The 72,089-nt window shown below is 40.6% G+C and overlaps 1 protein-coding gene across 1 annotated transcript; it reads left to right on the plus strand.

Moving 5' to 3' along the window:
- The first annotated feature begins 11,587 nt into the window (after positions 1-11,587).
- On the plus strand, positions 11,588-27,248 carry LOC139355988 (uncharacterized). Its single transcript, XM_071068713.1, has 3 exons — positions 11,588-11,636; positions 12,270-23,934; positions 24,864-27,248. Exons 1-2 carry the CDS (start codon positions 11,588-11,590, stop codon positions 12,926-12,928), a joined length of 708 nt encoding a protein of 235 aa, XP_070924814.1. The 3' UTR covers positions 12,929-23,934; positions 24,864-27,248.
- Positions 27,249-72,089: the final 44,841 nt, after the last annotated feature.

A 72,089-nucleotide genomic window follows, 5' to 3' on the forward strand; every position in this document is an offset into this window, starting at 1 on the left:
ATTCAACATCCATTTAAGCATTTTCGAGCTTGTGTGAGCTTTAGAATTGAAGAGGAATCCCTGAGGATGCTTATGCAAGAGCCTAGTAAACATTTTTTTCTTGACACATAAACAAACATTTTTTTCTAGCTATTCGTTTCCAGGCACTGTGCTAGGAGCTTTAGGCTTAAACATAAGTAAACAGGAGCCAAAGTTTTATGGAAAATTTTTATTCAAATATTTCAAATTTTGTAAGTGCTGCAATCAGTAAATATTCTAATTGTCATGGTTCCACTGAAGCCTTGTCTGCGTGATGCTGTGATCAGGAGAGAGGCTCCAGGTTGTGGTGGCTCAGCTGCTGCTTCAAAGGAGTATGGGAGTTGTGGGTGGAGAAGAGAGTGGTGAGCTTTGCAGGCAGTGGAGACAGGGTGTTCTGGTACAGGGCTCTTTAAATGTCATGACTTCTTGATTTTCTGGGGTATCTTAAAAGAGACGTTGGCTCAAAGATCTGGGAAATTTTATTAAACATGTGACATCTACCAGAACAAGAAGTTAGACATAGCTGCTAAACCTAACTTTCACAAATATTCCCCAAACCCCCATATGATTATTTTCTCAATCCAGCCTCCTCCCATCACTATCATAACTCTCCTAATGAAAGGAGCAGGAGGAGAAGTTTCTGACATTTCCTTCTCCAGAGGCCTTGTCTTCTTTGCTGGTTTATGATTTATAATTGTTCATCAAAGTGCTCTGAATATCCCAAGTTACCTAAAATTAACATATCAGTTAATTGGATTTGATACTATTAGAGAGATGGGGAAATATTCTCAAGCAATTGGTTGAAATCAAGGACATAAAAAGAGAGACATTATGCAAATATTTGGTTATTAAGATTTTCTGCCTAGAGGGGATAAAATCACATAATGGGAAATAAATGAGAATCAAAACTTTCCTCTATGTTTTAATATTAACTTTCTTTAAGAGTAATATTTGGCCTCTTTAGCATCGTATCTTTATCAAGACAAAGGAACAGAAGCATAAGAAAGTACTGAGTGCTTTGGGGTGATATGTGGATATGGAGTATTGGGAGTGGACATGAGGTAGGGGTGGGAGGGTGGAATGGAAGAGTGAGGCCAATGAAGTAGACGAGTTTGACTATGGAGCACTGTGCTTATCACATGGGGCTTTTCTATTATGAGTAATAATCTGTTCCCAAACATCTAATGAAGGTAGTAACTTTTTAAATATATCTTTCATGTTACAAGACAGTTTCCCATTCATTATCACAGCAATTTGGAGGTGGACTGGTGCTTGCCGCAGGTCACACAACAGACACTGAGATGCGTCTTTTTGGAGGCATTTTCTGCCATTTACTTGATGAGAACAATTGGGATGAGAGACCACGAATAAGTTGTTATCTTTGGACACTGAGATTATAATGGATAATCTGGTTGGTAATCAGATTTTTTTTTAACTTGATGAAACTTAACTCTGGGGTCACTGCATCTGACTTGAAGAATTTCGGCCACTGACTTCAGAGGGACTATGTTTCTGCTTGATTGGGGCTTGGATGGCTTATTGCCTGGGCATTGCGGTTTCTGGGCATCTCAGATATTAATTGAGGGAGAACCCAATGACTCTGGCTCTACAGGAAGTTTTTAAAAAGTTTTTATTATTTATTTATGTGTTTATTTTGGAGACAGAGTCTTGCTCTGTCACACAGGCTGGAGTGCAGTGGCACAATCTCGGTTGACTGTAACCTCTGCCCCTGGGTTCCAGCAATTCTCTTGCCTCAGCCTCCCGAGTGGCTGCAATTACAGGCACCTGCCATCACACCCGACTAATTTTTGTATTTTTAGTAGAGACGGGGTTTCACCATGTTAAGACAGGCTGGTCTCAAACTCCTGACCTCAGGCAATCTGCCTGCTGCGGCCTCCCAAAGTGCTGGGATTATAGGTGTGAGCCACCGCATCTGGCCTGGCTCTACAGGACTTTTTAAAGAACCTCTATCACCAAGCCAAATATGACTGGTCAGTCCGGGGGAATTCCATGGACTTCAATTATTCTTTACTAAATCCTCCCCGGGGGAGGCCTATTCATTTTTCCCTTAGTCCTTTTCTTTGTGGTTTTATAAATTTCCAGTCTATGACCTTTAAGTTGGAGAACTGAGCTGGAAAAGAATGCTTAGATCTGATTCTCATTTTTTAGCACTACAATAAACTATTTGTTCTAAAATAGCTTTATTTTCTAAGTCTCATTCTTCCAACAGGATTGTAAGTTACTGGAGGGCAAGGGCCTTTCTTCTAGATCATTTGTTTTTCACATATTACTTTTCACCCTTCTAGCCTTTATATCCTGATTTTAGAAAGGCTCAAATAAAACCTTGCATCATGTGGAAACGGCAGAATCGGGTAGTTACGAGCCTGGCTCTGGAGGAAGATGGCCTGGCTTTTAAAATTACAACTTCATCACTTACTAGCAGCATCATCGTAGGGAAATTACATAACTCTTTGAATTATATATAGATATAGATATAGTTGTGGGATTAAATTAGATATTGCACTTGGCACAGTGCTTGACAGGTAATGATCAGGAAATGTTGGTGGATCATCGTAAACAATCATTGTCTTTGTTTTGTGCCTCTACCACAGAACACCACAGACTGGGAAATTTATAAAGAATATCAGTTTATTTTCTCACAGTTCTGGAGACTGGGAATCCAAGCTCAAGGTGTTGCAGGACTGCCTCCTTAGTTCAGCTAAAAATGGGGTCCCTGTCATACGACTCTGAAAAATTAGGCTCGCAGACACTTTGAAGGGTGAGAAGGGCAGGGTTTATTGGGTGAAAAGGAAAAAAAGGGAAGCAGGGACTGTCCACAAAGCCAGAGTCCTGCTAGGTGCCCTTCCCACCTCGCAGATTAAATTCCACCAGGAAGAGGAGGGGCGCGAACTTCCCAAGACTCCACCCCAGTGTGCACTCCTCCCAGTGCACAGGCCAGTTGGAGTTTCTCTGGGCACCTCTTATCACCTGGCTGTCTTGAAGGTATTGGCATCTGGGATCTGGTGAGTGCCTTCTGGCTGCATTCTTAATGGCAAAAGTTGGAAGGGCAAGAGAGAGTTAATGCACTCCCGTAAGCTCTTGTTATATGAACACCAGCCCATTTAAGGGGGTGGAGACCTCAAGACCTAAACACCTTCCAAAAAGGTCCCACCTCCAAACATCATGGCATTGGGATTAAGTTTCCAACACATGAATTTTGAGGGACACATTTAGACCATAGTGATCATCATCTTTTTATAATCTTCATCATTCTTATCTCTGGGGATGGTTGATGATAATGCAGTTGGGTACCTCTATAACTTCTTAATTAATTTTGATTATTTTCAGCCTGGAAAGAAGTTCTCGGTAATGTGTCACAGGGCTCCAATGGCTTTATACAGTTTAGATAAATTTAGAAGGCATCATTAGCCAGTTAAGGATGACCACACATGTAGGAAGATCAGAAAATATACAGCAGATAGAATTAAAGTTTGAAATGATGAGCTAAAACGGCAAGGCTACATTTACAGAGACAAGTATGTAGAACTGTATTCAAATTAAAGGTCAAACATACAAAAATAAAATGGAATATATACAGCACTGGAGAGACCTGGCTGAATAGAAGTTAGTGAGAAAAGATCTTGAGAATTTTGTTGATCAGAAGCTGAGCCTGAACTGCTGGTGTGGGGCTTTTACTTAGAGAACAATACCAACTTAGACTACATTCATGAGAGTGCAGTGTTCAGGTCAAGGGAGGTAACTGTCCTGTGGTCTATCGTGCCAGTATGAGCACACCTTGAAATATTATGTTTGGGTTCACGTGCTTTTGCAATCATCTTTTTGCCATTTTTATTAAAGGTTTGAGCTTTTTAAAATTAGCTCTGAATAAAAGTAATCAGAAGGGGGGCAGATTTGTTAAATCAGCCAACACCACTCATCATTTTGTAGTTGAGGACTCTGGTGATAAATTATAATTTAGAGAGAACTTTTTTTATGCCTTTCTCAAGAGAGAGTCTTACTTTAGGTTTGACCTGAAAAGCCAGTTATGTCACTTTATTTTCTGCTTAAGCATTAGGCCAAGTTTCCTTTTGACCTTTTCATTCTCATTGTGTATTACCTCTCCTTTATTTTTCTCTCGCCTCCTCTGCCACTCAGTACTGCATCTCTCTCCTGTGCTTCCTTTCATTATGTGTTCTCACTGTGCCTGCTACTTGAGCTCTTAATTTGATGCCTTTTTATGATCCCCATCCTCTCTACTCTCTATTTAGGGGTTCCCTTTTCACTGCAGCTGGTTAGATAATTTTACCTAGGATTTTCATAGCTTAATGATGACTCATATAATTGTATACTTTTCAGATTGTACATTAAAAAAATACAGTGACAGTCAGGGATCTAGCCAAAAGGAAACTAATGGCAAAAACTTTGGAATTTAGAGCAGGCTGGTGCAGGGAGGATGTCTTTTATTAGGGCCCCAGCATCAGGGACAGTGCCTGGTGATTGTGGCAGATGAAATAGAGTGGCATTTCAGTACCCACAAAGTTCCTTTTTGGGTAGGGCAGAGAGCTTGACAAGGGGTATTAGAAGTTCATTGAGCAATGAGGGGCCAGGATAGAAAATTGGGGTTGTTAAGGTTGTTTGTCTCTGCTTTTATTCTTAGACCAGAAAGTTCTGTTGACATCTGGACTTGATGTCATTTAGCTGGGGGGTGGGAAGGGAGGGTTCTTCTGGAAGCAATGACTAGACCTCATTTCCCAGTTCACTGATGGTGACTATTTCAGGCCATGCCAGAGAGAAAGAGGAAGAATATTGGGCAAGTGGAACTTTTAGAGACAATTAAGTCAGACAGTTTAAGCTGCAACTTAAATGAGTTGGAGAGTACTTATTATTCCGTGCATGTTCACGCCTTAACTGATGCGTGGCCATCTCACTTCACAGCTATATGAGTCTCATTCTCTTCTCTAGTGAGGGAAACTGGGATACTCATTTTGCTTTTTTTTTTTTTTTCCTGCAGAGCTTATACATTTCTCTTGGATATCGTCCATGACTTTTGTTTTGTTTTTGGCCAGAAATTATGTCAGTTATATTACGGGGGGTGATTTATGTAAAATATGTTAGTGACTTAAATGGAAGAAATTTTGATAGTGATACTAACCCAGTTGTAATTACTTTAGTTATTGCAAAGCAAAATGTAGAATGACAATGACTTGAAGTATTAACCAGTGCATTTTCACAGTTGCATGTCTTTCTTACACTTTAGGGAAGGGAGGCCACGGAAAGAATGACTATAAGAAAAAGAATGACTATAAGCAAGTCTTTTCTTGCTCTTGAGTTTCAAAATATAATTTTGGAACCCAAGGCAGAGATAATAGTGAGAGAAAGGCATGAGAGAACAGTCAAATATTCGCCCTGACCTGGAGAGGGGCCTAGGAGAGCTGAGGGAAAGTCAGGGGACCCTGGGAGTCCTCAAGGCTGGGAGAAGGGAAGGAAGACTGAAATTTGGTATGAGCAGTATGGCCAGGGACCAGGCGGGGAACACAGATGTCAGCCTCAGTGGAGGCACAGTAGAAGGATAACGACATCCTGGGACTCAGCTGATGAGTTACAGCTCAGGGATGGCAGTGTGGATGGATGACACTCAAAGCCCAGACACCTCAAACGTCCTGACACTGTGTAATCTCCTCTGTCCCCAGCCCGCACCAGATGCAACTCCTACAGAAGAGGGGAGTCCTGAACTGACTGAGCAAACTCTCAGAACTGATCATGATTCACATTTTTACCCTTGACGGAAAAAGGATTCAAGGAACACACTGCATTTCTGTTTTAGAAAAATAAAGTTGTATTTTTGCATACTTGAATTTGTTCTTCTGACTGTAAATGCTTTAGGAAAAGGCACTGGAGGTGAGTTGTTGACTGAATGGGCTGTTTCCAGGTTGGAAAAAGCACTGAAATGCAAGTCAGGAAATTTAGAATTTAGTGTTGGCTTTGCTACTGCTTGACCTTGGGCACAAATTTTTCTCCTTTGGGCTTCTCTGTCTCCATTTATGTGGCTGGCCTGGACTGGGGCTTCCTAACCTAGCGGCAAAAGTCTCTTGGAGGACCTGAGGAGTTTTTCTAAGGCATCTGAATCTACGTATGAACCAGTCATTGCTGTAGATGAAATAAGTAATATGCCTTTGTCCACAAGTACCACAAATTTAAAAAATGTTTGTAGATCTATTGTGGTCAATAAATGTGATTAATTCATTTAAAAGCACCACTGGCTGGTTGCAGTGGCTCACGCCTGTAATCCCAGCACTTTGGGAGGCTGAGGCAGGCGGATCACAAGGTCAGGAGTTTGAGACCAGCCTGTCTTAACATGGTGAAACCCCGTCTCTACTACAAATACAAAAGTTAGCCGGGCATGGTGGCACGTGCCTGTAATCCCAGCTACTCGGGAAGCTGAGGCAGGAGAATTGCTTGAACCTGGGGAGGCGGAGATTGCAGTGAGCCGAGATTGTGCCACTGCACTCCAGCCTCGATGACAGAGCAGAACTCTGTCTCAGAAAAAAAAAAAAAAAAAAAAAAAAAACAAAAAACACCACTACATTTTGATTCTATTTTTATAATTAACTCTTCTCAATTGAGCAAAACAAAAATTGTAACTGCTATTTAGACATTGTAGAGGAATACTTCTAGTCCAAATTTTAGTGTAAAATGTGGTTTCTGTGGGACTACAGGATTCCTAAAGAACCATTCCAAGCCTCACTGGCCACAATCCTAAAATAGAATTTATGTTAATTAGGGATCAATAAGTACTGATCTATAATTATGCTAGAAATGGTTGATTCTCACACTGTGTCTGACAGTGGTACTAAGTGATTTATCTCAGAAATATAAAGAATCAGTAATAAAGGAGATGTTTTAATCACTGCATCCAAATAATCTCTTCTCTGATACTAAAAGTCACCCTCTATTTATCTCTAGAAGGGTATAATGGTAAAAACTTAGGTTCAAGTGTTGCTTCTTCTGCCTATTTGCTGTGTGTCCTAGATGACTTAACTAACCTTTCTGAGCTGGATTACTACTATTCCTTAAAATGAAGATAAAAGTACTCATTACACAGGGATGTTGTGAAGATAAAATGAGATAAACTGTGAGCCCATCATGTGGTCTGGCATAAAGAAAATGGTCAAAAATATTTGTTCCCCTTAAAGCCTTTTGGAAAGCTTATTTAATGTAAAGGTATAAAAAGGCAAAATAAATTAACACTGGCCTAAATATAAAAACGTGTAATTTAAACATTGAATAAGCAGTAATTAAAGCACATGTTCACTTGCCACTTTGTCCAGAGCTGGTTTGGAATCATCCCATTCTCTCCACGTAATGAGCAATGCAGCTTGACCGCCTGGAAAGCAATTCGGCACTGGGTCCTGTCTCTCTAAATCTCGGAAGAGCTTTCACCTGTTTTCATCCCAAGCCTTGTCTTTCTTTCTGAGCAAATACTGAGAGTGTATTGTTCAGCCGCCCCCATTCAAGTGCTGCCAGGAATGAGATCGTGGAGGTGCCCTCTGTTGTGAGGTCTTGAAGTAGAACTTGAATGGAGAGAATGTGCTTTCAAAATAATTTAGTTTGAATGCATTTTCACTTTGGTGGGGAGAGGAGGCACAGATGGCTGAATCAGGACATGTGCCAGTTCTTTCCTCACACCAGGCATCCAGTGAATGCAGGCTGTGGGAAAATGAGCTTTAGGGGAAGGACGAAGGCTAAAAGAACCCAGAAAGAGCTTGCATGATGTGTTCCCTGGTCCACCATTAAAAACAGCTGTTTAGGGGAGTGAAGGGGCTTTGCTAAGAGATTAGGCTGGCTTCGGAAATATTTGCTGCATTGCAGACCCTGAATAATAGAGATAATTGATCGCTATTAGTGCCTTCAGGAACTGTTCTATTGGAGAGAGTGGCTTGGATAGGAACAACAAGTGGCTGGGACACCAGATCCCTTCCCCCAGCAGGAAGCTTGCCAGGATGTAGGTTTCCCAGGCTCACCTGCTATCCTCCTCCAGCTCTGCCAAGCCGTTTCTGGCTGGATGCCACTCCCTGAAGCTGTCAGGAAAGTTGTTTCACATTTCCTGATCCTCTGATTTGCGGGTCCCAAAGCAGCAGCTTCTTTGCTTCCAACTGCTTCATTTACTCATTCCCCAACACTGCTGCACTCCAATTGACTTACTGAAGTTCTTTCAGGTTCCAGGGAGCAGACAGGCTCGGGTTGTCTAAGGTTATGGGAGTTATTGTGGGGATACATGAGCGGGAGAGAAGACAGAAAGCCTTTCAGTAGCCAAATAGTCAGCCTCAAGGAACAGAGCAGATGTTTCTCACTCAACAGTAGCGCTCCGTGCCTGGGTTATTTTGCTAGGGCTGTTTTAACCATGTATCATAAACTGGGGAAGTAACAGACATTTATCGTCTCTCAGTTCTGCAGGCTAGAAGTCTGAGATCAAAGTGTCAATGGGGTTGTTTCCTTCTGAGGATTGTGAAAGAGAGAATTTGCTCTGTGGTCCTCCACAACTTCTGGTAGTTTGCTGGCAATTTGGAGGCTTCCTTGGCTTATAGGTGCATCACCCCAATCTTTTGCCTTTATCTTAATGGGCCGTTCTTCCTGTGAGCGCCCTGTCTCCAAATTTCCCCCTTCGATAAGGATGCCAGTCACAATGACTGTTGGACACTGTTATGGGTTGAATTTTGCCACCTAAAAATCCTATGTTGAAGTCCTAAACCCCACTACTTTGCAGTGTGGCCTTATTTGACTGTAGGATCTTCACAAGGGCAACCAAATTTAAATCCACTTTTATTCCTGTCTTCAAGACTCAGTCGTAGCCCTGAATAAGCGTATCCTTCCTCAGTCTCTCTAGGGATTGTGGCTTTCCTGCTACTGAGTGTCTTCTGTTTCCACTCTTCTCTGTGACTTGTGGTTTCTGCTGTTTTATGACCTCCTTATGTTGAGTTTTCTCTCTGTGACTTTGGCTTCCATATCATTCTCTTGATTTCTGACTCTTGGAAGTATTGAAGCTCCTTGAGAATGTCATTGGTTTAGTCACTTCCTGTCCAGCACAGAGCCTCCCGCCCGTCAAGGCTGTCCTGTCAGGCTACTCCCGAGGCCTGCTGGTTTTTGGCAGGTGGCTTGGCTCAGGCACCAACCTCTTGACCAATCAGCCTTGGCCGTGATAGTGGGTCTCACAGAATACAGCATGATGACCTTGGCAGAAATCATTTCCCATGGCTGCTTTTCTCAGAAGGAGGCTACAGACATGTGGACGTGCTCAGCCTTCAAAGTGGCTGTGTGACTGGCACTGTGCAAAGCCCTGGAGTTCAGTGGAAAAGCTGTGGTTCCTTCCGTGTACATTTTGCTTAGGTGTGTTCGATGCTTGGCCCATGTAATGAGATCTGGCCTGGGCAGATCTCATTTCATGATTCTCCTCACTTTGAGAAACTCCTCACAGAGCCATCACGATTTTTTGAGTCTAATGGTGTATTTAAAAATTTTAAAATGACTAAGGCGGCTTACAGTTATGGCAATATAAACGTTTACATATAATTGCTTTTAACTCCTTTGGTTATTCATAAGAGAATTAGAGTATTTATAAAACTATTACTCATATGCACTTCAGTAAGGGTTGTAGGATGACTGTCTTTACTCTGTCTGCTAGAGTATATTGTGGCCATATGTGTATAAGTTTACTTGGCGATACCATCAAATGGCTTAAGTTCAGGATCTTTGTGCATGTGACTCCAAACCAAATGGTACTCCTATCTACTCCAGATTTGCTCCCCTTTCATTCCTTGAAAGGATTTGAGGCTGGAGGTACAGGCTCTTCAAGGATTTCATTAAACTTATGTGATTCTGTATAGGTTCCCATTTCAAAACCCAGTTAAATTACATAAGTTAGGTATGTTCCTTTAAAAATTCCCTTTGACTTGGTATGGATGATTAAGCAAATTCCGTGCCTAACACTGTGCTAGGGCTCCCCAGAGAACATGAAACTAATCAAGGTGTAGGCCGTTGCTTCTACCAAGTTCCCAGTTGGTACAACTCATTGGTCATAATCACCTTGTGTTGTATGAGCTTTTTTTTTTTTCTTCAGCCGTGGGTTGTAGGCATTTGAGTGGTACTGCCCACAGCCCTGCACCTTGTTGGCCCTCCTCCATGTGTACTGATTCTAGAATTCCTCCTCTACTTGCGGCTTTTATGGTTTCCATGTGCCTTTCAATAATGCCGGCTGTTTCCCCTCCTGCTGCTCTGCTGGCGTTGCCTAAGGTGCATGTGGCCTCCACTAAGCGTGAAGGCTTTTAAAGAAACTTTTACTTCCATAATGTACTTTTTAGCGTTTTCAATTTCACAGCCCCATTGCTGTTTGGGAAGCAAATGATTTATGAGGAGTTTCCAGAGAATTGATTTCTTGAGATCTGGGTGATCCTTGGCAATGGGATAGGGTTTTTCTGCCTAGTTACTACAGGGTAAAAACAGAAGAAAACAAACTGAAAGTCCTGACTTGAGAGAAGTTTTATTTATCTGGCTTTGACTGATCAAATAAAATCAGTGAAATTTAGTTATTTTATTTTTGGAAACTTGGAATTCACGCAGATACTCCTGATTGAAGAACAGGATGTTTTTTGTTTGTTTTTGGAATTGTCACTTTTATATATCAGAGAAAATTGGAAGCTGAAAAGCTTTACCTTTCCTTTGTCATCTTTGTGTTATTTAAAGGATTGGGTTTTTTTCGTATTTTTTAAAAAATGAGTTATTTCTGCAAATTCTAGAAACTTAAGATGGGCAATTTATTTTTTTAAAGTTTATAATTGACATAACTGTACACATTTATGGGGTACAGCATGATGTTTCAATAGATGTATATACTGTGAACTGATTAAATCAGAGTAATTAGCATATCCATCACCTCAAACATTATGTCTTGGAGATGAGAACACTCATAAATCCCTCTTCTAGCTTTTTTTTTTTTTTTTTTTTTTTTTTTTTTTTTGAGACAAAGTCTCACTCTGTCGCCCAGGCTGGAGTGCAGTGGGGCAATCTTGGCTCACTGCAACCTCCACCTTCAGGGTTCAAGAGATTCTCATGCCTCAGCCTCCTGAGTAGCTAGGATTACAGGTGCCTGCCACCATGCTGGACTAATTTTTGTATTTTTAGTATAGACGGGGTTTCACCATGTTGGCCAGGCTGGTCTCGAACTCCTAACCTCAGGTGATCTACCTGCCTTGGCCTCCCAAAGTGGGATTATAGCTTCTAGCTATTTTAAAATATACAATATGCCATTGTTTAGTCATCCTGCTTTGCAATAGACCACCAGAACGCATTCCTCCTATCTCACTACAGTCTCTCATCTCCTCACGCACCACTCCCCATCCTTTGGTAACCACTATTCTACTCTCTACTTCTATGAGAACAATGTTTTAGATTCCACATATGAGTGAGATCATGAGATATTTGTCTTTCTGTGGCTAGTTATTTCACTTAACGTAATGTCTCCCAGGTTCATCCATGTTGCCACAAATGACAGGATTTTATTCTTTTTTATGGCTGAATGGCATTTCATTGTGTATATACACGCTATATTTTCTTTATCAATTCAGGTATTGATAGATATTTAAGTTGATTCCATATTTTGGCTATTGTGAATAGTGCTGCAATGAACATGGGAGTGCACCTATCTCTTCTACATACTGATTTCATTTCCTTTGGATATATACCCAGCAGTGGGATTGCTGGATCATATGGTAGTTCTATTTTTAATTTTGAGGAACCACCATACTGGTTTCTGTAATGGCTGTGCGAATTTGCATTTTCACTAGGAGTGTGTAAGAGTTCCCGTTTCTCCACATCTTTGTCAACACTTATCTTTTGATTTTTTGACAGTAGCCACTCTGACTGGAGTGAGGTGATATCTCACTGCAGTTTTGATTTGCATTTCCCTGATGAGTGATGTTGGGCACCTGTTCATATAGCACCTGGTGCCTTATTCTGTCCGTTTGATGAGGTTGTGGTTCCCTGAATGTTATTATTGACGCTTGTGGGCATGTGATAAGTCTGTGTATCGAAAGACTAGGTATTCATTTCCAGTCTGCAAAAACCGAGTTTGTCCCCACCCTTCCAGAACCTCTAAACCTTCTGTTACCGTCTCCGAGCCTTGAAGAGGCGCTGAACCTTCCAGAGCCTCTAAGCCTTTTGTTACCGTCTCTGAGCCTCTGTCACTGCCGCTGTTTCAGCACTAGATGGCACCATAAGCCCAAGTTTGCCACAAGTCCCTGGTTTGTGTGTTGCCACATTTTCAGCACTAGAGGGCGCTCTGAGCCCAGGTGTTCCTGTGACCCTGTTTCTGAGGGACCTAAAAAGCTTCGGGGAGTTTCCGCCGTGGGCTGGGGCGGGTCGAGATGCTCCATTCCGGCGCTGGAGGGTTCTGCCTAGCTCTGGGCCTCACTGTGGTGGGCCCAGCACTGTGATCCAAGGTAACTTCTTGAGTCTACTTCTCTCTCCTTTCCCCAAGCAGACGCTGCCTCTCTTTGTGCCCGGCGGCCTGGGGTTGGGGAAGGGATGGGACGGCAGCGCCGCGGCCACCATGGCTGACCGATGCTGGGTCACACCCGGAGTCCGCAGCCTCCGAGGCCAGCCCAGCACAGGGCTACTCCTGAGGCCCACGCGGCTGTGGCCTGCCTGCCACCGAGGCAGCTGGCGCCGAGGCGGCCCAGAGCACGAGGCCGCCACATCGGGCGCGGGTCCCCCGAGTGACTCAGTCCACAGGCTCTGGCCTGGCCTGGGGTTATCTGGTTCTGCCACACAGCCAATGTCGGGTTTCACGGTGGCTCGTGGGGGCCAGTGCTCTAAGAGTTCTAAGACGAAGTCCCTAATTTCAAGCCTGGAGTTCTAAGACGAAGTCCTGCCCTGAGCGCTTTCCCCTTCAGCGGACGGGGTCGCTGTTTGCACTGTGCTGCCCAGGTTTGGGGGCGGGATGGTGGACGCAGCACCGTGGCCACCAAGGCTGACGTTAAGCTGGGTCGCACCCACAGTGCTTGGCTTGGACTGGCACATCCCCGGCCTGCCTGCCTCTGGTTCCCTTGTGGCCGAAGCCCCTGGAGACGCCCTCAGTGGTGCAGGCCGACCATGAGCCCATCCCACCAGGACCAAGGCCTGGCACCCGGGAGGGTCCAGACGCTCCATCTGCGGGCCCTGGCCTGGGATGGGGCCTGGGATTCTGCCCGGTACCGTGCTCCACGTCAAACTCCTGCACTCACTCCACTCTCCCTCCTTGAAGCAAGCAATGCCTCTCTCCAAGCTTCCAGGCTTGAAATTAGGGAAGGGTGAAGCAGGCAGTGAGACTCTGTCCTTCCTATCCTCTTCAATGTGTCTTTTCTTATTACTGTGCTAAAACCAGGCACTGAGATCTCTGACCTGGTTTCCTTAGCTCTTGTGAAGGTACCTTCCGGCATGGGTACGTGTTCAAAAGAATGTTTCTGTGGGGAATGATCACTGGAGTATTCTTTTTGGCCATCTTGCTCCACCCCCAATTGTTCAAGACTCCTGGACTATTACAGTCAAAAAGGAGCTTCAAAACCACTTTCTTTGGTTTCTAGCTGTTTCCTTATGAGAGATACCCGTTGCTATCCAGAACTCTCTGATTGGAAAGCTTTAAATCTATCAAAAAATCATTGGACGAATTAACCAAATGCATGCAGAGTTGCTGATCTAACTTGTTACCAAAAAGAATAGCTTAACACAAAGAAACTTTTTCTAGTGGGCTTGTAAGGGTTAATAACAAATAAAAGTTTTAAATTATTAAATTATTTAATGAATTACTTTCAAAATGCAGAAAATATCAACGACCCCTATACCTCCAGCATCCCTAGTTTTATGAACCACTGATCGAGTTTGTTCAACCATTATAGGGGATAAAAATTGAGGTCTCAGAAATACTAAATAATGTTAGCAAATGTCACATAGCGATTTTCTTTTCAAAATCAATTGGAGTGATGTCATTAATATGCAGTAATTATAGCTCTTGTAGCCTTTCAGTTGGGGTGTAGCCCAGAGTTTGCATGATTTATATTGAACTGTCAAAAAAAGTAAGCTAAGCCTGAGTCTTTCAGTCTCTCTCTCTCCCCCACCACACCCTCCCACCCTTTTGCTCACCTCTTATCTCTTATATTCTATCATTTTAGTGCCATTATATGTATTTATAATTTAAGTTCATATTGACATCCTCCCAGTGACAGGAGTACAGGAAATGATGTAGGTGCAAGGTGCTTACAGTCTGGAGGAAAGGGTGTGAAGCAAGAATGAGAAAGCCTGAAGGAACCATGCAGACATCCTGTGAGTCTTTCTTTGGGGCTGTGTGGCCTAATGTCTCTGCGTTTCTTGGGCTTCTGCTTCATCCCTTTCTTCCTGCAGACTCTCTCCCCTTGCTCTCAGTGCAGTGAAAAAGGTGGCTGTCCTTCAGGTCAGGTGCCCTACACAGAATGATCAGAGCTTTGGTATCAACTCCTTTTTCATAAGAGAGAAAATCTGATTTGCCTTCCTGGGACAGGTGGCTGGGGGTGTTCCTGGGAAAATCTCAGGGGAGGGGAATTGTGGATGCTTCTCTCCCTTCCAAGGCATCTGTGTCATGGGTTTAGTGCTCTACAGTTCACAGAGTGCTTTCCTAAACATCAATTACTCTCGTTTTCACTATAAACTTGAGAGTGGATGTTACTAGTGCATTCCTTGTACATAGGAGGAAACTGACGGTTACAGGGATTAGAGAGTGTACTAGTTTTTTAGGCTGCAGTAACAAAGTGTCATAAACAGAGTGGCTTAAAACAAAAGAAATTCATTGTCTGTCAGTTCCAGAAGTCCTAAATCAAATTATCAATAGAGTAGGTTCCTTTTAATGTCTCTGAGGGCAAATCTGTTCCAGGCCCCTCTCCTGGCTTCTGGTAGTGGCTGGTCATCCTTGGCATTCCCTGGCTTGTAGCTGCGTCACCCCAATCTTGCCTGTGTCTTTATGTGTTGTTCTTCCTTCCTGTGTCTCTGTCCAGATTTCCCTCATCTCATAAGGCTACTACTCATATTGTATTAAGGGCCCACCCTAGCCTAGTAAGACTTCATAACTTACCTAACTACATCTACAAAGATCCCATTTCCAAATAATGTTTTCACATTGTGAGGAACTATGAGTGAGGACTTTAACCTGTCTTTCTGGGGGAACACAATTCAATACATAATAGATAGTTTGCTCAAACTTTGGACTCAAACTCAGAACTCTTGAGTTTTCAATGGGAATCATTCTTTCCCTGGTTGATTGGGCAATATTAAAGCAGAAAACGACCATGGCTAATTAGCTGTCTTCTCTTTGTCATCGAATCAAGCAGTTATTCAAAATAAACAAAGCCACTGGCTACTTTATCACTTACATACTTAATCTTATAAGATGTGAGGGTAGGAGTTTGGAAAGAAAAAATTTTTGGTCAAACAGATAGTTGTTCTATCTTTCATGAAGGAAAATAAAATGATAAAAGAGTAAAAGTAAATCTTTACATGAGGATTGATACAATAAATATATTGGATGTTGTTGCTGAATGGTTTCTATAAAGTGCGTTGATAATTTACTTTGAGTTTATTACAGTTTTCCTTGGCCCACCCATAGGCTTACTGGATGCTTAAAAAGAAAACAAATCCAGATTCATTTTATGAGGCCAGAAAACAAATCCTTTAACTATTAGCACAGGTCAAAAGGAAAAAATGGAAGTGACACTAGTTGCCGAGTTCTCTCTTCTCCTGCAGTTGGTCCTAGAATAGAGATTATTATTTTTCTACGATGGGCCAGGGCTAGAGTGACCATATAATTTATCATCCAAACTGGGAGGCTTTAGAAAATGAAAGAGATGATAAAAATCATTTAAAATTATATTCTCCAAAAATATTTGCTGACTATTGGATTGTTTTATTTTGTTGGTGAATTTATACAACCGATCCATTCAAAAGCTATTTAAAAGATCTATTAAAAAATATGTCACATAATTGTGAATTGTAAAGCAAAATAAAAAACTTAATATTCAAAGATCTGAATATTTAAAAACAATACAAGCAGTATAATTCTTCCTGGTATATATTTGTATATGTTCATCAGTTTCTTAGCTGTTTTTCTCTAGTACTGTGTCACTGGAATTTTTCTGAAGAATTTTTTTTAATATAGTCTTATTTTTAAGATTATTTCAAACAAATTGCCTTTCATCTTCTTTAAAGTTGTGTCTTATGGTAATAAGTTGGCAATTGTTGCTTTTTTCAATTGATCTTCTTGGTAGAGTATAATATTTTCCATCAATAAAATAAAATAATTTCTCTATAGATGCTAAGGTATTTGGTAAAACAATAGCAAATTCAACTAAATGGTGCACACTTTCACTGATTTTTTGGTATTTAAATGTGTAGAAAGTTTAACCTAAGTATTTTTAACTTTACAGATACTTTTGCTAGTATTTTGATGAGAATTTTTACATCTATGTTCATCAGTGATATTGGCCTGTGGTTTTCTTTTTTGTTATGTCTGTCTGGTTTTACTATTAGGTTAGTACTGGCCTCATAAAATGAATCTAGAAGTATTCCTTACTCTTCAATTTTTTTTGCATAGTTCGAATAGAATTGGTATTAGTTCTCCTTTAATGTTTCTTAGAATTAAATAGTGAAACCATCAGGTCCTGAACCTTTCTTTGTTGGGAGATGTTTTATTATGGCTTGGTTCCATTAGTTGTTTTTGGTTTGTTGAGATTTTCTATTTCTTCCTGGTTTGATCTTGGTAGGTTGTTGTGTCCAGGAATTTATCCATTTCTTCTAGTAGGGAATACTTCCAGATTCATTTTATGAGGCCATTACTAACCTAATAGTGAAACCAGACAAAGACATAACAAAAAAGAAAACCCCAGGCCAATATCGTTGATGAACATAGATGTAAAAATTCTCAGCAGAATACTAGCAAACCAAATTCAACAGCATATTAAGAAGACCATTCACCATGATCAAATGGGTTTCACCCCAGAGATGCAAGAATGGTTCAATGTACGCAACTCTATAAACATGATAAATCACATTAACAGAATCAAGAACATAAACTGCATTCAATAAAATTCAACATCCTTTATGATAAAACCCTTATTAAAATGGATATAGAAGGAAATACCTCAAAATAATAAAGTATATGTGACAAACCTATAGCTAACATTGTACTGTACAGAAAAAAATTGAAGGACTTTTCTCTAAGGACTGAAACAAGACAAAGATGCCCATGTTCACAACTGTTATTTAACATAATACTGGAAGTTCTGACCAGAGCAATTAATCAAGAGAAAGAAATAAAGAGCATCCGAGTTGGAAATGAAAAAATCAAATTAGCCTTGTTTACAGAAAACATGATCTTATATTTGGAAAAACCTAAAGACTCATCAAAAAGCTATTAGAACTGATAAATTTAGTAAACTTACAGAATACAAAATCAACACACAAAAATTAGTAGCATTTATATATGCCAATAACAAATAATCTGAAAAAAATAGAGAAAGCAATCCCATTTACAATAGCTGCAAAGAATATGAAACACTTGGAAATCCATATAACTAAATAAGTGAAAGATCTATACAAGGAAATCTACAAAACTCTAACAAAAGGAATTAAAGCAGTTGAAGAGGACACAAAAACTAGAAAGATATTCAATGTTCAGGGATTGGAAGAATTAATAGCGTTAAAAGGCCAAAATCACCCAAGGCAATTTAAAGATTCGGTGCAATCCCTATCAAAATACCAGTGACATTCTTCACACAAATAGAAAAAAATCGTAAAATTTATATGAAACCACAAAAGATCCCAAATAGTTAAAGCAATCCTGAGCAAAAAGAACAAATCTGAAAGCATCACAGTACCTGACTTTAAAATTTATTACAAAGCTGTAATAAGCAAAATAACATGACACTGGTATGAAAACAGATGCATATTCCAGTGGAACATGATAGAGAACCCAGAAATAAATCCATGCATTTGTAGCCAATTTATCCTCAACAGTGGTGCCAAGAACATACAATGGGGAAAGGACAGTCATTTCAGTAAATGGGAAAACTGGATAACTATATGCAGAGGAATGAAACTAGACCTTATCTCTCACAACACTCAATTCAAAATGAATTAAAGACTTAAATCTAAGACCTGAATATATGAAACTAGTAGAAGGAAACATTGGGAAGCACTTTAGGACACTAGTGTAGGCAAAGACTTTTATGTTCTGTAAGACAGAACTCAAAGGCACAGGCAACCAAAGCAAAAATAGACAAATGGGGTTATAACAAGCTAAAAAGCTTCTGCACAGCAAAGGAAACAATCAATAAACTGAAGACACAACCTACAGAATGAGAGAAAATATGTGCGAACTGTCCATCTGACAAGGAATTAGTAACCAGAATATACAGCGAACTCAAACGACTTAGTGGCAAAAACAAACAATCTGATTAAAAAATGGGCAAAAGATCTGAACAAACACTTTTCAAAGGAAGCCATACAAATGGCCAACAGGTTAACAACAACAACAAAATACTCAATATAACTACTCATCAGAGAAATGCAAATCAATGCCATGATGAGATATTATCTCACCCCAGTTAAGATGGCCTGTATCAAAAAGTCAGAGAATAACAGATGCTGGTGAGGATGTGCAGAAAGGGGACACTCATATACTGTTGGTGGGAATGTAAATTAGTACAGCCACTATGGAGAACAGCATGGAGATTCCTTAAAAAACTGAAAATAGAGCTACTATATGACCCAGTAATCTCACTACTAGGTATACACTAAAAGACGGAAAATAAATATATCAAAGAGACATCTGCACTCCCATGTTCATTTTGGTACTATTCATAATATCCATAATATGGAATCAACCTAAGCGCCCAACAATGAAGGAATGGATAAAGAAAATGTGGTGTATACACACAACAGAATGTTATTGAGTCATGAAAAGAGTGAAATCCTGTCATTTGCAGCAACATGCATGAAACTGGAAGCCATTAATATTAAGTGCAATAAACCAAGCACAGAAAAACAAATATCACATGATTTCATATACGGAAGGTAAAAAAGTGAGTATCATGAAGATAGAGAGTAGAATGGTAGTTATCAGAGGCTGGGAAAGATAGTGGGGAGAGGAAGAGGAAAGGAAAAGAAAAGAAAAGAATGTAAATTTAAAAATAAATAAATAATTTCAAAAAAGAAAGAAAAACCCATCCCATTTACAGTAGCATAAAAATTACTTAGGAATAAGTTTAATGAAGGAGGTAAAAGATCAACACACTGAGAACTGTAAAACATTGATGAAAGAAATTGAAGACACAAAAATAAAAAGGTATTCTATGTTCATGAATTAAAAGAATTAATGTTGTTCAACTGGCCATATTACTCAAAGTGATCTACAGATTCAGTGAAATTCCTATTAAAATTTCAATGGCATTTTTTACAGAAATAGAAATAAAATTCCTAAAATTTGTATGGAACTATAAAAGAACCCAAATAGCCAAAGCAATCTTGAGCAAAAAGAACAAAGCTAGAGGCATCAACTACCTGATGTCAAAATATACCACAAAGCTAGAGTAAGCAAAACAGCATGGCACTGGCATAAAAAAAGACAAATAGAAAAATGGAGATGGACAGGGAACGCAGAAATAAATCCATGTGTTTACAGCCAATTGATCTTCAATAAAGTTGCTCTGAACACACAATTGGGAAAGGACAATCTTTAAATAAATGGTGCTGTGACAACTGAATATCCACATATGCAAGAATGAAATTGGACCCTTATCTCACAACATATACAAAAATTAGCTCAACATCAATTAAAGACTTAAATTTAAGGCCTGAAACTCTAAAACTGCTATAAGAAAACATAGGATAAAAGCTCCATGATTTTGGTCTGGGCAATAAGTTTTTGGATGTGACCCCAAATGCACAGACAACAAAAGTGAAAATAGACAAATTGGAATATGTCAAACTAAAAAGCTTCTGCATAGTAAAGGAAACAATAAAGAGAGTGAAGAGACAAACTTCAAACTGGGAGGAAATATTTGCAAATCATATTTCTTATAAGGGATTAACAGCAAAAATATATAAGGAACTCAAACAACTCGATAGCAAGAAAACAAATAACCTAATTTTAAAAATGGGCAAAGGATCTGAAGAGACATTGCTCAAAAGAAGACATACAGATGGCCAATAGGTGTATGAAAAAGTGTTCAACCTCACTAATTATCAGGGAAATGCAAGTTAAAACCACAATGAGATATCACCTCATATGAGTTAGAATGACTATTATCAAAAAGACAAAAGATAACAAATGTTGGTGAGGATTTGGAGAAAAAGAAATCCTATGCACTGTTGGTGAGAATTTAAATTAGTATGGCAATTATAGAAAACAGTATGGAGGTTCCTCAAAATTTAAAAATAGAACTACCATATAGTCTAGCAGTTTTACTACTGGGTGTATATCTTCTACAACAGGACAGCTTAGTCTCAATTTTTATGTGTATTTTTTTTATATATCTAAGCTATAATTTCTCACATTTGCCATTGAGCCCTCCATCTCCACACCTCGCACCTTTGTGTAGCTTGCAGATTTTAGCACAAGTCATGGGACTTGTCCACCCACTGGCCAGCAGTAGCATTAGATGCTTCTCCCCCTACACCTGTGGCTGCAACAAGGTACTAGTCTCTGGGTGCTAGTGGCAGAGCACACTTTGTGTTATCAGTAGGCACTCTGCCTGTGTTCCGCAAAGGGACTGTCTGCAAAGGGTCAGAAAATGAAATGAGTTATCACTGTCATCTTTCAGATCTAACCAAGTATTAAAGTGACTATGAGTTTTAAAAATCTATGTCTTAAATAATTATTGAGATTTCCTCATGCATTAGAGTGAGCATTCTGCTCTACTGCACATGTGTCTCACACAGTATAGCAGAATATGGCAGAAGCTGGAAGTAAAAAGTGGAAATCTATCACATGTCTTTCACCTTTTCCAAAACATACAACTGTTAAGAATGATACTTTTATTATTACAAAATGAAAACTGGTACAAATGACAAACCAGACAGGAAATAGACATAAACTGGAAAATGTCTCAGGGAAATGGGCATATGGTCTGTATTAGTCCATTCTCATGCAGCTATGAGGAAATACCCGAGATTGGGTAATTTATAAAAGAAGGAGGTTTAATTGATTCACAGTTCCTCAGGACAAGGGAGGCCTCAGGAAACTTATAATCATGGTGGAAGGGGAAGCAAACACATCCTTCTTTACATGGTGACAGCAAGGAGAAGTGCTGAGTGAAGGTGAGGAAAAGCACTTTATAAAACCATCAGATCTCTTGAGAACTCACTCATATAATGAGAATAGCATGGAGGTAACCACCCCCATGATTCCATTACCTCCCATCAGGTCCCACCCATGACATGTGGGGATTATAAGAACTACAAGTTAAGAAGGAGCTGAAATCTAGGCAGAGGTTCCCGAATCTCAATTCTTGTCTTCTGTGCATCCACAGGACCAACACCACATGGAAGCTGCTGAGGCTTGGGGCTTGCACCCTCTGAAGCAATGGCCTTGCCCCCTTTTAGCCACGGCTGGAGCTGAAGCAGCTGGGACACAGGGCTTTGTATCCCAAGGCTGCACAGAGCAGGGGACCCTGGGCCTGATCCATGAAAGCATTTTTCCTTTTGAGGCCTCCAGGCCTGTGATGAGAGGGACTGCCGTGAAGGTCTCTGACATGGCCTGGAGACATTTTTTCCATCATCTTGGTGATTAACATTCAGCCCCTTATTACTTATGCAAATTTCTGCAGTGGGCTTGAATTTCTCCCCAGAAAATGGTTTTTATTTTCTGTTGCATTGTGAGGCTGCAAATTTTCCAAAGTTTTATGCTCTGCCTCCTCTTGAACACTTTGTCACCGGATGATTTCTTCCACCAGATACCCTAAATCATCTCTCTCGAGGTCAAAGTTTCACAGATCTGTAGGGCAGGGGCAAAATGTTGCAAGAGTGACATTTACTCCAGTTTCCAACAAGTTCCTTATCTCCATCTGAGACCACCTCAGCCTGGACTTCATTGTCCATATCGCTATCAGCATTTTGGTCAAAACCATTCAACAAGTCTCTAGGAAGTTCCAAACTTTCCCACATCGTCCTGTCTTCTGATCCCTCCAAGTCTCTATGAAGTTCCAAATGTGCCCACATTTTCCTATCTTCTTCTGAACCCTCCCAACTGTTCCAACCTCTGCCTGTTACCCAGTTCCAAAGTTGTTTCCACATCTTTGGGTATCTTTATAGTAGCACCCCACTCTCTTGGGTACCAATTTACCATCACATGGTCACACTAGATATAGCAGACATGATGTTAATGGCTCCTAATATGGCTGTGCAAACTCCTTTCTTAATTTGGACCTGGATCTTGGTAGTAGAGTTGTACTCAGGTCACCACCACCCTGATAGGATAAATGAAAACCCTACACAGAAGCCCCATTCTGTGACTTGACATGAGATTATTTATAGTCACTCCCAATCAGTAGTGTGCTGGTAAATGTTTACCAGCTGACTTGGGTGGTGGTGGTGGTGATGCATGGGACAAGGGTGAAGAAGGGCAGCACTGTGTAGTGTTTGCTGATTTCTGTGGGGTGAATACTCCTGCTATAATTGATATCAAGCACCCAACTTGACAGTCATCAAACTTGGAGTTGGGAAGAGATGTGCACAATTGGCTAGAGCACCGCTGCCAAGCCTCTCCCCAAATATCTGTCTAATGAAGCTGAATATGCTTCCCGCTAGCCAATCTCTCTCCCCCAAAACAGTTAACACCAGAAGTAAGAATTTTTTCTCACCGTGATTTGCTTCCTCTAAGACTCAGTCAGTCATGGTGCAGTGTGGGTTTAGTTGTCTTTAGCTCAACTACTGTATCTTAGGAAGAAATTAAATAAAGTATTCTCTTCTACTTTTTGACCATTACACACCATTTATGTTCACAATATATACAGAAGCAAAATATACCACCTAAAGCATAACTCTAGTGTGTGTGATCTTATGCCCAAGATCAACACCAGGGGAGAAAAAACCACCTGCAGATGAAGACTCCTTTAGCATCTCCTTTTTTACATCCAGTCTTCCAAAATTATATGACAAAAAACTTTATGGAATATTCTATACAAGGTTAAAGACAAAGTATTTAAACCAGAGAACACTTAATTGTTATGTTCTAGATACCACAGGGAAAATTTTATTGACTTGAATCTCAAGTAATAAACCCTTGATATATGTGGGTTTGCTTTTTCATGTGAAAATAGAAAACTTATATTTTATGCATCAGTTATAGATATTGTTCTGCAACATTTCCTCTTAAAACAGGATGTGCCTTATGCTAATTTGCCATGAATATTTCAATATCATTTGGCAAAAGGAGCAGAGATATGACCCATGTCAGAAATACACCTCAACTTTGGGGTTGCCACATTCATCAGTGGTTTCTTTAATTACAGATTTATGAAGTGAGACCATTCTTAGCAGAACAGAAATTGAATACACCAATCAGAAAGGAGATGCTCATAGCAACCATGGAACACTGAAAATAAATAAATAGATAAAGAGCTACCATCACCAAAACAAAAAAGTCTTCATAGTTTTATCCTATGGAGCTGTGACAAGTTGCTATTCTATCTGAAAAACTGATGGAAACTGAAATCAGCAAAAGTGAGCTGGTTATAAAACCAGCAGACATTTATTGATGGGTGTTACTGGGACACACTCAGTCTTGAAGAGAATAGAAATGCATCAAAGTCCTACTCCAGGAATTTTTCCTGACCTTTGCTATTTAGGAATTGCCCAACCTCTGTTGTAGGTGTTCATTTATCTTTCCCATTCTCGAGTTAGTTTTATAGCACTCCTTTTTTGAGTATATAATGTAGTACCCTTTATGTGTATAAGGGAGACTTCTGACAGCTTCATATATACCAGAGATCCTTCCATGGGGAAATGATTTATTGTAATGGTCTTTATGTTGTTAGAGCTAGAATTGAGACTATGCTTTTGATCTACTTTGTAGCTCCATTCTGTGAAGAGAATTCTTTCTTCAAATGTCAGAAATCTTTGCTGTCAGCAAGACCTGCCCCTCCCCAGATTTATTTTTGCTTCAGTGTATTCTATGAGAAGGAGAGAAATAGGCTCATTTTTAATGTCCCTTCCACCCCCCCCCCCATTGAATAGTTGTCATTTTTCACTCTGGGATGGTCAGGAAGGGGTCAAGTCTTTGTAATTCCTCTTTCCTGGGAGTATAACCACGTTCAGGGGGACAGTAGTGATTTTAATGGGGTAGGGGAGTGCATCTTCTCTTAATCTATACAGCCTCATGGCCATTTTAGAGGCAATGTAACAGGTGATTACTAACTCAGAGGTACTATTTTCCTGTACCTGGAAGGTCACTTTTGCAATACAACAGCATCAAAATGCTTAAAGGGAAGTTAAGGGAAGTGTTGAATATGTAACAGATGGGATTCAGAAACTTAAGTGAGCTTCATCTGAAGTACAAAGATTTATAAACTCTGTTTAGTTTTCCGACTCTTCCAGATGATATTGCAGAGGAACAGAGTGGGGGCTACAGTGAGAGAGGGACCAAGATTTCAGGGAATATATGTAGAAGTAGAGCCTGATTTCTGAATGTATTTAGTTTCTTGCAGCTGGTTTTGCTAAATCAGCTTCCTTAAGTTGACTGATAAAGCTCATTGCACGAAGTTTCAAAGATGTCTTTTTTTTTTTTTTTTCTGCAGCAGAATGTCCTAAAGGAAGTTCAACTCAATTGCCTTCCTTTGAAAAGACACTGAACCAAATGATTGTTCGATGGTTCTGGAAAGAAATATTTTTTTTCATTTGAAGTTTCCACTTTAGCCTTAAAACCTAGGTTGACAGTATAAGGAATTGCCTACCCTCCTTACTTTCTCCCTGGCTGAGTTATACGGAGTCATTAGGTGCTCATTAGACTAACACAAAGGTAGATAGCACCGGCTATGGAATCCATGACTCATTTAAAAATTTCATCAGTTCTCCTTAGCTTTCTGCCTAAGTTGCAGTCTTTTCTTGTGGCAGGTGGCCTGAAACTCTAAAATATTAGGCATTAAAACTCAGGACTTAAAAAAATTAAAGCTTTTTTTTTTTTATTTTATAAAACCAGATATTCTCTGATGTGAGCAGGTAACCAACTTCTCATCTTTGGCATTTGCCATCACCCTCCTTAGGATATGACTGATACCAGTGATTTTACTGAGACTTTTGAACCATATTGCCAAGTAGGTATTACTCTCTTCTTGAAAGTGAGGAAGCTGAGGCTTGGAGAGTCTGTAAGCAATGGAGCCTATACTTGACACCAGACTACCTCCCAGTGATGAACATGAGAAGTTAAAGCTATGGACCCTGTGAATGTGAGAAGAGGACAGGATTGCTGGCCCATGTGCCCACAGGGGAACCTGGTCAGAGGATTCCACGTCTAGTGGAGGAATAAAATGGCCATTTATTTCCACCTTGGCTATTTAACTTACTCTGCAGTTCTGGGGCCACAACTATCCCTAGGGGCAGGTAAGAACTAATAAAATGTGAGCTTGCAACTGTACCCCATATACTTTTGTCCTAAAGGTCACTTTTCTCTTATGCTATTGTATGTGGATTCTACATCTCTTCCTCCCAAAGCTATGGTAACAGGAAGATCTCTGTGGTTGCATGTACTCTCTTCAGAAAAGAGCATATACCTCAATTCATAAATCCTGGATGTTATTTTATGATTTCTAATTTAAGCAAATATCTTTTACTGGAAAATACTATTGGAAGTAAGAAAAATAAAAACCTTCTAAGAAAAATTTCAAATAATTTAGGACAAAATTGAAAACAAAGGAAATAAGATATTCAATATGTTAAAAATAAAGACCTTTGGTTATGTCATGTGATGAAAACTTTAATTGACTTGCCTTGGGGGTTAGGGGCCTATTTCCCACCTCATTCCACCACTTAAAGGGTACAGAATAGTCTAGACTTTTTCCGCCATAAACTCCTTTTAATCCACCCTTTAATCCCTTTTGGTTTTTCTGATTTGGGGATTTACAGCTAATGAATATCAATTGCCATTTGTAGATGTGGCAGATGTGATTATAATGTACTCCGTGAATTAGTTCCTTTTGTTTTGCTTAAAAAGCCAATTATGATTCTGGAAACTGATTGGAGAGGAGAAAAGTAAAAGATTCACAATAAATTGTGGCATACCCCCATTTGGGAAAAGGTGTCTGGTGGTAAGCCACAGGGGAGAGGTTTAGTTAACATTTTCAATTTTCAATAATAATCAGGAAGAAGTAGTAAACAGCACGTAAATAAAGCAGGCAGATGCATCCAAGTGGGCTGGTGCTAGTGAAAGAGGAAGCAATGGAAATGGACGTTATGCAGCTTTTACATTAAGGCAGATAGGAAGCATGTGGGAATATGCTGACTCTTCTTGATATAGTATTTGATTGGTGCCAATTTTTCCTTTTTTTTTTTGAGACAGAGTCTGACTCCGTCACCCAAGCTGGAGTGCAGTGGCGCAATCTTGGCTCAGTGCAATCTCCGCCTCCAAGGTTCAAGTTATTCTCTTGCTTCAGCCTCCCGAGTAGCTGGGATTGTAGGCATACACCACCATGCCCAGTTAATTTTTTTGTATTTTTAGTAGAGGCGGGGTTTTGCCACGTTGGCCAGGCTGGTTTCAAACTCCTGACCTCAGGTGATCCGCCCTCCACGGCTTCCCAAAATGCTGGGATTACAGGTATGAGCCACCATGCCCGGCTGATTGGTGCAAAATTAATTGCAGTTTTGCCATTACTTTAAATGCCATTAAAAGTACTAACCTAACCTAATACTAATTTTTTCTTTCCCAGAACAACTATCTAATGTTATCACTTACATCACCATTTCCTCAGTCACCCAGCTCAAATCCTGGAAGTTATCTTTAATTATTTTCCTTTATCTATATTCTAAAACTAACTAACACTTATTTCACATTTACTATATGAAAGACACTATGCTAAACAGTTTACATGTACTATCTCATTTAATCCTCAGAAAAATTCTTTAATGTAAGTATTGGTTATTTACATTTTGCAGATGAGAAAACAAGACGTTTTGAGGGATTTAATAACTTGGCCAAGACCTGATAGTTAATATCAACTAGTTCTCTGTATACTTAGTGTGCTGTCACCATGTGTAGCAGATTCTTCCTTGGTGTGACCTCTTTCAATCTTTTATTATTCTCCATTGGCTCATCACCTGCTGCAGTCATTTCATAACTTCTATTCCTATCATGAGTCTATCTCGGCAGTGTGCATTGGCCATATGGCAAAAACTACTTCAACTGTGTAAGTCCTGTAACTCCCATGATCAAAAAGATTTACTTACTCCCCAGTGTTTACATACCACAACTAATTATAGTCCCATAACTTTTAAATAGTGTTTCCCTATTTATTATTGACTTGTTCTAGAAAAGATTAGTCTTTTTAACATAAATAATAAGTCAAGATAAAACTAAGTACAAAATACATAAATGAAAAAATGAACACAGAAGAAACTGATCATATGAAAAAAAACCCCATAAAGGCAGAAATGAATTTAGGGTACAAAAATTTATAAGACCCTGAATGTTTACCACCAAATTTAGAGTGGCCCTGATACATTTGTGTGAAGAATTGACACGCAGTTTGTAGCATCATTCTTTTTTTTTTTTAGGTTTTAACTTTTTTTTTTTTTAAATACTTTAAGTTCTAGGGTACATACACACAACGTGCATGTACATATGTATACATGTGCCATGTTGGTGTGCTGCACCCATTAACTCATCATTTACATTAGGTATATCTCCTAATGCTCTCCCTCCCCCCTACCCCCTCCCCACAATAGGACCCAGTGTGTGATGCTCTGCTTCCTGTGTCCAAGTGATCTCATTGTTCAATTCCCACCTATGAGTGAGAACATGCCGTATTTGGTTTTCTGTTCTTGCGATAGTTTGCTGAGAATGATGTTTCCAGCTGCATCCACGTCCCTAGAAAGGACAAGAACTCATCCTTTTTTATGGCTGCATAGTATTCCATGGTGTATATGTGCCACATTTTCTTAATCCAGGCTGTCATTGATGGACATTTGGGTTAATTCCAAGTCTTTGGTATTGTGAATAGTGCCACAATAAACATACGTGTGCATGTGTCTTTATAGCAGCATGACTTATAATCCTTTGGGTATATCCCCACTAATGGGATGGCTGGGTCAAATGGTATTTCTAGTTCTAGATTCTTGAGGAATTGCCACACTGTTTTCCACAACGGTTGAACTAGTTTACAGTCCCACCAACAGTGTAAAAGTGTTCCTATTTCTCCACATCCTCTCCAGCACCTGTTGTTTCCTGATTTTTTAATGATTGCCATTCTAACTGGTGTGAGATGGTATCTCATTTTGGTTTTGATTTGCATTTCTCTGATGGTGAGTGATGATGAGCATTTTTTCATGTGTCTGTTGGCTGCATGAATGTCTTCTTTTGAGAAGTGTCTGTTCATATCCTTTGCCCACTTTTTGATGGGGTTGTTTTTTTCTTGTAAATTTGATTGAGTTCTTTACAGGTTCTGGATATTAGCCCTTTGTTAGATGAGTGAATTACAAAAATTTTCTCCCATTCTGTAGGTTGCCTGTTCACTCTGATGGTAGTTTCTTTTTCTGTGCAGAAGCTCTTTAGTTTAATGAGATCCCATTAGTCAATTTTGGCTTTTGTTGCCGTTGCTTTTGGTGTTTTAGACATGAAGTCCTTGCCCATGCCTATGTCCTGGATGATATTACCTAGGTTTTCTTCTAGGGTTTTTATGGTTTTAAGTCTAACATTTAAGTCTCTAATCCACCTTGAATTAATTTTTGTAGAAGGAGTAAGGAAAGGATCCAGTTTCAGCTTTCTACTTAGCCAATTTTTCCAGCACCATTTATGAAATAGGGAATCCTTTCCCCATTTCTTGTTTTTGTCAGGTTTGTCAAAGATCAGATGGCTGTAGATGTGTGTTATTATTTCTGAGGGCTCTGTTCTGTTCCATTGGTCTCTATCTCTGTTTTGGTACCAGTACCATGCTGTTTTGGTTACTGTAGCCTTGTAGTATAGTTTGAATTCAGGTAGCATGATGACTGCAGCTTTGTTCTTTTGGCTTAGGATTGTATTGGCAATGCGGGGTCTTTTTTGGTTGCATATGAACTTTAAAGCAGTTTTTTCCAATTCTGTGAGGAAAGTCATTGGTAGCTTAATGGGGATGGCATTGAATCTATAAATTACCTTGGGCAGTATTTTCACGATATTGATTCTTCCTATCCATGAGCATGGAATGTTCTTCCATTTGTTTGTGTCCTCTTTTATTTCGTTGAGCAGTGGTTTGTAGCTCTCCTTGAAGAGGTCCTTCATATCCCTTGTAAGTTGGATTCCTAGGTATTTTATTCTCTTTGAAGCAATTGTGAATGGGAGTTCCCTCATGATTTGGCTCTCTGTCTGTTATTGGAATATAAGAATGCTTGTGATTTTTGCACATTGATTTTGTATCCTGAGACTTTGCTGAAGTTGCTTATCAGCTTAAGGAGATTTTGGGCTGAGACAATGGGGTTTTCTAAATATACAATCATGTCATCTGCAAACAGGGACAATTTGACTTCTTCTTTTCCTAACTGAATACCCTTGATTTCTTTGTCTTGCCTGATTGCCCTAGCCAGAACTTCCAACACTATGTTGAATAGGAGTGGTGAGAGAGGGCATCCCTGTCTTGTGCCAGTTTTCAAAGGGAATGCTTCCAGTTTTGCCCATTCAGTATGATATTGGCTGTGGGTTTGTCATAAATAGCTCTTATTATTTTGAGGTACGTTCCATCAATACCGAATTTATGGGGAGTTTTTAGCATGAAGGGCTGTTGAATTTTGTCAAAGGCTTTTTCTGCATCTATTGAGATAATCATGTGGTTCTTGTCTTTGGTTCTGTTTATATGCTGGATTACGTTTATTGATTTGTGTATGTTGAACCAGCCTTGCATCCCAGGGATGAAGCCCACTTGATCATGGTGGGTAAACTTTTTGATGTGCTGCTGGATTCGGTTTGTCAGTACTTTATTGAGGATTTTTGCATTGATGTTCATCAGGGATATTGATCTAAAATTCTCTTTCTTTGTTGTGTCTCTGTCAGGCTTTGGTATCAGGTTGATGTTGGCCTCGTAAAATGAATTAGGGAGGATTCCCTCTTTTTCTGTTGATTGGAGTAGTTTCAGAAGGAATGGTACCAGCTCCTCCTTGTACCTCTGGTAGAATTCAGCTGTGAATCCATCTGGTCCTGAACTTTTTTTGGTTGGTATGCTATTAATTATTGCCTCAATTTCAGAGCCTGCTATTGGTCTGTTCAGGGATTCAACTTCTTCCTGGTTTAGTCTTGGAAGAGTGTAAGTGTCCAGGAAATTATCCATTTCTTCTAGGTTTTCTAGAGGTGTTTATAGTATTTTTTGATGGTAGTTTGTATTTCTGTGGGGTTGGTGGTGATATCCCCTTTATCATTTTTTATTGCGTCTATTTGATTCTTCTCTCTTTTCTTCTTCATTAGTCTTGCTAGTAGTCTATCAATTTTGTTGATCTTTTCAAAAAACCAGCTCCTGGATTCATTGGTTTTTTGGTGGGATTTTTGTGTCTCTATCTCCTTCAGTTCTGCTCTGATCTTACTTATTTCTTGCCTTCTGCTGGCTTTTGAATATGTTTGCTCTTGCTTCTCTAGTTCTTTTAATTGTGATGTTAGGGTGTCCATTTTAGATCTTTCCAGCTTTCTCTTGTGGGCATTTAGTGCTATAAATTTCCCTCTACACACTGCTTTAAATGTGTCCCAGAGATTCTGGTATGTTATTTCTTTGTTCTCATTGGTTTCAAAGAACATCTTTATTTCTGCCTTCATTTCGTTATGTACCCAGTAGTCATTCAGGAGCAGGTTGTTCAGTTTCCATGTAGTTGAGCGGTTTTGATTGAATTTCTTAGTCCTGAGTACTAGTTTCATTGCACTGTGGTCTGAGAGACAGTTTGTTATAATTTCTGTTCTTGTACATTTGCTGAGGAGTGCTTTACTTCCAACTATGTGGTCAATTTTGGAATAAGTGCGATGTGGTGCTGAGTCAAATGTATATTCTGTTGATTTGGGGTGGAGAGTTCTGTACACGACGATTAGGTCCGCTTGGTGCAGAGTTGAGTTCAATTCCTGGATATCCTTGTTAACTTTCTGTCTCGTTGATCTGTCTAATGTTGACAGTGGGGTGTTAAATTCTCCCATTATTATTGTATGGGAGTCTAAGTCTCTTTGTAAGTCTCTAAGGACTTGCTTTATGAATCTGGGTGCTCCTGTATTGGGTGCATATATATTTAGGATAGGTAGGTTTCTTGATGAATTGATCCCTTTACCATTATGTAATGGCCTTCTTTGTCTCTTTTGATCTTTGATGGTTTAAAGTCTATTTTATCAGAGACTAGGATTGCAACCCCTGCTTTTTTTTTTGTTTTCCATTTGCTGGGTAGATCTTCCTCCATCCCTTTATTTTGAGCCTGTGTGTGTCTCTGCATGTGAGATGGGTCTCCTGAATACAGCAAACTGATGGGTCTTGACTCTTTTATCCAATTTGCCAGTCTGTGTCTTTTAATGGGACCATTTAGTCCATTTACATTTAAGGTTAATATTGTTATGTGTGAACTTGATCCTGTCATTATGATATTAGCTGGTTATTTTGCTCGCTAGTTGATGCAGTTTCTTCCTAGCATTGATGGACTTTACATTTTGACATGTTTTTGCAATGGCTGGTGCCTGTTGTTCCTTTCCATGTTTAGTGCTTCCTTTAGGATCTCTTGTAGGACAGACCTGGTGGTGACAAAATCTCTAAACATTTGCTTGTCTGTAAAGGATTTTATTTCTCCTTCACTTATGAAACTTAGTTTGGCTGGATATGAAATTCTGGGTTGAAAATTCTTTTCTTTAAGAATGTTGAATATTGGCCCCCACTTTCTTCTGGCTTGGAGAGTTTCTGCTGAGAGATCTGCTGTTAGTCTGATGGGCTTCCCTTTGTGTATAACCCGACCTTTCTCTCTGGCTGCCCTTAAGATTTTTTCCTTCATTTCAACTCTGGTGAATCTGACAATTATGTGTCTTGGAGTTGCTCTTCTCGAGGAGTATCTGTGTGGTGTCCTCTGTATTTCCTGAATTGGATGTTGGCCTGCCTTACTAGGTTGGGGCAGTTCTCCTGGATGATATCCTGAAGAGTGTTTTCCAACTTGGTTCCATTTTCCCCGTCACTTTCAGGCATACTAATCAGACGTAGATTTGGTCTTTTCACATAATCCCGTACTTCTTGGAGGCTTTGTTCATTTCTTTTTACTCTTTTTTCTCTACACTTCTCTTCTCTTCTCACTTTATTTCATTCATTTGATCTTCAATCACTGATACTCTTTCTTCTGGTTGATCGAGTTGGTTACTGAAGCTTGTGCATTTGTCACATATTTCTTGTGTTATGATTTTCATCTCTATCAGTTCTTTTAAGGTCTTCTCTGCATTGATTAGACAAGTTATCCATTCATCAATTCTTTTTTCAAGGTTTTTAGTTTCTTTGCACTGGTTACATAGTTCCTCTTTTAGCTCTGAGAAATTTGATCAACTGAAGCCTTCTTCTCTCAACTCGTCAAAGTCATTCTCCGTCCAGCTTTGTTCTGTTGCTGGCGATGAGCTGCGCTCTGATTTTTTGAATTTCCAGCTTTTCTGCACTGCTTTTTCCCCATCTTTGTGGTTTTATCTTCCTTTGGTCTTTGATGATGGTGACGTACTGATGGGGTTTTGGTGTGGGTGTCCTTTCTGTTTGTTAGTTTTCCTTCTAACAGTCAGGACCCTCAGCTGTAGGTCTGTTGGAGTTTGCTTGAGGTCCACTCCAGACCCTGTTTGCCTGGGTATCAGCAGCGGAGGCTGCAGAAGATAGAATATTGCTGCACAGCAAGTGTTGCTGTCTGATTCTTGCTCTGGAAGCTTCGTCTCAGGGGTGTACCCTGCCGTGTGAGGTGTGAGGTATCAGTCTGCACCTGGTAGGGGATGTCTCCCAATTAGGCTACTCAGGGGTCAGGGACCCACTTGAGCAGGCAGTCTGTCCGTTCTCAGATCTCAACCTCTGTGCCGGAAGATCCACTGCTCTCTTCAAAGCTATCAGACAGGGGCATTTACCTCTGTTGAGGTTTCTGCTGCTTTTTGTTTAGCTATGCCCTGTCCCCAGAGGAGGAGTCTACAGAGGCAGGCCGCCCTTGTTGAGCTATGGTGGGCTCCACTCAATTCGAGCTTCCCAGTGACTTTGTTTACCAACTTAAGCCTCAGCAATGGCGGGTATCTCTCCCCCAGCCTTGCTGCTGCCTTGCAGTTAGATCTCAGACTGCTGTGCTAGCAATGAGGGAGGCTCCATGGGTGTGGGAGCCTCTGGGCCAGGTGTGGGATATAATCTCCTGGTGTGCCATTTGCTAAGAAAGACCCTTGGTAAAGTGCAGTATTGGGGTGGGAGTTACTCGATTTTCCAGGTGTTGCATGTCTCAGTTTCCCTTGGCTATGAAAAGTGATTCCCTTCCCCCTTGCGCTTCCCAGGTGAGGCGATGCCTCGCTCTCCTTCAGCTCTCACTGGTCGGGCTGCACCAGCTGACCAGCACCGATTGTCTGGCACTCCCCAGTGAGTTGAACCTGGTACCTCAGTTGAAAATGCAGAAATCACCCGTCTTCTGTGTCTCTCACGCTGGGAGCTGGAGGCTGGAGCTGTCCTATTTGGCCATCTTGGGTGCGCTCCCTGTAGCATCATTCTTAAGGATGATAATGGAAAGAGAGAGCTGACTCTGATACAATCTGTGATGCTTTCTTCTACAGTAGAGAAGCCGCATTCAGCACCACAAGGTTCTCATTATAAATTCATTTGCTGAAAAATTTTGCATGTAGGTTAACATACCTATTTTCAAAATAAAATCTAGAGGAAATCTATTTGTCTGTTTTTGGATGCCTATGGTAGGGTTCCATTGGATGTACTAAAAGTATTGGAATTCCTTATCCTCCATAATGGGTCAAGTAAATATCTGATAATTAATCAAAGATACAGCACATCTGACAGTAAGCCTTAATGTGGGAAAGCAAATCTAGATTGAAGGGAAGAATTCAAAGCCCACTTTGAATTAGTGGGTTCAACAAGTCACACTAAATGTAATACTTTGTCAAATATTTCCCACAGGATTTGGGAGTTCTTTCTAGGGAGGTGCTTCCCTGTCATTACCTACATGCTTGTGGAATATTTTTGACATGTTTTTCCCTAAATTCAGGTATGTTTTGCCCTTTTCTCTCCCATTTCTGGTCCCATTCTTTCTTTCTGCCTATCATCTTTGCTATATATTCCTATTTTTTAGCTTGCTCACATCTCCATGAATTTTTTTTTTAAAGTCCCCTTCTCTCATGACAACACAACAATAATTGCAGAGCCTCATGTATAACCCAGATAGATCAAGGTAACAGGAATCTGTGGATTCGGGAGAGTTAAGTGAGCCTACTATGTGGAAAACTAGAGCCCTGGAAAGCATTACTTCCCAGATTTTTCTCTCTTTCCAGGTGACAATGTTCTGAGATTTCTAAATAGGACTGGGAGGTCCCTGGGGATAGTGGGGAGTGGGCAATTCTGGAGTCTGGAGGGGAGCCTCCAGGTACAGTGGGAGGTGAGCAGAAAGTCCCTGGCCTCCCCTGTGTATGGAGTCAACACCACTTTGGCCTTACTTCTTACCAGTTGTTGTAAAAATAAAAATTTTAAGTACAAAAAATTATAAGGGAAGAAGAGGAAGAAGAGAGAACACATTTTCATTTTATGAAGAAAGGTAGATATTTAGAAGAAAGTCTAACTTAAAAAAATTACATCAGATAGAAAAAAGAAAGTGAATAAAGAGGAATAGAAAAAAAAAAAAGAATGGAACCCCAAATAAAGGTTAATGGCTTAACATTAAAAAAAAAAAATAAAAGGAAGAAGTGGGTGAGATTTAGAATAAATGAGAGAAGGCCAGAGGGCAATGAGATAAAAGGTTAAAACCATGATGGTAAAAGAGATAAAAGATTGAGATATATTGGAAGAGGGTGAGAAGTGAAAAGTATAAAAGTTGATGGGATTAAAAATTAAGTGCAGGAAATAACTAACATGGCAAAAGTGAAACAGCATAAAGATGAAATGGATTTGGGTAAAATAACTCAAAAGAAAATGGAAACAAATAGCATGTACTAGATGAGCTGAAAATAGTGTGTTGTGTGAGGGCAGCTGCTTTCTGCAGTCGCAAGTCCACATCAAAAGGGGCAGCCCTGTCATGGGACTGGGAGCCATGTGGCTCCTTCAGTTCTCTGCAATTCATCACAGCCTCTCACACCTTTGTCTCTAGCACCAGAGCCTTCAGAACAAGGCAATCGAACATCCCTGGATATCCAAGATAGCCAGTCTTTCCTCTGGAGAGCTTCCCAGGTGAACCTGCAGAACGTATCTGAAATACTTCCTGGCCTGTTTATCTAAAATTTTGAAATATGTAAAATTCATCAGAAGTTCTTTCTTTTCTAAGATGCCTTTCTCCTCTCCTTCAGCTTGCACAGAAACACCCATGAACTGTGAAATTTGCTGCTTGTCATATATTTTGATATTTGCTGATAGTTTTATTTGTGTATTTCCAAGTTCTTCCTAAAAGGCGAAAGCATGAAGAGGAAGGAAACAGTGGACTTTTAGACCATTGTCTTAGTTTAAATGTCAAATTCATGGTGTTACAAGATTTCATGATACCACGGCTAAGAGAATTTTATAATTGTCAACCCGTTCCCCTGCCCACTCATTCTCTGCATGCAAAAGGCATATTCTTTCTTTCTGTAGGAGAGTTCTTCTTTGTCAAATATACTTCTCCCATGACAGGTGGAATTTGCTTACATTAAAAAGATGTCCTCAAATTGAACCAAAGTATCTTAGTCATACTCCTAATTTTTTAAGACAGGGAATCTGATTAACCCATCTTGACCTGAAGGTAAGGGAAGCAAAGCAGTGTTGAACTGAGCTGAGCAGTGGAAAAGCTTGGGAGGGTGTGAAGGTTATAGCGAGACATTCTGCTGAGTAGCTGCAAGGTTTGATGGAAATGGATTGGAGAGAGGAAGGATTTTTATAAATGGCAGTGTGGACCATGTATTTGAATTCCCTTTGTGCTTTTTGAGAAATGCAATCAAAGATTTCAGATTGAAGTTGTATTTGGTTGCTGGGTTGTGTTTCTGTGGATAGGAAACTATTATAAGAGTGAAACACCTGGATCTTGGTTTTATCAAGGATACAGTAATGATTCCAAATACGTAAAAGTGCATTTTGTGAAGTGTAACATACAATAAAATGATTTTGGAAATGCAATGTGATAGAAATTATGATGGAATATTAAAAAGGAAGGAATAAGGTTCAAGTAAAAGCTGAATTTTCTTCTTCCACCTTTATTTCATTCTTTTTGAGAAAGTACTATGCACAGTGTAAAGTGCTATAGGGGATGCAAAAGATGAATAAAGACATTCCCTGTCATTTGCTTATAATTTAATGAGAGAGATAATACATCTAGCAGCAATGAAAAACAAGGAATGAGGAGATAATTGTCAAAAGAAAGATTTGTTCAGAGTTATATGGATTTTTCTGAAATAAGATATGACAGTGACCTGAATGGGTAAGAAGGCTTCAAGAGGAGGTCTGAATGTTTTAGAGTCAGTAGGATTAGTTGTTGTTGGTGTTGGAATTGGTGGAAGCAGTAAGGCAGAGGAAAGAGATAAGCAAAGTTATAATAGAAAAAGCTTACATGTAGCTACTCTTTGGAGACAAGAAGCAAATGGGCACTTCAGAATGAAGAATTAGGTTCAAGAAGGCAAATGGTCAGTTTTCCAGAAAGAGTTATGTGAGCTAGATAATGAATGATCTTAAACGTCAGGATAAGAAATTTGTACCTGCTGCCATTGGGAGGCCTTTGGGAGTCTTTGAAGACTTTGATCTGTGGAGTGACATAATTTAAGTTATGCTTTGATATAGCACTAGACAAAAGGAAGGACTACAAAGAACAGTAACAAGAAGTACCTAAAGAATGGGGGCAATTGTGTTAAGATGGCAGGCAGGTTACCCACATCTACTTCCTCCTAACAGAATTCCTTTGAGACAATACAGAGGGAATGCTTTTGTAACAGCAATTGAAAATAAGGAAGGGTGATATGGGTAGAGCAGAAACTTTTTAGATATTTCTAAAAGATATGAAGTAGAGCGGTTGGCTAGATAGAAAAAAGGAGACCAGAAGAATCAACATCCCAAAATATGAGCAGAAGTTAGGAATGCTATCAAGGTAGGAAAAACTGGGGGACAGTCACATGGGTCTGAATCAGAACTGGGTCAAGGTGGGTTGATCAGGTTCTCTTGCCTAGAAATTTGGAAGTGAGACTGAGAAATTTCAGTTTAGGCTGGGTGCGGTGGCTCACACCTGTAATCCCAGTACTTTGGGAGGCCGAGGTGGGTGGATCACCTGAGGTCAGGAGTTTGAGACGAGCCTGGCCAATGTGGCAAAACCCCGTCTCTACCAAAAATACGAAAATTAGCTGTGTGTGGTGGCACATGCCTGTAATCCCAGCTACTTGGGAGACTGAGGCAGGAGAATTGCTTGAACCTGGGTGGTGGAGGTTGCAGTGAGCTGAGATCATGCCATTGCACAACGGCCTGGGTGACAGAGTGAGACCCTGTCTCAAAAAAAAAAAAAAAAAAAAAATTAATATGAGAGACTTTTTTGGATGTAAACAGAAGAGCTATGGAGTGGCCATCTTCTACCTCACGCTGGGGAAGCCTATCTGCAGAAAGAGAAATACACAGGATATGGCAAAAGAAACTGATTTCCTTTAGCTTTTTACCTTATGGTAGTCAATGGAGGCAACTGCCATTTGCTTGCTTGAGACAGCCCAGTGACCTATTACTACATTCCTGTTTCAACTTTACATAAGTTGAAGTTGTTTTCTGTTACTTGCATCTGAATCTTAATCTGTATATGAGTTCTAAGAAAAAGGTGAGAGTTTTTCAAGGAAGTGGATGAGAAATAACAGTTATTTGTTTCTGAAGGTGGTTGTTGAGAATTGAAGGGCATTATCCCTTGTTTGATATTGCATTGAGAGATGTCAGAAACTAAGGCAACTTCAAAAGCAATTCATTTAACCAATCATAAGTCAAATTAATATTGTGTGACTGCAGTGAAGGGAACAAAGCCTGCTGGAAAGCAGTCTGTGACATATTAATTAATATCAGCTTGTTGACTAATAGTCTGAGGTGAATTCCAGTTCGATAGAACCATAACCTTAATCAGTCCGTGGAAAATTTTCTCTGGCAAAATTTCTCTGGCTTTATATATTGTTGTTTGTTATATTATTTCTTAAAATTGAAAATGGGTTCAATATTCCCTTTCCATCACTTGAATTGACTCTACCTCTTACATAACTCTAGTTTCTTTCTTTGTATACCATTGCGGTATCAAGCAACTTCCAATATTTGAATATTCCAAAGCACTTTCTTCTGACTGCCTCATTCACCCTGAAATAGCACAAATATTCTTTGTCAAACTATGTCCTCTGGTTTTTCATTTGAAAATTATAGTCTTGTAGTAAATTCTCCTTCGTGCCGGGCAGAACAATTTTACCCTCTGCCAAGCTGTGATTTTTCATTTCAGTCCATTTTCTGGAGAGAACTGGGGTCACTGGTTAATGCTGGTTTTAAAACAGCTTTTCATGCCACAGCCCTTGAATATCCCTAGCTGTGGAAAAAATTGTGAGGGTGGTTTGCGTGTTCATTTTCAGAGTCCCTTTCTCATATCCTCCTTCCTTCCCCTTGTTTTTATTTCCCACCTCCCAGCTTTCCTGCATGTATCCAGACAGCTTCCCAGGACACTTCTATGTGGGAGAACTGCTCCCTTTACATTGCTTTTTACTCCATGAGTGTTCAGGCTACATACCTCTGTCAAAAACTTTTCTGTTTCATGTCTACACACATTCATTTTTAGCCATCAATGACTGAAAATATCTTAGAATATTATGCTGCTGGAAAACCAGTGTACTTCTAACAAGAGTCTTTAGAGTGACTTGTGAGAATTTCAGGACTGATGATAGGATGGTCAATGTGTGGACGATATAATGGATTCAGTCTTTGGTTCAATCTCTGACCTTCTCTTTGTGAACTGAGCTTTCTCCCAAATGTCTGCACTGTATCCTAGGAGTGGGCCCTGGCTGCTTGTCATGGGCTCACCTGCTGCCATGCTTTTGCTGATTACACAGAGTGGGCAACTGAATCAATCTGGTCCAGCCAGATTATCTCTCTAGAAATTTGGATTTGGAATGGACAGATTTGCAACTTCACCATGTGAAGTTGAAGGTGGAAGGGTGGCCATATTTGCCAAGTGACTGAAGGGCTGAGAACACTAGTGTGAAGGGAGATGATGCAATGGCTGGGTGGAGAAGGGCAGAATGAAGGCAGCAGTGGAGGCCTGGTGGGTTCAGCCTCACCCTCCAGCCAATGTGATATACTTGAAAATGGCAAGCAGGGATTTGGGTGATGACAGTCCTCAACTTCAGAATTACTCTTCACCTACCTGCTTCTAACCATAAGACTTGTTGATGACTCTGCTTCTGGCAATGTTGTGTGGGGTAAATACTTTAAAGAAGAATTCAGTTTATATTGGTTAGAAATATAATGGCTTATATTAAGTCTAACAGAGCTTAAAGGTAAAAAAAATAATAATGGTTTGTAGCTGCTTATGAGAAAGAGAGAGAACAGTGTTGGCCAAAAATGTACAGTGTTTGGGTTGGGAACTGAGATAGGATCCTGAGAGAAATGTTGCCTGTAAAATGAAGTAAAAATCCAATATGGAGAGGAGAAATTTTCATCTTGGAATAATGTGTGGTTTCAGCTGTAATAAATAGATCTCTTCAGCACCTGGAAGGTTCCCTGTTTTGTCTATGAGCAGCCTACTTTGGCCTGGTTCCCCGTGCAAACATTAATTATTTTTTTTTTCAAAATATACATCTTAATATGAAGAAGGTTGGGGAGCTTAGACCCAGAATAATGGCTGATATTTATTGAGTGCTTACTATGTGCTTTGCATTCATTATCTTATTTAAAGTTTACCAAAGCCCTATAAGTTGGATGCCCTTGTTATCCCCATTTCACAGATAAAAGTAAGGAGTCCATAGGTTAAATAATTTGCACAAGTCACATACCTTGCAGCTCTGGAGCTGGGTCACAAACTCAGGTCGTGTGGCTATAGATGCCAGGTGCCACGCTTTCAGCTGCTACTCCATATGCTTCCCCTACTGAGAAGATCCATCTGCTGGGAGGCACTGCAGCTTAGGAGGAGAAAAGGGTGCCACATTAGAGTATTATGCTGCTGGAAAACCAATGTACTTTTTTTTTTTTTTGAGACAGAGTCTCGATCTGTTGTCCAGGCTGGAGTGTAGTTGCACTATCTCCTCACTGCAACCTCCACCTCCCAGGCTCAAGCAATTCTCCAGCCTCAGCCTCCCAAGTAGCTGGGATTATAGGCATCCACCATCATGCCCAGCTAATTTTTGTATTTTTGTAGAGAGGGGGTTTTACCATGTTGGCCAGGCTGGTCTTGAACTCCTGACCTCAGGTAATCCGCCCTGCTTGGCCTCCCAAAGTGCTGCAAATACATGCGTGAGCCACTGTGCCCAGCCCCAATGTACTTTTAATAAGAGTCTTTAAAGTGACTTGTGGGAATTTCAGTCCTGATAATAGGATAGTCAATGTAATGGACGATGTAATGGAATCATTACATCAGGGATATTACTAGTCTCTTGCCTCCACTGCTTCACTCACATAGTTTATCTCTCCAGGCAACTGGCTTACTACCTAGAGGCTAAGCTGTGTTGAAATTTATGCAAAAGATACTGTACAAGTATTAAGCAATGAAAACCAACTGATCTTTCCTCATCCTTGGCAAGGTGGTTCCCTTACTTCTACCCTTGTCAAATAGGCCACTGATAATCAAAGTTGGGTTACTTGGTGTCAGGAAATACAATTAAAGCAGTATTTCTCTCTCTCTCTCTGGGTTTTATCCTGGGAAAAAGAAAATACTTTTTATTATTGAGTCTTTTATCGATGATCCTTAGTCCTTAAAGACGGAACTTCTCAGAGATAATATATGCTCACTTTATTTAGGATTTTTGAAATATATACCTGTAGGGTCCAGCCCTATGGGGCTTAGCAGGTGTTCTCTCCATGTGCGGAGATGAGAGATTGTAATAAATAAAGACACAAGACAAAGAGATAAAGAGAAAGCAGCTGGGCTCGGGGGACCACTACCATCAAGACGTGGAGAACGGTAGTGGCCCCGAACGGCTGGGCGTGCTAATTTTATTGCATACAAGACAAGGGGGGCAGGGTAAGGAAGGTGGATCTTCTAAGTGATTGATAAGGTGAAGCAAGTCACGTGATCATAGGACAGGGGGCCCTTCCCTTTTGCGTAGCCGAAGCATAGAGAGAAGGCAGCATACGTCAGCATTTTCTTCTATGAACTTTTCAGAAAGATCAAAGACTTTAAGACTTTCACTATTTCTTCTACTGCTACCTACTACGAACTTCAAAGAGGAACCAGGAGCACAGGAGGAACATGAAAGTGGACAAGGAGCATGACCATTGAAGCACAGCACCATGGGGAGGGGTTTAGGCCTCCGGATGACTGCAGGCAGGCCTGGATAATATCCAGCCTCCCACAAGAAGCTGGTGGAGCCGAGTGTTCCCTGACTCCTGCAAGGAAAGGAGACTCCCTTTCATGGTCTGCTAAGTAATGGGTGTCTTCCCGGACGCTGGCATTACCGCTTGACGAAGGAGCCCTCAAGCAGCCCTTATGCCGGTGTGACAGAGGGCTCACATCTTGCCTTCTAGGTCACTTCTCACAATGTTCCTTCAGCACCGGACCCTATGCCCACCGGTTATTACTAGATTATTTTAGTAATGCAACAAAGAGTAATATTAAAAGCTAATGATTAATAATGTTTATAATAATGATTGATAATTTTCCATGATCATCTCTATATCTAATTTGTATTATGACTATTTTTATTCTAACTACTTTCTTTATTGTACTGAAACAGTTTGTGCCTTCAGTCTCTTGCCTAGGCACCTAGGTAATCTTTCGTCCACATATACCCACATGTTATCTCCTTGTTTCTTAATCTTGCTGCCTATTTCTGTTTGTTGCTACCAAAAATTCCTAAATAATAGGGTTCAGGAGGGAGAATTTGGAGCTGAATGTTGGACAGGGGGAACTATTTATATCCCTCAGATTAGGTGGTTTATCAGGGAAAGGGCTGCTGGAGGCTGAGGCAGTTTTGAAAATGGGCAATAAGACATTTCTCAGTCCTGAATCAAAATGAAGCCACAAAAGATCTTCCCATAGAGGGTAAAGGGATTACATCTTTGATATGGGATTTGACATTGTATTTTCTACTTTATTCTCCCCATGTGCTTGTTGTGAGTGTGACTGATCCATGAAAGCTTTTCCACTCCTGGCTTTCATGAATTTTTCCCCCCTCTTTCAGAAAAAAATAGTTATTATAAAAGAAGCACAACTCCTCTAGCCTCTTCAAAATAGAATAATGACATTTTCATAGCAAGTGATTGTGGGAGGAAGTGCGGGGATGTTGAGCTGGCTGAAATCCAGCAGTTTTTAAAGAACCAGAGAAAGGTCACTCACCTCTTAAAAAGTGACAGTTGTGAAAACAAGCCAATTTTGGAATTTGTCATCGTGCGTTAACAGCATACTCTTTTGTAGTTACTGATATCTGTCAGGATAAATGCCAGCAATAAAGAGCTTGCTTGCAGGCTTTGCTGAGGAGGTAGAAGTCTTGCATTTTAGGCCTGTGCACATTTCTTTGGCTTGTTGGAAACAGATGTGGTTGAAAGAGCTTTGGCCTGGGACTCCTGATGCTTTACTTATCCTGGCTATGACACTGAGGAGCTTCTTGACACTGTGGTTCACAAATCTCTCTGGTTCTCAAGTCCCTTCATCTATAATGTGAATAAGAGTTTAAAAAGATTAGCTCTAAGATCCTTTCTTGCTAAAAAAAAAATCAGTAATTCTAAGATCTGGAGGCAGAAATCACAATGGTTTCTGTACTAATACTTTACTTTTTTCTCCAGGAAATCACTGATTCCTTAAAAGTCCTTGTCTAGGTTCTATAAGGGTGGATGGACAGTTTGCCAGTGGCATTTTGGAAGAAAAGCTTCTATTTAGCAGCACTTTCTTTAAATCTTCCTTGATTGGTGTTAAGAGAGACCCTGGCTATGGCCGTATCCATATCTTTGTATCTCGCCTCCTAAGCCAGAGTCCTCATGACCTGACTTAATAATCTTTGAGCCAGTTGCTCAGAGTTGCTCCTTTTGGTGTATCTGTGCCTGGATCCCAGTCCTAAAAATGACATGTTGCTGTTCAGGATGATTAATATTAAAATCAAAGCTCTTGAAAGTACAAAACAAATGAGGACACCATGGAGTTTGTGATGGTCAGTTTTATATGTCAGTTATGCAATCAAACACTAACTGAGGGGTTGCTGTGAAAGTATTTTGTGGATGTGATTAATGTTCATTATCATTTGACTTTAAGACAGGGAATTATCCTGGATAATGTGAGTGGGCCCAATCCAACCAGTTGGAAGGTCTTAATGGCAGAACTTCAGTTTCCTGGAAGATGAAGAAATTTCATGTGTGACTGTAGCTTCACCCTATGTTCAAGAGTTCCAGCCTATCTTTCTTGGTGGCCTGTTCTAAGCATTTTGGACTTGCCTAGCCTAGCCCACAATTGTATAAGCCAGTGACTTGCAATAATCCCTTAATATCTATCTCCTACTTGTTCTGTGTCTCTGGTAGAACTTTGGCAGATGCAGACCCCAAGGCCTGCATTTTATAGAGAAACTGGGGTTCAGTCCCCAGAGTTCGTTGATTGGAGAGCCAGGTGCCATGACTGTCAGGTGTATAAACTTCTCACTGAACCGTATTTCTACTCCCTAGAATCCAGTTCTCAATGTGGACACAAGGACATAGATGTAATACATGAAAGACTCATGCCTCCTCCCCCTGTGCTTCCAAATGTGTTCACTATGGCTTGGTAGATGGGTCCACCATTTTTCAATGGCTTCTGTGTTGAATGTTCTGGTGGAAATGCAAACATGGTGCCCAGGAACATTACAACCCATGGGACTTTTGCAATAAAATCTTGTTCTCAGGTTTTGTGGAAAGTTACTTAGCAAGATGTTGAGAGATACTGGAATCTTAGAAGGGCAATCCAGCAGCATATGTGAGCCATGATAAAAGTGTTATAAGTCTGCAAAGATACTTCTTGTCCATGCTTTTCCTTGGAAAAGTAAAACTTTGCAATACTTGCTCTTAATTTTTTAAGAATTGACTGAAAGGCCTTGGAGAATCTAATGCAGATGTAGTGGGTGGCTGTCCCGTGCATTATAGAATGTTCAGCAGCATTCTTGGCCTCTACTCGCTACTAGAAGCCAGTAGCATTCTCTTAGTTGAGACAACCAAAAGTGTATCTAGGCATTGTCAAATAGCCCTGGAGGGCAAAATCACATCTGATTAAGAAACACTGACCTAAGAGAAGCCAGAAAAGTGCACATATGAAGAAAATTTTGTGTATGACTTAAGGGTGTTCCTAGACCTGCCTGAAACCATCCACAGGAACCCCAGGTTAAGAATCTTTGTTCTTCTAGGTTCAACTGTCTTTTCTATGTAGCTATTTGGAATATTTTAATTGAATTGTCAGGTGTATACATTTTGTCTACTAGCTGGAATGGAAGTTCTTTGAACAGAAGGGAGCATGTCAAATATTGTTTTAGTATATTGTTTGCATCATAATAGCTCTCAGTAAACACTGATTGACTGATTAAAAAAACAATGGAGGCTCCCAGGACATACTTCCTTCCCTGGGAAGCAGTGTAGGTTCAGAGCATCTACTGTCCCAACCCTCCCAGCCCTACCAAAGAGATAGTAGCTTTGCTCCCAATAAGGAGCTATGTTAACTTTGGATAAAGTTGCATAAACCCTTTAAGTCTCAGGTCTCATCTCTAAAATGAGGAAATCATAGAGTTGTCATGGGCATAAAAATAGGTAGTTATGTAAAGCATTTGGCACACAAAATGTCCTATAAATATTAGCCATTACTATTGTTCCTTTCACTCCCCTAGTGCAGGTCCTGGTTGATGTGGTGGTCAGGCAGGTTTGGGAGGACCTGGGATGTCTCAAGGCAGTGAGGAAGTGAGGGGTTTGTTGCTATGTATGTGTGTTGGGGGTGGGCAGGGTATGAGTTCCCAGCTGAGACTGAATTTCGAACTCACCCACTGAGGATGATGGTTTCATTTGGTTCCACAGTCTTCAGTGCTCCTGTCTGCAAAGGTGGTCTTTTGGGGCAGAGGATGCAGCTGGCCTCTGAGCCTCTCTCACATAGTCCAGAGGGGCTACAATTACTAATATGTATTGGTTTCTCAGGGCGTCTTAGCAGCGGGAAACAAACCTTGCATATTTTCGGGAGCAGGGAGTAAAGAGTGTACCTTCCCCTGCAGGGTAATTAGAAAAGCAAAGAGTTTGTGCTGGGAAATAAGGTAGGGAGCCAGTTGTTGAGAAAACACTCAAAACAGCCACTTGACAGGGGTCCCCTGGAGGACGCTGCAGGTGTGTGGAACTGGGGCAGTTCAGGTGGAAAAATTCCCCTTCACTCTTGGAAAAAGGGGTAACGTTAAGACAAAATGTTCTAACCAGCTCTTGGTTCCTTTTGCCAGAGCTGCTCAGAGATGAGCTCCCTGCCCAATTAGGCAGCCTCTGTGGAGATTGCTTTCATCAAGCCTTGTTAAGAGGGAAAATAACAGAATGTGCTCACTGCTTTCAAATTTACTTTGAAGCTTGCATTTATCTGCCAGAGGGAAATGTTCATCTTTCCTGTGAGCTAGTGGGTGAGCCCTGGAATTAACAGGTGATGTTTCCATAAATACGGCTCAGTTCAGCACTACCATTATTCCTTTTTATTGCTAGGGATTAATGAACAGGAAAAGGAAGACTCTTTGTAGGGCATAAAGACATAGAGAGGTGTTTGGTAAGAAAACTCTCAGATCTCATCCAGGGTTTGAAGACTCAGGGATTTGCACGCTGCTTTTCAACCATCATTCAATCACTGGGAGCAGGTGACAGAGTCAGCCAACGGCTGCACTAACCACCCTTGAGCATCACTTTTTTAATGTACAGCTGTCCTTCAAATTCTTTATTGGCTCTCCAATAGCAATGCGTGGTTGTATTATATACTAACCATTACCTTATATGCTATTAAATTATTTCTTATTATTCTTCTATATTTCCTTTTTAAAAAATTTCTATTTTTATTTTAGATTCAGGGGGTACATGTGCAGGTTTGTGACAAAGGTATATTCTGTGGTGCTGAGGTTTGGACTTCTACCGATCCTGTTACCCAGGTAGTGAGCATAGTACCCAATAGGAAGTTTTTCAGCCTTCGACCTCCTCCTCCTCTCCCTCCTTTTGGAGCCCCAAGTGTCTATTCTTCCCATCTTTATGTCCATGTGAACCCAAGATTTAGCCTCCATTTACAAGTGAGAACACATGATATTTGGTTTTCTGTTTCTGCGTTAGTTCACTTGGGATAACAGCCTCCAGCTGCATTCATGTTGCTGTAGAGGACAGGATTTCATTTTTTTGTGGCTGCATAATATTCCATGGTATATAGGTATCACATTTTCTTTATCCAGTCCACCATTGGTGGGCACCTAGGTTGATTCCGTGTCTTTGGTATTTGAATAGTGCTGCAGTGAGCGTACTAGTACATGTGTCTTTTTGGTAGGATGATTTATATTCCCAGGAATGAGATTGCGGAGTCGAATAGTAGTTCTATTTTTATTTCTTCAAGAAATCTCCAAACTGCATTCCACAGGGGCTGAACTAATTTGCATTCCCACCAACAGTGTATAAGTGTTCTCTTTTCTCCACAACCACGCCAACGTCTGTTTTTTTTGTTTTGTTTGTTGTTGTTGTTGTTTTTTTTTTTTTGGCTTTTTCTGACTGGTGTGAGATGGTATCTCATTGTGCTTTTTATTTGCATTTCTCTGATGATTAGTGATGTGGAGCATTTTTTCATACATTTATTGGCTGCTTGTATGCCTTCTTTTAAAACGTGTCTGATCATTTCCTCTGCCCACTTTTTATTAGGATTGTTTGTTTTATTCTTGTTGATTCATTTAAGTTCCTTGTAGATTCTAGATATTTGTCCTTTGTTGGATGCATAGTTGGTAGATATTTTCTTCCATTCTGTAGGTCGTCTGTTTACTCTGTTGAGAGTCTCTTTTGCTGTGCAGAAACTCTTCTGTTTAAGTCCTGTTTGTCTACTTTTGATTTTTCTGCATTTGGTTTTGGGGGTCTTCATCATAAATTATTTGCCTAGGCCAATGTCTAGAGGAGTATTTTCTGGACTTTCTTCTGTAATTTTTATAGTTTGAAGTCTTACATTTAAGTCTTTAATTCATCTTGAGTTAATTTTTGTATATGGTGAGAAGTAGGGGTCCAGTTCCATTCTTTTGCATATGGTTAGCCAGTTTTCCCAGCACAATTTATTGAATAGAGTGTCCTTTTCCAATTGCCTATTTTTGTCAACTTTATTGAAGATGAGTTGGTTGTAGGTGTGCATCTTTATTCCTGGGTTCTCTGTTGTGTTCCATTTGTCTATGTGTCTGTTTTTGTAAACTAGTACCATGCAGTTTCGGTTACTACAGCCTTGTAGTATAATTGAAAGTCAGGTAATGTTATGCCTCTGGCTTTGTTCTTTTTGCTTGGGATTGCTTTGCTTAGCCTGGACTTCATGATTGCTCACAGTCTAGCCTCAGGCTACCTCATCAACAACTAATTGTAGAATGATTGATAAATGAGATAATCTATTTAACATACTTAAGCATAATATCTAGCACATGGTGGAAAATCATTAGACTTTATCAATATTATGTGTATTTGCAAAAGCCATTGGTATTGTCTGCTCAGCATCCATTCACTATTCTTCTTTTTGTTGTCATAGTATGCCTACCTTAAGAAATAATCTCCCTTTTCCAATCACGTTCATGTATTATAAGGAAATTGGCCGTAGTGCCTCATCTCCCTGGCCACAGAGCTTGAATTAGAAATGGATATGTGACTTAAACTGGGCAAAGAAGAAATCCTTTACTGCCATTTTTCAAACCGGAGCTAGAAGCAAAGCTCCTCAGCTTCCCGTTTTTCCTCTGGACATATTGTTCAGATGTAAGCCCAGAGCATCTGTGGCCATATTTTTATCTCATGGGGACAGGTGACCAAGAGAGAAAAGCCAAAAAATAGGAAAACACCTAAAGATGGGTATATAATTTTTATATAAATATAGATGAAAATGTGAAGAAAGGGGAAAATATTAGCTCTAGTAGTTTTTAAGTCCATCCATTTCTATAAGTTTCATCATATTGGACATGTGAGCCTATAACTATTTGCTTTTGTGTTTAACTAATTTAAGGTGGCTTTTAATATCTTGGTGGCTACTTGGAATATAAGGAAAGCACAGCCTCACCCTTAAGGAATTCCATTTCTTGGGGGAAATAGAAACATGAATATCACAAGTAGTCATAGTTTCACTAGCAAAAGTGTGTCCTGGACAGCGGCATGCATCATGAAAGCCACTGTCCTAACATGTTCCCTTTGTCTGACCTCCTAGTTTCTAGTTTGTGATGGTCCAACAGTTGTCTGGGGTCTGAGCATGATTACAAGCAGTATCAGCAAGAGTTTCTTTGCTCTGTTCCCATGCCGCTTGGAATTCCCTGCGGCTGATGACATTTCGTAAGTGATGATGGATTTGCAGATGGTGCAGGGCTTTCTTCCTGAGAGTGAGAATGTCTGAGTCTCCCTCAAAAGGGACTCCATAAAGAGGATTCTTTACTTAAAGTCCATAGACTTTGTGTGGGGATGTCCATGAAAGGGCTTAAGGATAGGTAATGTTACACATCATTTCTAGGGTACATGATTTTTTGGGGAGTGGCTGAAGAGAGAGAATCTACAGCCTCTGTCAGGTTCTCAAAAGGTCCTTGAGCCAAAAAAAAGTGCTCCACAGGGAGGTCTTATAGAAGAATCTCCAAAATAAAAAGTGACCACAAAGAGGAATGCAAAAAGAATTTTCATGTGTCTTGGATCTCTGGAACAAATGGGGAATTTTTTCTGGTGAGTATGGAAAGTAGTGACAACCCAGGTGGCTGAGAGTCACAAAGACATGTATGGTGTCTCTTCAAAAAGGAACCTCCCACGACATTCAACCAAGGACCTCTCCCAATTTCAGGAGGTGGAGGAAGATCATCCTTAGATTTCCGGTTAAGTGATAATGGGGCAAAATACCAATGACTGATAGTCTTTCTGCTTGGAATGACCTCCTGATATTCACATGACTTTCTCACTTCCTTTAGGGCTTTATGAAGTTGTTCCCCTTTATTACTGAGAGACTTTGCGTCACTATACTATTTAAAATGGCACAATCAACATCTCCACCCTAAAATTTGTTATTTCCTTATCTAGCTTTATTATCTTCTAGTATATATGATGCATTGAGATGCCACTTATTCATTTATGTAGCTTAGTCACATATTTATTTACATTTAGCAGAATGTAAGGTCCATGAGAAAAGGAACTATGACTTGTTTATATGCTGTGTCTCCAGCATTGAGAACAGTTTCAGGCACAAAATGTCTGTTGAATGAATGAATAAATAAAAGAATGTCTTCTCTGTGTTCTTCTACCTAAGTATTAACTCTTCTCTTTCGTTCTTGTAAAGACAGACTAGTATGAAAATTAAAAGCACAGACTCTACTGCCAGATAGCTTGGATTAAATCCCAGCTCTGTCCTGAAAATATCTTTATTGATAACAGTTACATTGATAAATGAGATGAAGAAGATTTACTTGTCTTCAGAGAGGTATGAAAACAACTGAATCTCTTCTACCTAATTCTACAGAAACAGAGGGTCTATGATGGGTCACAAATAGACCTTGGGTTCTACTCTCAGCTCTGCCACATGCCAGCTGGCAAAACTTGGCCAGATTACTTGACTTCTCAGACCTTAATTTTTTCATCTTTCAAACAGTGCTTCCCTCATATTGTCTGTGAGAGAATGTGTTAAAACACTTAGCACAATGCTAAAGCATGAATTAGTGCTTGGTGAATGTTTGGAGTTATTGGGATACATAGTAAGTGCTCAGCAAAAGTTAAATATTATCATGCAGTCTCTTCTGACCACTCTAGTATTTTTCCATGCTCTCCTTATGATTTATATCTGATCCACACTTTAACTGTATTGATTTCTGTGCATGTGGTGTGTAATATTTTCTTAACTCGATTAAATTCCTTAAAAGCTCATACTTTTGACCTTCAGAGGGCACAGCCTAACACTGAGCACATAATCCTCTTAGCTCATAGTGAATGTTTGGAATAGGGGATCCTGTCCTCCCTGGTCTGTTATTTTCTCTGTTCTTTTCATTTTAAGGAAAGGAATCTTTCCTAAAACACAACCCTCCTCTTCCCTTATCTCTTAGAGACAGGCTCTGTGCATATATGGGGCTCCAGGTATGCCAAATGTCTGCCTCTTGCTTGCTGATACCTTACATGAGGAAGTACCTAATCCATCTATTGATTTCCTCTTGACTTAGGACCGATCTAAATGGCTCTGAAGTAAATAGCTTATTTCTTTTTGGATGGAGAAATGTCACTACAACCTTGTGTGAAGCCTGACCTCTTTCTTCCTTGATTTTTCCATCTATAAAATGGAGTGTATAAAAAATCCTAGGTAAATTTATAGGAAGCCTGGGAAAATTTCTACCAATCATTCTGTCTGTAGCATCATGTGAAAGAGAGTCTAGTTCTCAGTATCAGAAACTTGGAGCATTGCTGCCAGTCTACTTTGGTTGTTGCTTTCACTTCTGGTTTAGTTTGCTTGAAATATATCAATAATTGGAGATTTCCAGGTGGAAATCCCACAGAATTTCAGGCCATAAACTATTTTTTGGGAGGTCAGGGGCTTGAGAAAATTCTATTTCTTAATATCTCTGCTCAAATGTCACATCTTTAGGCAGCCCTCCCTGACCCTTACAGTTAAGGTCACTTTCCCCATTACACACACTCACAGAACCCTGTAGCTTTCCTTCAAAGTCCTTATCAGAGTTTGGAAATAGTTATTGATCTGTGTGGTTATCTGGTTAATGTCTGTTTTCCACACTACACTGCAAGATCCCCAAGGCCAGGAATGACTTCGCTCAACAGTGTCTGGTACACAGTAGTAACTCATGAAAGTTTTATTCAGCAGCGAATCAATGAAGAGAAATGCTCTATTGATGAGGAAATAGAAAAGAACCTGATTCTTTTCAAACCAGGAAAGGCCTGGTGGTTTTACTATGGCTTCCTTGGAAGGCCTGTCTTCTCATTTTTAATCAGGAAGACAGGCTGGCAAATAACTATTGAACGCAGCTGGTCTGAAACTCAGGGAAACAACGTCTTGCTGACACATGTCTGTAGGCTCTTGGTAATGCTTAAGTCCATGCATTAAACCCCATAAATAGTGTCTGATGAGAAAAGTAGTGATTTGGATCAAAATGGGAGAGGAGTCAGAGGGCAGTTCCAGAACGTGATAGAAATCATGTAGCTCTTCCTTTAGGACTGCTGAGTCTAGATGGGCTGCAATGTGGGTCATTACAAAAAAAAAAAAAAAAAAAAATCATGTTGGACAATCGTAAGCATCCATTGTGTCCAGAGAAACAGGCATCTCTTTTTCTCATTGAGTCCCTTTTAGTCTTTGCAAATTCTAGGAGTCTCATCTCACACATATCCTACTCCTTTTCTTTTCTTACACACTTCCAATTAGTCAGCTTCTTCCAGGGCCCAGCACTTTCCTGGATAGCTCCAAGCCCCCTTGAGAGGCTCTGAGTTTCCTCACTTGATTTTCAAGGACCCCTAGAGGCCTCAAATGAGTGAGGCTGTGGCAACTTCAATTTCCTTAGAGTGGAGAAGCTTTAAGACCCAAAAGCCTCCCTTTTGCTGATTTAGACTCTGTTTATAACATAATTTTGGTGAAATATTCTGCAAGCAAATCTTTCTCTTTGTTCTTCCTACCAGCTGGAGGATATGTACATAGAGTACCGTTTCCCAAGTCATGTGTTACGGAACATCAGTTTCAGGAGTATTTACTTACTCACTCACCAATATGCATCTAGTTAATATCTACCATGTGGCAGATACTGTGCTATCTGGAGATAAAAGGCTAGGAGAAAAACAGATCTGGGCCCCGCCCTCAGGGAACTCACTGTCTAGTGAGGAGACAGCTATTACTATAGTAATCAATTAAGTATGAAATTTAAATGTGAGATAGCTTTCTTAAGAGAAAAGTCTACAGTGCTATGAAAGCATATAGTCAATAATAGGAGTTGGTAAGTTTTTTCTGCAAAGGGCCAGACAGTTAATATTTTTGGCTTTGCAAGCCAAATAGTCTTTGGTCCAACTACAAAACTCTGCTGTTGTAGTGTGAAAGCAGTTCACAGACAACATGTAAACAAATGATCATGGTTATGTTCCAATAAAACTTTATAGATACTGAAATTTGAATCTCGTGTAATTTTTACGTGTTACAAGATTTTTCTTCATTTGATTTTTTTCAACCACTTAAAGATGTAGAAACCATTCTTAGCTTGTGGGCTATGCAAAACAGGCAGCTGGATGGATGAGGCCCCTGGGTCATAGTTTGTTAATCTTTGCTCTGGGGGACTAAGGAAGGGCTTTCCTGAGGAAGAGGTGTTTGATAGGAGATCAGAATGTGAGTGGGAGAACTGAGTAGTGTGGGGACAGTGGTGGTGGGGGGAGAACTGGGTAGGGTGGAGACAGTGGTGGGTGGGAGAACTAGGTAGGGTGGGGACAGTGGTGGGTGGGAGAACTGGGTAGGGTGGGGACAGTGGTGGGTGGGAGAACTGGGTAGGGTGGGGACAGTGGTGGGGGAAGAACTGGGTAGGGTGGGGACAGTGGTGACGGGGAGAGAACTCGGTAGGGTGGGCACAGTGGTGAGGGGAGAACTGGGTAGGGTGGGGACGGTGGTGGGGAGAGAACTGGGTAGGGTGGGCACAGTAGTGGGGGGAGAACTGGGTAAGGTGGGGACAGTGGTGGTGGAGGGAGAACTGGGTAGGGTGGGGACAGTGGTGGTTGGGCGGAGAACTGGGTAGGGTGGGGACAGTGGTGGTGGGGGAGAACTGGGTAGGGTGGGCACAGTAGTGGGGGGAGACCTGGGTGGGGTGGGGACAGTGGTGGGGGAAGAACTGGGTAGGGTGGGGACAGTGGTAGTGGGGGGAGAACTGGGTAGGGTGGGGACAGTGGTGGTTGGGGCAGAACTGAGTAGGGTAGGGACAGTAGTGCTGGTGATACCATGTACCTCACAAATATATATACTTACTATATACCCCCCAAAATTAAAAATAAATAAAACAAGAAAACAAAAAAGGGACCACTCTAGTATGTTAATGTCATGTTGCAAATAAAAGGGAATCTCTGGTGATATAAGGAAAACATCAACACTTTAAAGATTCTGAGAAATTCCTGTAGCAAACGAAATAGATTTTGCTTAAACCAATGTTTCCTAAACTGATTTGTCCATAAAATCATTGTTAGGCTGAAGACCTACTAACATGGAGGGAACACATTTTTGGAAATGCACATTAGGGAATTTTTGGCTGTAAAAGGATTCCAGAATATACTTCACATCTCTGTTCCAGAAATTTAGCCATGAAAATGACCCTAGTTCATGTAGTATTTTCATGTGGGTATTTCTGAGAATTTGTGTCTCTTTATCGAGGGATCTTTCAGGCTAGCATTTGACACCACGGTTTTGGCAGTAGCTTGTGTGGACTTGCCCCGGGGCAAGAGGACAAACTGAATGGTTCCCAGAGGACCCTATCTGGCATGTAATGATGCCATTATAGTTGCAAGAGAATTGAATGTATTTACCCAATGCTCAGTGGGGAAAATAATAACAGCAGATATTTAGCTGATGATGACATACAGCTCCTCTGGAGAGCTGTGAGAACCTATTGATTCTCACTTCATAAAATGCTTATTTGAAAACTGATATCTGTGAGAGTTTTCCAAGTGCTGTTCCACTAATGTGGTTTTTCTCAGAGCACCCAACTAAAAAGTGGAAAATATTTTGTCCTATGTCTGTATATCCCCAAATATCTAGAAGTTTTGAGTTGATTAGACTAGATGTTTGGATAGTAGGTTGAATTTTCCACCATTTGTCCAGTTATTTTGGCTCTAAGTGTTCCAGCATAAATATGTACATGAATTATTTGTTGTCGTGTTTTTAATGCAGGGCAATGTCCTTGATCTAATTCTTTTAAAACCTGTCTTTTACAATGGTCAGAGAAAAATGTGATAGGCACTTTTTGATTAGTACTTTTCAAACTATGTTTACCTCTGGTCTGGGATTACTTTTTTTTTGTGGCAGGCACATATTGAGATGCAGAGCATGTTGGGATAAGTCTTAGGAGGATGCTTGTCTAGGAAGTCAGTTGACATACCATGAAATGAAAAATTTAAGATAAACGTTCATGGCTAGAGCCAAGTAACTGAGTTTCCTCTGTTTTCTGTCTCAGTCTCTTTCTCTTTTGCCTGTTTCTTTTTAGTTGTCACGCCTCAGCCTTGGATCAAAACAAGAGAGAAATAAATACATGATTAGAGTCTTTGCTCCTTTGTACAGTGCTGTTGCTGAGGTAAATAAATGATCTGGGTGCTTCTGTGGTATTTTTCCATTACACTTGTAGAGGAAGCAGTGTTTATTATACATCAGAGCGATTTGCTGTAAATGGCGTATTTACCTCATTTCCTTTAGTTGAGCTTAAATTCTCAGTTAGCCTCCATGTAAATCTTGCTTAAAACCATACAGCATTAAAGCTGAAGGGGTCTTACCAGTGGTCAGGCTGGGATTTCTCATTTCAGAAGAGGAAACTGAGATACTGAGGTAATGGCAGAGTCCAGGCTGATTCCTATCCTGACTTCTACTCGGTGTCTCCTTCTGATCTAGCTTCTGTTGGACATCCAGTAGCAGCAATTATCTGACATATGATTGATTTCCTCTTTCAATTTAACGTAGGCAGTGACCCTATAAAGCTTAATCTTGAGAAATAGAGGATCTACCTTTCAACGGAATAAAACAAGGATGTTTTCCTTCCATATAGAAGGATAAATGTGTTCGTTTTTATGGGAAGCAGAAACAGGACATGCCATTTGACTAAGTGGAGAGAAGAGGGTGCGAGTGGGGATGGGGAGTCTTTTATAACAGCCAGATATATAGATTCACATAAACAAACTGAGCACAAGTAATAAAGGAACTGCTCTTGTTCCCCACGTATACATGGCCAGAGGGAAGGGTAACCAGTAAGGGATTTATGTGGACTGGTTACGGAGCTTCTTTATGGGCTTCTTTATGGGGCATCTGTGTAAGGCAAAGCAGCAGCAGGTGGGGTTAAGACAGTTGGAAAGAAACGGCTCAGTCTGAACTCTGTATTTTTTAAAATTTTAATCTGAGAAGAGGGTAAAGCACTTATTTTCTATGAGCTTTTGCTCATGGAATCAGCTTTAGTCTGAGATAGTTGGTGCTCATTGATCACAAAGCACTTGGAAGCATAGTCTTCATATGGCTCTGTGGCAGAAATTTTAGGTGTGGGATGGGTAAAACAACCCCTGTCTCCAGATTGTTTAAATAGACTTGTGATTATAGAACATGGACCTATGTGTAGGGCTGCCAGATGAAATACAGGTAAATTCAAATTTCAGATAAACAGTAAATAATTTTTGGTATAAGCATGTTTCTTTTTTTTTTGGTATAAGCATGTTTCAAATATTGCATAGGGCATGCTAGGGGTTCTGTATTTTTATTTACTCATGGATGGGTAACTGGAAGCTTATTATAAGACCCAAAGATTTATCAGAACTAGAAAGGATCTTTGAGATCATTCCAGTCCCTCTATCTCAGATAAGAGAACTTGGGTTTAAAGAAGATAAGTGAGTTGCCCCGGTTCACACAGCTGGCAATGGCAGAGCTTGGCCTTCAGCCCATTTTTTTCTAATTCTTGGTATAATGCATTACACTGATTTCATTGGTAGATGAGCACCATGGACTGGTGTGTTTGAGAAAGCTCCATCCAGGAGGGAAGTGGGACTTCAGCAGAATTTTGAATGGAAGTGGAATGGTTGGGGAAGGCATTCCAGTGGAACACAAACATAAACAAAGGGGCAAAGGCGAGACTCAATTTTTTGTTCAAGGAATGTAGGAATGAAAAAGATGTTACTGTGGAACGTGGATCAGTCATTGGACCAATGGATTCATGCCAAGAGAAATGAAAGAAGGGAATATTGAAGAGATAGTTTAGATAGGAGTTAGATTTTGTAGCACATTTACTACAAGTTTTAAAGATTTGGACTTCATTTAGAATGGCAAAGAAAGGAGATGTGAAAGGTTTTTTGCATGGACAAGTCAGTTCTATGTCAGTGACCAAAACAATTTTGAAAGACAGAGAGAGATAGATGTTTCAATAATTTGAATAATTTTTTTGAAAGTCCCTAGGTACTTTTTTTGAAAGTCTCAGATAGCTGAGATGATCACTGGCACATTCTTCACTTCTTCTAGGGAGGAAGAATAGCGATATCTCAATTTCCTTTAGAAAATGAACGAATGGTGGGGTGAGTGGTAATTTCCCTACTCTGATTATAATCACAATTCTGGTGCAGGTGACTGCAAGTGAAGACTTCTGCCCATGTGGTATGTGTGTGTGTCTGTGTCTGTGTGTGCACTGAGTAAAGTAATCACCTGAAGCATGATCCAAGGAACATGTATAAATCTTTTACTTGAAAGAATTATTTGACTTCAGTGCCAAAGGAGTAACTTGATGATTAGTCTGATGAATAAGTGTGATCACACCTGAAATTCTTGGCGTAAGGATATTGATGAGGAGAAATTAGAGTTAATGGGTAGGGTTTGAGAGGTCCACTGGTAGGACCCATACAAAAAAGCCAGTAACTCTTGGGCAAGACAGGTCAACTTACTGGCTAAGAAATAGGCCCTCTGCACTTGTAGCTGGGAGTTCATTAAACTTGTGAGAGGAGGAGGATCCCTAGAAAAAAGGCAAACTAATATCCTTTCTGACCCAGTCCCTAAAGGATCCAAGGCTAGTCAACCTTTAGGGCTAGCATGAGGAGTAGACTGACCTAAGGATCAGGGAAAAGCCTCCTTTTAATGTACCCTCAAATGTCTCCCTAAAGACTGGCTGAAGGGATAAAATTATTTGGATGAGATAAGCATTGATTATTTTATCAAAGTTAAAAGACTTGATAATGACAGATGTGTCTAGGAGATATGACTAAGAAATATGAGTTGTCACAGAAGTTTAAGCAGAGATGGCAGATCCTTGCTTGTCCGGGAAGAGAACATTCCACTAGATATCTGGCAATGGAGCAGAGGGTGCTGGTGAAGATCAGTGGGTCTTGGGTGTGAAGTCTGGAACTGCCAAGTCTGATAACATCACAATTTTCCTGTTGTGGACTCTGTTTCCATTATCATCATGTGGTAATCAAGCATTACATGTTCTCTACTTCAAATTCTGTTCAACTCTACAGAAACTATGCTCAGAAGCTAAATTTTGCATGGCCAAATAAACTACATTCTCTGTCGAAGAGTCCTGTATGTATGGGGTGGTGAAGGCAGAGGCCCTATTGGGAACTAGGGATGTGAAGGGGTTCACACATGAACAAATTGCAGCTCATGCTCTACTCTAGAAAATAGGTGCCTTTTCTTAATGTTAGTGCTGATACTAAAGGATAAACATAAGATATCCCACTGCTGAAAAATGTCCCAAACTGAACTCCTGAGATTTGGCATCTGCACGTAATTACTTAGGGCACATAATTCTTTTATGGGTGCTCACTTAGTAAAGCATTTACATTTACATTCACAGCTCATTAGGTTGCTTGTGAATTTGATTTGAACATTTTAAGTGGGATTGTTTTTAATCTGTGGAGGCACCATAAACCCACAGTCACGCTCAACTGCTGCAGACTGTTAGAAGGAAAAACATAACTAGTTTGTTTTGCTTCCTGGGAGGAGTTTTATAAGGTGAGGGTGGAACCGACCATGGATAATATAAGGGGAATGTTTTTTCTTTTTTCTTTGTGAGCCCAAGGCTTATGGAGCTATTGTGATCTAAAGTACAGTTACTTGAAACTCTGATGGAGAAAGAACAAAATTAAACGTGACTTTTGAATTGTTATAAAAAATCATAAAATAACAGATCTTTCAACCAGATGTTTAATTTTAAAATAGTAAACACCGCAGACTTTCTAGAGACTGTCAATGGTTTGAAAAACCCATTCAGTCTCTTCCCTTGGGCTCTCGCACCGCTTGGTAATGAGCACTGTTGGTCTTTAGCAAGGCAGTCGCTACGAGCAGTACGTTCGGAAGTGTACCATCTAATGACTTTTTTTTTTTTGGTAGGAAAACAGAATACATTTGCAGTTTATTCATGGTGTCAGGTGTTCCTTAGCTGTGCACTTTGGGGTTTAAGTGCCTGCAGTTTTCCTTTTTCATGGGAAAACTATAAAGTGAAAGATTTCCTGTTGCTTCATGCTTGATGAAGGCAGCTCTTCCCTGAGTGTCTGTCTGCAGGCACGTTTGGTTTCAAATTCAAGTGTAATCTTAAGGAGACTTTCCCTGCCTTGATATTTAGTGTGGGTCTTGGTACTATGGCCTGTACATGGAGCAGATGTAAATTGTGCTCTGATTTTCAACATATGGTAGACAAGACTAGTTAATCCCATGCAACTTTGGAAATTATTTGTTAGATTTGATCAGTGCCTGTGTGGATAATCAGATGGGGATGGTGGGGAAGTATGGAGACAAATGCTCTCCAGAGCTTCTTATCTCAAAACAGTACTTTTCCAGCAATTTTAACTAAGGTAACATACTGATATCATGGTCATTAAGAAAATGAGAAAAAGGTATCGGAAAAAGCAGTGTTAACACAAAGGTCCGTCTACTTATCCTGGACTGAAACATCAGAGGTCAGACCATGCAACTTGGAGAGAAGTAGGAAAACATGAAGTGCCTTTTGCTGTCCTCTTTCCCTACCAGCCCTAGTGTAGGCCCTAGCCTCCATCCAGGCCTGCCCTATGGAGAATACTCAGCTGTGTTGCTCTCACGCTCTCCCTCTCGTTTTGCCCACCGTTCCTTTGCCTCCTATGTCTCCACGTAATCTTCTGATAATTCTACGTTTCAGCCTTTCCACTTTGGGAACTCTCTCAGCCAGCCCTTGTGATTTCCTCCCTGTGGGAGTAGCTACTGTCCCGCCATCCTGTGGAAGACTAGAGGTGTCCACCGGCTTTGGAACTTCCAAGAATGCTACCAAGAGATCACAGCTAAGATGTGTCCCCATTTATTGCAGGTCATTTTTTTCCCCTAGAAATGCAGCTACTTCAATAAGGGAATTTTAATGTTAGAGACCTCCAAGTTTCTGGAAACATTAAAGTTACAATTCCTATTTCAGTTAGACTCTAAATTGTAGAAATTAACCATCTACTAAGGGGCATGTGGAAGGAACGTGTGAGTTTAGCTGCAGCTAATGGTGGACTTCACACCATACACTGTGCTACTCTAGGGGGTGCATTCCCAAGACTCACTGTTTGGTTTTATTTTTTTTAGAAAGATGAGTCTCACTATGTTGCTCAGGCTTGTCTCAAATGCCTGGCCTCAAATGATCCTCTTGTCTTGGTCTCCCAAAGTGCTGGGATTACAGGCATGAGCTGCTGTGCCTGGACAAAACTCAGTTGTTAGTGGTGCTCCCTGGAGCTGTATTATGTGGCAGTCCTAGGAGTCTTGGCAGGTGAATTTGCTAAATGTCTTATCTAATAAATGCTGAGCATTTTGAGGGCAGACCCCATATTCCTCATAAGGTTTAGCATAATACCTTGCATAAAGCATACGTTTATTAACTGTTGATTGAAAGAATGAATTTGGATCTGTTTCAGGCAGGAAAAGTACAATAAAGAAAATAATACATAAAGGCAAAAAAGGATGGCAATTATGCTTTGTTTTCTTCCTACACAGCATTTGGAACCAGAAGACCTAGATTCAAACCACAGCTCTAATATTTACTAGTTGTGTGCCCTCTTTGAGCCTGAATTCCCGTAATTGTCAAATAAATATAATAACAATTGAGCTTCTTCCCTCAGAGGGTGGTTGTGAGACTCAAATTACATAATAATTGTGTAATAATTGCCTTAGGAGGTTACTTTTCCTGCTCAAGATGACTCCCTTGACTGTTGGCCCTAGCTCCCCATCTTAGGAATGAGTCTCTGAGTCAATTTGTATAATGTGACCCAAAACCTACTTGAAAATGAGAGATTGGATCAGTGTTGAGTACTTGACCCAAGCTGGACCACACAGTATCCCTGACCTGCAAATTTGGAAATGCACCTGACACAGTCAGTCTCCGTTGTCTGAAATTGTAACTGGGGAACTTATGACTTGAAGAGAGCCATCTTCTCCCAGCCACATTAACAACTGAGTAGCAGAAAATATTGGCCTTCTAAAAAATAAGAAACACATATGTAAAAAGAACTAGAAAGTAAAAATGATAAACAACCGTTCTCTGGGTTATAGAGACCCTGCTACATCCTTGCTCTGGGGGCTCTGAGACACTCTTGTATCCTTACAATAAATTTCCATTTTATGCCTAAGTCAACTCAAGTTGGTTTTTACTTTTCTGTTCAATCAAAGCATTAAAGGATTTTTGTGAGGCATTTTCTAATATAATAGTTTTTCCCCCATAGGTATAAGTACAGCCTGAGAGCACTTCTACCTCCCAGGAGAAGATCTCTGTCTTTTAAAATTAATAATAAGAAATAAGGGTCATTTTCTGACAGTTTTGATCCAAAGCCTACAATTTCTACATATGCCACTGTCTTTTAAAATTCTCTGTCAAGGTAACCAGCATCCCAAACCCCAGCTGCTGTCTCCATGGTGATCAGGATCCCCCCTTGGTAGCTAGCCGGTGAGGGCCACACAATATCCATAGCCGCAGATGTATGTGGTATGCTGAATTATTGGCATGCGGAAGTGTCAGGAAGCAAGGCCACCGAGGCTTCTTTTCATGCAATTAATGATGTTCATTTCTGTCTATCTTTTGCCCATGCAGCAGAGCAAGGTGCAGAAAGCCACTACAGAAAATTAGCCGTAATTTAGGTAATATCTCAAATGCCCCGTCAGTCACTTGATTATGTGATTGAAAGGAACATTTTGTTTGGAGATTTGCAATTTTCTGGTGCTACTGGCATTACACAATTACGTTTCCTGTCATTTATCACATTGTGGAATACCAAGACAAATTCCTCTCTCCTTACATTTACCATATTACTGGGGCATATAGAGACAGATTTAGCCAATTGCTTTACACCAATTGATGCCCCTCGTTAGCTGGGGACATTCAGCAGCTTTTCTGTTTGAAGATCTCTCTTGAACATTTTCTGCACCGAGAGGATTGTTCCCCCAATTACTTCGAAATTGAGATTTTCCCCTTAACCACAGCACTGCCCTCCAAAAGGAGGAGCTGAGGCCTATCTGCCTTTTGCAGCAGGTGTGCCATGTGAACAGAGAATGACAATGTTGCAAAGGGAATTCCTTCTCCTTGGGAATCTGGGAGCAACAGTGCCAAAATGGGGCATTCAGGCATAAGGGTAGATGAGAGCTTTCAAACTGTTTGAGTCCTGACTTGCCATGGTCAGATTTAAAACTGTGAAAAAACAGCGTTTAAACAAAAGTAACTTAAATATTTAATTTAGAAAGCAGGTAAAGAGCTTGTGGGGCCTTACGTGAAATTCTCTGCAGGCAATTAGGTCCCCTTTCACTCATGGACTAACCTAGATTTTCCTTTCCTCTATAAAGATGGTATTAGAGATAATTCCACTCCTGACCCTTGATATAATTGAGGTTTTCAAGTATTTTGTAAGTAGCTGGTTCCTGCATCAGAAGCTTGTGCTTGCTAAGAATATGCACATTCCCGAGCCCCAGCCTAAGCTTTGGAACCAAAGTACCTGGGGCCTGTGGAATCTACATTTCCAATGAGTGCTACGGGTAGTTTTGATAGGCACACTAAGCGAGTTGTTTGCATCCCTGGATGCTCATTAGAATAACTCAGAGAGATTTTGAAGCTTCTGATACTCTGGCTGCACCTCAGACCCATTAAATCAGGGCCCTTGAGACTTAGGTGTCAGATGGTTTTACAGCTCAAGCTCTCCAGGTGACTGCAGTGTGCAGCCAAGATTGAGCACCCGTCACTGAACTGTGGGAGGATCACTACAAAGAGGCAGAATCCCTGGATGTCAGTACCCCCTTAGAGGATTCTAGGACGTGTGCCTTAACGCCAGTTGGCTATCATCTCACAGTCTTCAGTGAAACAGGGGCCAGGGGAAATCTTAACTCTCTGAGGACTTGGAGTTGCCTGTTGCTTTAAGGTCTCTTTAATATTAAGATCTCTGTTTCTAATCAAGCCAGGTTCAGGCTTTAACCCCCTGTGGGACCTAGTTTTCCCTGACCCTGACCAGGTCTCAGGAAGGAGACTCAGAGGGTGCAGGAATCAGTGAACCATCCCTTTTCTTCCCACAGTCGCCCTGTCACACTCTCCATTTTGGTGTTTAGACATTTATTAGGATCTGAGTTGATCTTATTTGCTTATTTATCTGGGTATTGTCTCTCTCCCTTCTATAGCATAAGCTTCATGAGGGTAGGAGTTGTGTATGCCTTCTGCCCAGAATAGTGCCTGGCACATAGTTGATACTCAACTGATGTTTGTTGAATGAATACAAATACTGAAAAAATAATTTAGATTATAGACCTTACAGGTAGGGGGAAAGCAGCTAAAGGACACAAGAGTTCTGCCTGGAATTTGATCTGGGCAAGGACATTAGCTTGGCTTTTACATAAGTTGATCAATACCATCCTCTTCCTCAGCTGCCACCATTCTCTTCTGCTGTTTCCCATGTAGTCAATACAATGACTTGAAGATTTACTTTCAGAAGAGCCCTGCTTGTTAATTAAGGCCTGCTACTTGATTCTCTTGGGTCCCTCCTGAATCCATTGAGATCTAGGTCATAGCAGTCAGGGCTTGCACTCAGAGTCAACTTTACTTCCTCCTGGAACTCAAGATCATGTGTTTGCTCTTGGATTTTAAGAGTCATGGAGCAAATTTAAGCATGCAGCAGTAAGGGCAGAGATCTAATTCTACTTTTGTTTCCAGAAAACAGGTGGGCTCGCAAAAGATCAACAACTGTCCAAAAAGTCTCTCTGGCTTAATGCTGAAGGGCCTCAAATGTGAGTCATGTAAGAACAGCTGATATTTAATTTATAGGACTTGATTGCTTTTAAAACAGGTATTAGTGTATTGCACAGCTTGGTAAACTGTCACTTGAGACTTCAGTGAACAAGCTCCATTTAAAGAATAGTGGTCATTTTTGGCATAATGTTGTAGTAACTTGCTTTAGGGAAGTGCTATAAAATATCCTGTCTTTCTAAGAACCTGTCGTATTCACAGAGGATGTTGGAAACTTGTGACAGGTGGGCACCAGGAGTAGGCCAGGACATGGTGTACAGGGTCTAGGGAATCCACTGGGCTGTGGAAGTGTCCCCAAAGAAGGAGGCTGCTGGTCCAAATCATAATGTCTAAAGCGGTAGCACACCAAGACTGATCTGCGCCCTTGTGAAAATCAGAGGCCTGATTTGGGGTTGGGGAGTACTGGCATCACTGGTAACATTTGTGGTCTGATGACTGCTGCTCCAATTTCTTGAGAAGATGGGGCCACTCAGGACCAAGTTTTTGGGAGTTGGAGAAGAAGCCAAGACAATGAGTGTCAGGGTAGAGGTGAGGGTAAGGACAGACTATAGCTCTGCAACCATGCAACTCTCCTATACCTAGGGTTGTTTGGGCTTAGGAACATAGAGGAATTCTAGGCTACCTTTGTTGGTGGGGCAAGGACACCTCTGTTATTGGTAGGCTCTCTTCTCAGTAACCTAAGAGTAAGGGCATGTGAACCTTCTAGCAGCAGGATATCTGTATCTCGAGTAGAGATAAGTCAGGATGGATGACTGCTGCTGTGTGCCATTCTAAATCTGAGAGTCCTTTCATGATCATATTGGTGTACCCCTAAGGCCCATGGCACTGGTGCAGAGTCTGAAGATCTAAGATTTTATGGAGACATCTGGGGGGATGACATTGGACAAGCAGATGACTTCCCTGAGCCTCAGAATTTCTTTCAATGAAGTTGATCTTCATTGGGTTAGGAGGAAAGTAAGTTCCTATAATATTCAAAATGTATGTTAAATAAAGACAAATTATTATCTTTTTCAAAATTGTTCCCATTGCCTTTAGGTACTTTGCTGTATTAAAATATGATTTAAATGTGGGCCGGGTGCAGTGGCTCACACCTGTAAGCACAGCATTTTGGGAGGCCGAGGTCGGTGGATCACCTGAGGTCGGGAGTTCGAGACCAGCCTGACCAACATGGAGAAACCCTGTCTCTACTAAAAATACAAAATTGGACCAGGCGCAGTGGCTCACGCCTGTAATCCCAGCACTTTGGGAGGTGGAGGTGGGTGGATCACGAGGTCAGGAGATCGAGACCATCCTGGCTAACACGGTGAAACTGTGTCTCTACTAAAAAAAAAAAAAAAATACAAAAAATTAGCTGGGCATGGTGGCGGGCGCCTGTAGTCCCAGCTACTAGAGAGGCTGAGGCAGGAGAATGGCGTGAACCTGGGAGGCAGAGCTTGTAGTGAGCTGAGATGGTGCCGCTGCACTCCAGCCTGGGCGACAGAGTGAGACTCCGTCTCAAAAAAAACCAAAAAATAATAAATAAATAAATAAATAAAAATAAAAATAGAAAATTGGCCGGATGTGGTGGCGCATGCCTGTAATCCAAGCTACTCAGGAGACTGAGGCAGGAGAATCACTTGAACCCTGGAGCCGGAGGTTGCGGTGAGCCGAGATCACACCAACGCACTCCAGCCTGGGGAATAAGAGTGAAACTCCATCTCAAAAAAAAAAAAAAAAAAAAAAAAAAAAGTGAATGCTTTGCTTAGTGTTGTGCATTTCTGTGTCTTATCTTTTTGTCTCCACTTAGCCATATTCTATGTTTTCAGACCTGGATCAAACCAGAATGCCAAATAAAGATCTCAGGACAAGCACGTAATTGTTGATATCTGCTCTTATGACTTGTCCAGTCTCTAATCAATCATTTGCCTTTTTATTCATTCAGTAAACTTGTTTCAGACTCTTACTACATCTCAATTACTGTGCTAGACATTGGACATGTAGAGATGAAAGACACTGCTTACCATCAAACAGCTTGCAAGATTGTATGCAGTATGTTGAGGGGAGTTGGGAGAGTTTAAAAAATTATTCTTTTAAATATTTGTTTGGAAGTGATTCTACAGAATAATTGCAAGTCTTACACATTTCCAAGTCTTCTCACATAAATGATCTCATTTAATGTTCTCGTCATTGAACACATCCAGGAGGAAGAAACTAGGAGCTGTATTTACATGTGGTGGAAATGAAGGCCCACAAACATAGAGTGAATTGCTCAAGGTTACATAGTTAGTGAGTGGTAGAGTGAAGAATCACACTCTGGACTCCTAATTCCAGGTAGGATGCACTTGTAGCACATGGTGGCAGCCCCAGGGCTCAGTTGTGAAATGCAACCATCTACGCACACACAGCACACACACACACACACACACACACACACACCCTTAAAGTTACTGATGTGAGTATTTAGTGGGTGACCATTCCTGAGGGTTGAGTGGAGAAGTTGTTAGCAAAACATTCTGCACATTTTGCCAGCCAGCATTCTAAGAGATCATTTCTGGAGCTGAGGATAACAGATCTGGGTTTCTATTCCCTGCTGAGAGGGCATCTAGTGGCAGCAGCTGGGGCTGGTCCAGGGCTCAGTCTGGCTTCCTGGCCCGGAGATACGGGAGCCAAGGTCTGCAGCAACAGATCTTGGAACTGTTGTCAGAAGTGAAGTATGAACTTCCTCTCTCTGAAGAATATTGCCTGCCAGGGAGGTAAAAGTAATTACTTGTCCTTGCTAATTGAATTCTGAACTTTAAAGTAGAGGTTCTGACTTAGGTTAACATGACATGGGCCAATTTAAAATTTTAACTTAAAGGAAAAAACTGGCAATGAACCTTAGTACTTGGAATGTGGCAGATTGAGTTCCTCAGGGCTGGAGCCAATTTTCACAACTTCTGCAGGTGCTGGCCTCCTGCAGAAGTCTTCAGCATGCCCTGCTTGTAACCTTGGCTAATGCGAAAGGGTTACCTGACTGAAAAGCAGGAAATTATTTCAGTCAATTTCATTCCTTAGGCTTTTTCTCCCTGAACTTCTAGTGCTTAAAGTGGTTTTTATTTTTTTTATTTACTATCTTTGGATACCAATTTTAATAACTAAAATCCATAGATTGCTTACTATTTGTGGGGGGCAGTTCTAAAAAAAGAAGTATATAAAGACTATTTTCACCATTCAGCAACTGAGTTATCTGAGGCACAGAGAGGTTAAGTAATTTGCCCAAAGCCACAGGTAGGAAGGTGGCAGGGCCAGGATTTAGACTCACGCAATCTGGCTCTAGAGTGTTCATGTTGAGCGTGTCAGGGTATTGCCCAGTTTGGAGATACCATGTGACCTCTCCTGCCAAGGATGTGCAGTTTAACCAGATGGCCTGGGCCAGTCTGGACTCCAGTTTTTTTGAAAGCTTAATGATGAGAGGCTGGAAAGTGCCTGGCCTGACTTTGGCAGGTAACCTCTTAGTCCGGGAATCACACGTCCTGCCCAAGATGTCCTTTAAGATATAACCCAGAGGCAGGGCGCGGTGGCTCACACCTGTAATCCCAGCATTTTGGGAGGCTGAGGCGGGCGGATCATGAGGTCAGGAGATCGAGACCATCCTGGCTAACATGGTGAAACTCTGTCTCTACTAAAAATACAAAAAATTAGCCGGGCGTGGCAGCAGGTGCCTGTAGTCCCAGCTACCTGGGAGGCTGAGGCAGGAGATGGTGTGAACCCAGGAGGCAGAGCTTGCAGTGAGCCGAGATTGTGCCACTGCACTCCAGCCTGGCACAGGATATATACATATCCCAGAAATAACCATCTTTGGGAAGGAATTGATATCAGACTTATGTGTGATTGTCTCACAGGAATTTTAACCAACTTTCTGTTGCTTTTTTCTTGTATGTCTTGGTGGAGGTAGGAAGGCCCAGAGGAAGATTGGATTTCCTGCTAATTTAGAAACTGGAATTCCAGAATATTTTCCATTGATGTTAGGATGATGCTGTTTATGTCCCAGGCTAACAATAAGTAGGCATATTGGGCACATAAGTCTTTCTTTTATTTTTTTTAATTTTATTTTTTATTTTTTTGAGACGGAGTCTCACTCTGTCGCCCAGGCTGGAGTGCAGTGGCGCGATCTGGGCTCACTGCAAGCTCCACCTCCTGGGTTCACGCCATTCTCCTGCCTCAGCCTCCCAAGTAGCTGGGACTACAGGCGCCCGCCACCTCGCCTGGCTAGTTTTTTGTATTTTTTTTTAGTAGAGACGGGGTTTCACCGTGTTAGCCAAGATGGTCTCGATCTCCTGACCTTGTGATCCGCCCGCCTCGGCCTCCCAAAGTGCTGGGATTACAGGCTTGAGCCACTGCGCCCGGCCAAGTCTTTCTTTTATTGGATTAATCTGGGCATGGCAGAAGTAGACTGATATAGGTGCCATAGTCACCAAGTTGGAATTCACTGGCAATTGTAGGAATTGCTATGACTTAGTTTGTGTGAAACCTGCTGCCAGAGGGTTAAGAATCTTGGAGTGAAGAATACTTCTTGCAACGAGAGAGTTTCTCTGTGAAAATACTTCTCTCTCACCCCCCGCCCTTTTTTTTTTTTCAGATGGAGTCTTGCTGTGTCGCTCAGACTGGAGTGCAGTGGTGTGTTCTCGGCTCACAGCAACCTCCACTACCTGGGTTTAAGCGACTCTTCTGCCTCAGCTTCCAGAGTAGCTGGGACTACAGGTGAAAATACTGTCTTTAGGAGGAATTATTTTCTAGTACTACCTTACCTTTCAATAACATTTAAAACATTATTATCATTATTATTTAAAAAAATGAGCCTTGGCTGTAAAGCTCTGAGTGAGTGCTCTTTGTTGCCAGTTGAGGGAAGCATTTGGGAAAGTGAATACTTGATTTCTTGGGGCTTCTATTTCCTATCTGTAAAATGGTGGTAATAATATCCACCTCATGAATTACTGGAGTGTTCGATTGCTGTCTGAACTTCAACTGAAAAACATCTTCCTCCATAATTAGAATATCGCAACATTTTCATCCTAGACAGAAAGAAGTCTTTGTCATTTGATTTCATTTGCAACATCTCCATCCTCTTAGGTACTGTCTCTTTACCCTGACAATCCAAACTGGTTTAGTTAGACATAAAAATGTCTCTGAAGGCCGTCGGATCATTTATGTCAAGGCTTAATTAAATGACAAGTTCAATTCCAACAATACTGATTTACTTGCTGTGGAAAAGTGCCAAACCTACAGTCAGTTTAATTGAACTTAAATGATACCCTGTTTATTCACCACCTACCAAATGGCACTGTGTGTGTGTGCGCACACACACACACACGTGCACATGCATGCATAAGTATACATACTTTAAAAACGATACAAATGTAGCATATCAATACATATATAGGTCAATTGAGAGCATAATTTTCATGCATGCTCCTAGAATTTTATACCACTGTTTCCACCTCAAACTGTGGGTGGCAGCAGAGACTTGGGAAATATCTTCTGTGTAACTCAGATGACTTTCTGGGGCTATTAAGGGCAAGGAAATGATAGCACTAAGTGATGAGAAAGTTGGATGTTCATTTATGAACTACAATTGACATTCCTTTATCATTTCCTATCTCATTCGTGTGGTCAAAGATGGTGAAAGAGGCCTGTGGTCTGGGACCCTCACTGACATGTTGTCTTTTAAACAGGCTTTTCATTATTTTGGGCCGATTACTTTCTCTCTTATTGGAGATTGCACGCATATCCTAAGATATCCTTTTCTTTGACTGATGCTGTCTTGCATACATCTGACCAGTGTGGCTTTCGGCTTCCTTTGGACCCCAAAGTATTTCCTAAAGCTAATGGTGGACTTCAGTCTTTTGTGCAGAGGTCTATCCTCCTGATACGGGCAATGGCCAAGGTTGTCCCAGCTCACAGGATCAGCGAACTCATGTGACTTTGTTTCCTCCTGAGAAGGACAGGCACACCGGCCTTTGACTTGGCCTCTAGTTCCTGGCTGAATGTGAAAGAGGTACACTGGATGTGAAAGCCCACTTTCCCTTCTCTAGGTATTCCTCCTTGAGGCACAGGAGAGCAGGGGATGCCTTTGTGGATTCAGAAAAGATTGGGAAAAGTGAAAAATGGTGACAACTACTGCTGGTGGGGATGGGGGGAAGTATACTCTCATACACTATGGGAAGCATCTAATGATGTCAAAAATTATACAGACCCTTAACCCACTCCCAAGATACCGTTCCACAAAAGGAAAAGAACCAGATACTAAGAATACATGTTAAAAAAAGAAAACTAAACATCAATAAATAGGAAAACAGCTTTATAGACTATAGTTAATTCAATCTATGAAGTATCATTCAGGCATTAAAAAAGAATGAACCGGGCCATATTGTTGTCTTAGAAGACATTTTGAAAGCTGTTATTAAATGACAATAGTAAGATGTAGAGAAACATGTAATAGTCACCTTTATAAAATAAATAGGCACAAAATCTATGCATGTCTTATATTTAATACTTTCCCTCTATGTTTTAACTCTCTGCAAATCAAATTCATCTCACAAACAATGGTCTCATAATCACTGTCAGCATCAAAGTCAAGTTCTTCTAGAGAGGATTTATGTTTGCTTCTGTGGGTCACCTGCAGAAGGCTTTATTAGAATAAGGCCACTTTAAATCAATTCTGTTGGTGAGGATTTCCTTTTTTGAGAACTCTTTGGTTAAGTGAATTCATGCCCCACATCTGTGTGATGATTAGTTTCTGGTCAAATTCTCAGGAGAGAATTTGTTTTCTTCTTTCTCCCATTGTCAAGGTAGAGGCATGAAATTTTCCTTGTTGTTCTTTGTGAAGGACTTACTTCTTGTTTAACCTGACACTGAGATAGGGCCCTTTCCTTTCCTGCCTTTAAGTCAGGGGCTTCTATTAGACTCTTTTGTTTGGATAATTTCTCTTTCTCAGTGGCATATAACAAAATGGTGCATCTTGTAATGAATGATATTTATGTATTTATTTGTATTGTAGGACCATGATGAAAAGTGCAGAGGAGTGCATATCTAGTTGTTAACATGAGATACCTGAATGGTGGTGGAGTGAAGGAGATGATAGAAAAAGGGAGATGATAGAAAAAGGATTAAAAAAAATAGAAAGACTGAACAGAATAGAATAAGGGTTGTATACCACTTCATATATGCTCTGATCCTATTTATGTGTAATTGTGTCTCTCTGTGTACATTTATAACAGAATTAGAATAAAGTATAAATAATTTAGTCTGTATTGTAAGATTGCTTATGCTCTATTGTTAGGTTAAAAAAAGCAAGTTGTATATTAAAAGTATGAGACTATTTAGGGAAAATGCAATGACTAAATTCTTCTCTCTATATAAATGCTTGAGTACATTTAGATGAATGAGTCTAAAGGTATGAAGTGACACATACCAGCCTATTAATTCTATGCCGTTTGGGACAAGGGGTGAGAGTTAGATGGAGTGGAGGTGGTTGCAGTGGTGCTGGGTGATGATTAGCTCTTTATAGAACTCTGTATGGTTTCACCTTGTAAACATGTATAGACTGCTTTTATAATTTGAAAAGCCTCCCAATGAATAAAAAATCCAAGTACTCATGTGACATAATTTGATGCATCCTTCCCTTCCCAGTATAAAAGGTTTAAAAAGACTGCTTAAAAACAGGCTGACAATGTCTCCCGGATGGAGAGAGAATTTTTCTAAAAAACTGAGTGAGTCATCATAGGCTGATTCAAAGATTCACAATTTCCTTGGTATTTATTATGCCTAAATTTTCCACATCAGGTTGGGTTATACATAGTTATATCTTTAATAACTACACATAGTTAAGAATGTCTTTATTGATAGTTTTGCTCTTTATTTCTCCAGATGCAATTCTTTGTTTTGGTTCTATATATGTTTCCATGAAAGTATTATAGACATTTCTAGGTCTGAGACAGCCAAGGGAAGGATGAATAAAGGCCTATGGGTAACCATAAGGACCATTCAAACCATTTTATTTGAGCTCCCACTAGCCACACCCCTTCCCTCCTTTTCTATCTGTCTCTCTCCTTCCCTTCCCCAAATATTTATTAAGCACTTATTATGACAGAGATACTGCACTAGATCCTGGAGATACAAGACCAAGGCTGGAGTTCCTGTGGCTGTGTTTAAGGGTGAGGGTAGAGGACTCAGCTCTCTCCTTCATGGCCTCATTAACATTTCCCTCTGTAGCCAAGGCACTGTGGTCTATCCTTCTTGGCCAAGCCAAGCTGCTACTTCTCCCACTTCTGCAGCTGGGGTCCTATTGGTGAGAACTACTCACCAGTCAGTGACTCTGATTGCTGTTTTCAGTTGTTTCAGCCGTCAATCCATCATGCCACCTATAGGGTGGGTGGCTGGGGCT

The sequence above is a fragment of the Macaca nemestrina genome, chromosome 9 (assembly GCF_043159975.1).
Source record: "Macaca nemestrina isolate mMacNem1 chromosome 9, mMacNem.hap1, whole genome shotgun sequence".
NCBI classification, from domain to species: domain Eukaryota; kingdom Metazoa; phylum Chordata; class Mammalia; order Primates; family Cercopithecidae; genus Macaca; species Macaca nemestrina.

Excerpts from the sequence above, each read along its gene's own strand:
- LOC139355988 (XM_071068713.1), top strand. The coding sequence starts at position 11,588 with ATGGCATTTCATTGTGTATATACACGCTATATTTTCTTTATCAATTCA. Across the intron at positions 11,637-12,269 it reads TATTTTCTTTATCAATTCAG|CACTAGATGGCACCATAAGC; the intron begins GTATTGATAGAT and ends CCGCTGTTTCAG.